Below are 72089 nucleotides of genomic sequence, written 5' to 3'. Positions count from 1 at the left end.
CAAAGTAAAAAACTGAAAGTATTTCCTACTGAGGAGACTGTAGTAAATAAGGAAATTAGGAAACATCATAACAAATAAGTCTCCCAAAATGGCCACCAGAGACAAAAGAGCCCAAATGTAGCCCAAATATCACCCAGATGTAGCCCAAGTATATCCCAATGACAGAATGTCCCAGAGTGTTCTAACGAACAACTAGAGCGCTAACAGTCTTACTTATGACAAAAGTATGGCACACCTGAAGCCATCTTGAATGGAATAAAGTGGTAACACTTAAAACATTTAATTTACAAAGGAACACAATGAGGGGATTCATTTTGCCATAGAAATTATGATTAGTGCTGCAGAAAGAAAATTAGGGCACATTTTGACTTCTCAAATCCTCTTCTATGTCATAAAAAAATTCTGACATGCAGACTGAAACATGCACTTTGAATACCACCCGCAGACTTCCCTGGTGAGCAGTAGCTTTACTACAGTGATCTAATGAGCAACTAGAGTGCTAACATTCAGAATGTATGGCAAATGTGTGACACATCTGAATGCCTTCTTGATGGAACCAAGTAAAAAAACTGAAAGTATTTCCTACTGAGGAGACTGCAGTAAATGAGGAAATTAGGAAACTTCATAACAAATAAATCTCCCAAGATGACCACCAGAGACAAAAGAGCCCAAATGTAGCCCAAATATCACCCAGATGTAGCCCAAGTATAGCCCAATGACAGAATGTCCCAGAGTGTTCTAATGAACAACTAGAGCGCTAACAGTCATACTTATGACAAAAGTATGGCACACCTGAAGCCATCTTGATTGGAATAAAGTGGTAACACTTAAAACATTTAATTTACAAAGGAACAAAATGAGGGGGTTCATTTTGCCATAGAAATTATGATTAGTTCTGCAGAAAGAAAAATTAGGGCACATTTTGACTTCTCAAATCCTGTTCTATTTCATAAACAAATTCTGACATGCAGACTGAAACATGCACTTTGAATACCAGCAGCAGACTTCCCTAGTGAGCAGTAGCTTTACTACAGTGATCTAATGAGCAACTAGAGTGCTAACATTCAGAATTTATGGCAAATGTGTGACATATCTAAATACCTTCTTAATGGAATCAAAGTAAAAAACTGAAAGCATTTCCTACTGAGGAGACTGCAGTAAATGAGGAAATTAGGAAACTTCATAACAAATAAATCTCCCAAGATGGCCACCAGACACAAAAGAGCCTAAATGCAGCACAGATATCACCCAGATGTAGCCCACATGTAGCCCAATGACAGAAGTATGCAAAACACTTATTGTTTGTGTATTTGCAGATTTATATAGTGCAGACTTGTAATGTATTGGAATGCTTTACATGAGCATTGGTTACATCACATAAGATCAAATTCATTTTGGTTGTAGACATGGGGAGATTAAGTGATTTGACCACAATCACAGAATGTTGAGCTGAAGCAGAAACTCCAACCTGGTTCCCCAGTTGCAAAGTCTGCAGCTCTGGAAGTAACACCACATCCTCGCGCCATGGTGCAACATTTAATCAAGTGGTCAACTGGATAAAAAAACATAAAGATTACAAATAATTTAAAAGTTCTTTGTCGCTATTTGAAAACTCAGAAAATGTGTCCTCATTTTAGTTTTTTAGAGCACTAACCATAATTTTGATGCAAATAAGACCCTCTCATATATGTAATTTCTAAAGGAAATACTCTAGGTATTACAGTTTTGATTACATCAAGATGACGTCAGGCGTTCCACACTTTTGTAATAAATATAGAATGTTAGCAATCTAGTTGTCAATTGGGATACTGTTGAGAGGCAGAGGCCAGGGGCACAGACTCTGAAAATTGAAGGCAGGTAGGAGACTGAAGAGGCAACAATTTGACCACACTGGGCAGGCAGGAAGGGCAGTGGCAGCACAACAGACTATGGAGGGCAGTGGAAAGGGGGGCAGGTGCAACAAACCAACAATACAGGACTGGCAAGAGAGGCTGTGGCAATATAATAGACCATTGTGGGCAGAAGGAAGAGGCAGTGGTAGTACAACCATACATGCCAACAGACCCGTTTCAGCCAGGAAATGTCCAATGTTTTTAAGCTCAAATGGGCTTTATATGATCTGTCTCCTGTCTACAATCTCCTCTTTTTCAATGTAACTCAAAGGGGAAAATCAATACCCCAGTTTTTTTTCAAAATCTCCCTCTTACCAAGTTCAAAATGTTCGCAAGTATGGTACATTGAATCATGGTAGGCAGGAGGAATTGGGGTAGGGACATGGACTCGGATAACAGAGGACAGGAGGGACATGGAGAGGTGCACCAAACTGACCCTACAGGGCAGGCATCAAGGTTTGCAGCAGCACAATACACCACACAGCGCATGCGGGACAGGAGTGCAGCACAACAATCCATAGAAAGCAATAGGGAGGGGACAGGACCATGCACATGGACAACAGAGAACAGATGGGAAAGAGGCAATGGTAGCTAGCTGACCAAAATGGACAGACAGGAGAGAAAGCTGCAGCATAACAGAACATAAAGGGTGCAGGCCCTGGGGGATGGGGTCCCCAGGGCCAGTAAATTAGAAAAAGAAGGGGGGCCACACAGCCCTCCTTCTTAAAAAAATAAAATAAATAAAAGACCGGCATCGCGCTGGAGGCCACGCCCCCTCCTTGCAGCACTCTGCAAACGCCCCTGGCTAGTTGTAAGTTGGGGAATTAATTCCCCTTCAATACTGAGGGTCCCTGAGGGCCAACTAGCCCAACAGGTATCTCCAGTGTGCGCCAGGGAGCTGTGTTGCAGACAGGTGTTCTGAGGCCACGCCCCTTTTTACACCTCTATGCAACGCAGCTCTGTGGCGCTTACTGGAGGTACCTAGTGGGCTAGTTTGACCCTAGGGACCCTTAGGATTCAAGGTGACTTAATCTCTCAACTTAGAACGGCCACAGGGCGCGTTTACACAGTGGTGAAGGGAGGGGACGTGTGCAAACACGCCCTGTGGCGCGTTTTAAGTTGGGGAAATAATTCCCTTTCAATCCTGAGGGACCCTGGGGGCCAACTAGCCCACCAGGTGCTTCCAGTAAGTGCCACTGCTCTGCGTTGCAGAGAGGTGGTGCAGGCCGTGCCCCTTTTACACCTCTCTGCAATGGCGCTTACTGGACGTACCTAGTGGGCTATTTTGCCCCTAGGGATCCTCAGGATTCAAGGGGACTTAATCTCCCAACTTAAAAAACGGCCACAGGGCATGTTTACTAGCCCACCAGTGGCTAAGCGCCACTGAGCTGCGTTGCAGAGAGGTGGTCCAGGCCGTGCCACTTTTTACACCTCTCTGCAACGCAGCTCTGTGGCGCATACTGGAGGTACCTAGTGGGCTAGTTGGACCCTAGGGACCCTCAGGATTCAAATGAACTTAATCTCCCAACTAAAAATGGCCACAGGGCGTGTTTACACAGTGGTGAAGGGAGGGGACGGGGCCTGAGTTAACATGTGCAAACAAGCCCTGTGGCGCGTTTGAAGTTGGGGAAATAATTCCCCTTCAATCCTGAGGGACCCTGGGGGCCAACTAGCCCACCAGGTGCTTCCAGTAAGCACCACTCCGCTGCGTTGCAGAGAGGTGGTCTAGGCCGTGCCCCTTTTTACATCTCTCTGCAACGCAGCTCTGTGGCGCTTACTAGAGGTACCTAGTGGTCTAGTTGGACCCTAGGGACCCTCAGGATTCAATGGGACTTAATCTCCCAACTTAAAATGGCCACAGGGCGTGTTTACACAGTGGGGAAGTGAGGGGACGGGGCCTGAGGTGAAGTGTGCAAACAAGCCCTGTGGCGTGTTTTAAAAGATAGTTTTAATCCCCTGCCCTATTATATACTAGAGGCTTACAGAGGAGGTCATGCTGATCACAGGGGGACCCCAACGCATAGGGTTCCCTAGTGTATGTAGGTGTTTTCACTGTATTCTGAGTGTCTTTTAACATAGCACTGGCTCTAGGACTGGTTAGTCAGACTCAGTTACCACCAGTATCCGTCTGAAAAAGTTGAGGGTACAGGATGATTTTGCAACAAGGCTTCTTTCTGCTCTTCTGCTTGATCTTTCTGCACGTTATCCTTCTTCCTGCACTTTTCTTCGTCTTTGAGGACTTCTGTTGCTTCTTTCTGCATTTCTTTTTTTTCTTTCTGTGCGTTTTTTCTTCTTTCTTCACATGTCCTATCTCTGTAGGCATAGTTAGAAATTAGCATTTAAAAAACCTTTGAAATTCACTGCAAAAACCATAGGTTTCAGGCATGTTATAGTTAGGAATTAGCATTTAAAAAACCTTAGAAATTCACTGAAAAAACCATAGGTTTCAGGGGTGTTATAGTTAGCTGGACTTTTCACTCATACAAAACCATTGAAATTCCCCCATTATAGTTAGTTCAGCTAACTATAACTCGCGCGCCCGCAATGCACTGCTGATGACGTCACATATTACATCACTCATGACATGGTCAGTGACATCACTCATGACATCACTGATGATATATATATATATATATATATATATATATATATATATATTCACTTAAAAAAACCATAGGTTTCGCACATGTTATAGTTAGCTGGACATTTCACTCGTAAAAAACCAATGAAATTCCCCCGTTATAGTTACTGCAGGCAACTATAACTCACGCGTCCGCAATCCTCTGCTGATGACGTCAGATATTACATCACTGTATTTAGACACTTATTTACCCATGTCTTCTTCCATTAATCTTTAGCTATACATATATTACAAATATTTATTTTTCAGAAAGACACATATGTCATCAGTGATGTAATATCTGACGTCATCAGCAGAGGATTGCGGTCGCGTGAGTTATAGTTGCCTGCAGTAACTATAACGGGGGAATTTCATTGGTTTTTTACGAGTGAAATGTCCAGCTAACTACAACATGTGTGAAACCTATGGTTTTTTAAGTGAATTTGCAAGGTTTTTTAAATGCTAATTCGCAACTATAACGTGTGTGAAACCTATGGTTTTTTCAGTGAATTTGTACGTTTTTTTAAATGCTAAGTTATGTTTTTATTTTTTATTTCAGGTTTTACACCGTGCGCGCAACGTGCGCACTCTGTGGGCACTCCACGGTTCGCAGTGCGCGCAGGGTGCGCGCATCTCGCGATTTATAAAAAAATAAAAATGTTTTTTTCTCCCTTGGGGGTCCTTCTGTGACCCCCTGACCAAGGCTAGGGGGTCAGGAACTCTGCCCCCTTTTCACGTTCTCCACCTTTGTTTTTCACCCCCTCAGACTGCGAGAGACAAAATAGCGGCCGACACTTCCTGGTTTCAACCGATTCAAATGTTTACCGACATCTAACAACCAATCAGAATTGCGCTCGCGCACAGCAGGGTGCGCGCACAGTGCGCGCACGGTGCGCGCGTATAGATATTGATATGCTTTTAAATGCTATTTTCTCAGGAAATACTGAACAGATTTACACCAGACCTGCAAAAGGCACTTCCTTGACCTTATGGCTACCTCTCTGCCAAATTCCACGTAATTCTGTTCAGCCGTTCGGGCTGTAGCTGCGACTAAAGGTCCTATGGAAAAATGCATGGGGAAAACGTGTTTTGGGACCCCCCCTTTTTCTCGGCGCCCGCTTGACGGATCACCCCGAGACTTTCAGGGTAGGAGCTGAACGGAGCGCCCCATTAGTTTTGAAAATTTCGCGAGGATTCGTCAACCGGCGCCAAAGTTATTCAAAATAGAATTTTGAGATTTCCTATGGAAACTAGGTTGTAACTATAACTATCTACTGGCGACCGCCAGTAGATAATATATATATATATATATATATATACATACATACACTCGCTTCAGAACACCTGGTCGGTGCTCCAACTCCCGGTCATCACCAAGGAAGACAGCACTCACGGGGGCCGGTTCTGTAAATTTATTAAAACAGAACACTAGTACAAACAGAAACGTTTCGGCAACGGCCTTCTTCTATGTTTACCAGAAACGCCAGGAGTTCATGTAATATAAACCAAATCACTTCCTGTAGCAACACAAACAAGGGACTATCGCGTCATCGCGACCTATCATCCCAAAGCAAGACTCGTAAGCGCCATTTTTCTCATATGTAAATAAACAAATGAAAAACATAATTAGAATTGCAAATGTGCTAAATGCAAAATACATATTACCCCGCCTCAAAGGAAAAATAACTAAAACGGTATGTTGTGATTCTAAATACAGATACATTAGCGCCCTGGATGGGCCCACGTATAAAAATGGCATAGTCCTCTCAATGCTTGCTCAAATTAATTCAGCCCTGTATGGGTCAAAATCTCATCACCACCATGATGACATAGTGTTGCAGATCTTAAAATTAAATCTAAATCCATCCAACGTGATTAGAGGCAGTCTATCTACATTATCTACACTATATACAATAACTACAAATGGGCGCATACTGCTGCTCTAGACAATTCAAAATTAATTCAAAAGTTAAGAGATCTTAGAACAACTACAATGTCAATTTATCCAAGACAGAATGACCAGAAGAAAATACATAATAACATTTCTTAATAAAATTTCTCCTATACATGCTGCAAATCATGAGCACAAAGGTTGATGCAAGTAAAGTAACATAATTCCCCTAAGTGTATGGCAAGCTCCTCACTGCTGTTCAGACCCTGGGGTGCTTGTATATATATGATATGCAAACAGAGGGTCCACCCAAAAAATAAGATAAAAGTACATTGGAATTATCTGAAGTTCTGCTATCTTCTTTATTTTACTTCAGAGACATTTTTTGTCTCTTTATAACATATTAAAACTTTTATAGCCATAGCCAGCTAATTTCGTTCAGAAAGGTTCTTCAGGGTGATCAGTTCAAGCACAATACAGACCCAGCGGCCAACTCCATGCACGGCCAAAGCCACGCATGGTGGGGGTGGCTGTCTGCGGGAGGTTGGCTGTAGGGCCAGCCCAGGCCCTGCTTCCAACCCCACAACACACATGGCCTTTGACAGTGTATGCGTTGGCTTTAAGTTGTGAAATAAAATAATACCTTACATTAAAAAACCCTAGAAATTCACTGAAAAAAACAAAGGATAAAGTGACATTATTGTTATGAATTGTAGTTATAATTTACTTTAAATTAAAATAGAACTTAGAAATTTACTGTAAAAAACAATGTTTAAAGTAAAATTATAGTTGAGTGAAACATACAGCAAGAAAAAAAGACTGAAATTTACCAGTTATAATTATCTCAAAGACAAAGACTGCCTTTATGGTTGAAACGCGTTACCTGGTTGTTTTTCGCCACCAATAAAGTCCTTGTTATATTCCCTATAGGTACCCGATATAGGCCCAGGTAACTTCATAACCCTTCACCTATATCCTTCCCTACATTACACTTATAACGGTTTAATGGGACTGACCTTTTACATAGATACAACAATGCATTCAGAACTAGGGTTTTCCCTAGTTCAAAATCTCATACATTATGCATGAGGATTCTTGGAAGAACAGCAGGACTACCCCCTCCTGTATAAAGTTCATGCCCGACGTCATCTTTAGGTTGACACAGTAATACAGCGAGGTAGGGTATATATGCATCAGATCTTGCTAAGATAGAGAGAGGAGACCTGGACTTCCCGGCCGGCATACGGACCAGAGGTGCTGAGATTCCTGCATGCAGATACCCCAGCTGGGGTGTCCAACTCGAGACCAGGACGGGGTCCCACAGTCTCTCAATTCAGGTAATAGGGTTGACTTTATCCTTGAGGAGTTCTTGGCTTAACACCTACACATATGCTAGGTACACTTAGGTACATCTAGTGTGGGAGGCATCATAGGAGTACGCATCTTTTTATCGTCATGTATTTTATATACTCGTATGTATTCATGATTATCGCAAGATCGTAGAACTCTATCATCCTTTTACCTTCTAATCATTTATATCTGTTACTGTCTAACAGTTGTTGCAGCTCATCTATTTTACACGATAATAACAACTGTGCAATAAATACTCTTGGAAAACGCCCAGCCTGTTTATTCTGTGTACCTCTCTAAGAAAGACTAAGTAAGCACGAGTGACTGAGCGAAAAGTGGTATATTGTTTCCACGGTCCTGAGGGATCAGGGTTGTCATGTTCGATGGTTGCCAAGAACTATTCTCTCCTTGGTAAAAGGTGATTCTAGTGGCACTGTGAGCTATCTGGTACAAAAGGCCAACATACCCGGTGAGGGTGTTCAGAATTAGTCTGACACCAAACCTGCAGTGTATGCTGTGCAGTGTATGCTGTCCGAAACGTGCAGATTCTGTATAGGTATTATAGGAACTACACAACGTCCTTTTCAAGCGAGCCCAAGCGTGTTGGAGTCTGTTCATATGCTGGAGCAGGCACGTTGAAGGATATATATACTACTGAAACGCGTCACGGTTGTTATGTGTGCCAAATAAACCCGGTTTTCACAGCGAATCTGAGCGTGCTAGAGTCTGTGCAAATCTAGTGACAGGCATTTGAAGTGGATATATATATATATATATATATATATATATATATATATATATATATATATATATATATATATATATATATATATATATATATATTGATATATTTATATATATATATATAGATAGATATATTGCCTTCTGGCAGTCGCCAGTAGGTAGTTATAGTTAGGACCTATTTTCCATAGAAAATCCGCAACATTCTATTTGGAATAACGTTGGCGTCGATTGACGAATCTTCGTGAAATTTTCCAAACTTTTGGCCAGCTCCGGTCCGCTCCTATGCTGAAAATTTCACGGTGATTCGTCAAGCGGGGGCTGAGAAAAAAGGGGGGTCCCAGAACGCGTTTTCCCCATGCATTTTCCCATAGGACCTGTTGACGCAGCTACAGCCGGAACTGCTGAATGGAATTACACCAAATTTGGCAAAGAGGTAGTCCTCAGTTCAGACTCTTGCCTTTTGCTTAAATGGTGTAAATCCGTTCAGTAGTTCCTGAGAAAATTAGAGTTAAAAAGATAGATATATCTGGGCGGAGCCTAACAACACATCTCATCGTGAGATCTGATTGGCTGTCAGAACTTCATCCAAGAAGTGTTGGCAGCCATCTTGGGACCAATATACATGATAGCACCTCATTAAAAATAATTGCAGTTAATAGAAGTTTTTAAGACTTTAGTTACTTTATATATCATTTGTTGATAGTACCATACTCATTTTAGGAATTGTGGTGTGTTCTAAGGTGATTTTACCATGTGAAAAAGCCTTCTGCTGTGATATCATGAATCATGTTTGAGAGAAAACTACTTTTCCCACAGAGGTTTGGAAGGTGATCTATAAGCTAAACTGAGAGCATATTTTCTGTAAATTCACATTATCTTTCTCAGTCATGTGAGAATGATGTCTGACATTCTCAGTAAAACATGTACATCCAACAAGGGCAGAGACTGTCAGCTGATTCCTTTGTGTTCTACTGCAGCTTCCCAGAGTGTTCTAAAGAACAACTAGAGCGCTAACAGTCCTACTTATGATAAACGTATGGCACACCTGAAGCCATCTTGATTGGAATAAACTGGTAACACTTAAAACATTTAATTTAATAAGGAACAAAATGAGGGGGTTCATTTTGCCATAGAAATTATGATTAGTGCTGAAGAAAGAAAAATTAGGGCACATTTTGAGTGACTTCTCAAATCCTCTTCTATTTCATTAAAACATTCTGATATGCAGACTGAAACATGCACTTTTAATACAAGCAGCAGACTTCCGTGGTGAGCAGTAGCTTTACTACAGTGATCTAATGAGCAACTAGAGTGCTAACATTCAGAATTTATGGCAAATGTGTGACATATCTGAATACCTTCTTGATGGAATCAAAGTAAAAAACTGAAAGCATTTCCTACTGAGGAGACTGCAGTAAATGAGGAAATTAGGAAACTTCATAACAAATAAATCTCCCAAGATGGCCACCAGAGACAAAAGAGCCCAAATGCAGCACAAATATCACCCAGATGTAGCCCACATGTAGCCCAATGACAGAAGTGTGCAAAACACTTATTTTTTGTGTATTTGCAGTTTTATATAGTGTAGACTTGTCAGGTATTGGAGTGCTTTACATGAGCATTGGTTACATCACACAAGATCGAATTCATTTTGGTTGTAGACTTGGGGAGATTAAGTGATTTGACCAGAATCATAGAATGTTGAGCTGGAGCAGAAACTCCAACCTGGTTCCCCAGTTGCAAAGTCTGCAGCTCTGGAAGTAACACCACATCCTCTCCCCTAGGTGCAACATTTAATCAAGTGGTCAAAAGGATAAAGATTACAAATAATGTAAAAGTTATTTGTCGCTATTTGAAAACTCAGAAAATATGTCCTCATTTTAGTTTTTTAGAGCACTAACCATAATTTTGATGCAAATAAGACCCTCTCATATATTTCTAAAGGAAATGCTCTAGGTATTACAGTTTTGATTACATCAAGATGATGTCAGGCGTTCCACACTTTTGTAATAAATATAGAATGTTATCAATCTAGTTGTTCATTGGGATACTGTTGAGAGGCAGAGGCCAGGGGCACGGACTCTGAAAATTGAAGGCAGGTAGGAGAGTGCAGAGGCAACAATTTGACCACACTGGGCAGGCAGGAAGGGCAGTGGCAGCACAACAGACTATGGAGGGCAGTGGAAAGGGGGGCAGGGGCAACAAACCAACAATATAGGACTGGCAAGAGAGGCTGTGGCAATATAATAGACCATTGTGGGCAGAAGGAAGAGTCAGTGGTAGTACAACCATACATGCCAACAGACCCGTTTCAGCCAGGAAACGTCCAATGTTTTTAAGCTCAAATGGGCTTTATTTGATCTGTCTCCTGTCTACAATCTCCTCTTTTCAATGTAACTCAAAGGGGAAAATCAATACCTCAGTTTTTTTTCAAAATCTCCCTCTTACCAAGTTCAAAATGTTTGCAAGTATGGTACATTGGATCATGGTAGGCAGGAGGAATTGGGGTAGGGACATGGACTTGGATAACAGAGGACAGGAGGGACATGGAGAGGTGCACCAAACTGACCCTACAGGGCAGGTATTAGGGTTTGCAGAGGCACAATACACCACACGGGGCATGCGGGATGGGAGTGCAGCACAACAATCCATAGAAAGCAATAGGGAGGGGACAGGACCATGCACATGGACAACAGAGAACAGAGGGGAAAGAGGCAATGGTAGCTAGCAGGCCATAATGGACAGACAGGAGAGAAAGCTGCAGCATAACAGACCATAAAGGGCAGGAGGGATGGACCAGGGGCATTACAATGGAACAGACAAGCCAGGAGGGAGGGAATAGAGGTCTGCACATGGAAACAGAGGGCTGGGGGCAAGGGGGCAGGGCAGGAGCAGCAAGATGACCATGGAGGTCAGGCAGGATGTGCACTAGAAACAAGACACACCATGGAGAGCAACAATTGGACTATGATGGCATACACACAGACCATGGAGGGAAAGTGGGAGGGGGTCAGGGACAGCTAGCTCACCACAGAGGGAATGTGGGAGGGGCCATGGCAGCACAGAAGACCATGCATGGCAAGCGGGAGGGTTAGTGGCAGCACAATGGCTATGATGGGCAAGAAGGAGGGTGCAGGTGCATGCCAAAGGACCATGGAGGACAGAAGGGAGGGTCAGGACCTGGGCACAGACAAGAGAGTTCAGGGGAAGGGGCCTCACAACAGACTGCGCGGGGCAGGCAGGAGGAGCAGTTGCAGCACAACAGACCAGGGAGGGCAGAAGGGTGTGGCAGTAAAATGGACCATGGAGGACAGGAGGAAGGGGATAGGGGCATGGCATGTGGACAGGCAGGGTGGAGGTGGCAGGGACAGGTTACATTCATCTGACAATGCTAGGCAGGTGGGAGGGGTGTGGCAGCTCAACAGAACACTCAGAGTAGATAGGAGTGGCAGGTCCATGGAACATGGTGGGCAAAAAGGATGGAGCAGGGGCATGCACAAAGACATCGGAGGGCAGGGGGAAGGAGAATAGGGGCAGCAAGCTAAGCTCAGAGGCTAAGCAGGAGGTCAATGATGGGCCATAGAATTGGGCAATGGAGGGCAGGAGGAGTGGACTGGTACATCATGCTAAATGGAGGGCAGTGGCAGCATATCAGACCATGCATGACAGGAAGGAGGAGGCTAGTCCATGGATTCAGACAACAGAGGATAGGGATGAGGTGGATGAGGAAGCAAGCTAACTGTTCAGAGAAGGTGGGTATTAGGAACTTTATTGTTTTTAAAATGTGTGTCTGTGAGAACTACTTAAAATATGAACAAGTATGCAGCATAATCTCACTTTTATTCAGGAAGAAGAGGATGTTTGTGACTGTCACTGCGGGCTCACTTGGCAGAAACACCCCCTGACCCTCCACCCCCATCGCAAAATGTAATGCCCGTGAAAAGGGTAGGTGGACGCAGTGTTATATCGAACATAGTCCTGAGAGCACGATTGAAAATGAAAACTAGATATATTATATGGTATAAACTATGCACCAAAAAGTGTGATATAAGATGAACCGGGCGTGAAATATAATATGCAACACATTGTGCGCAATGACAAATTCATTGGAGAGCGCGAGATAGCACAGGCACTAGTGCGTGCTATGCGATATGCGCCTTGGAGTGTAATATGCACAGGGCAGTGTTGTGTAACCTAACTAGTCTCTAAAGTTGTAATATAAAATATGTGCTGGGGAGTGTAACGTTGCATGTGCACTGTGACAAAGATATGGATCCCAGATTGTAATATGTATGGCATAGCGCTGTGCGTTATAACATAGGCATTGAGCAAGGCACGTTAGATGGGGCAATAACACCCGTGCGAAGGCAAGTGTGGCATGACATATTCACGGGGTGGTGTTACAGTGCACATGGGCTAGAGAGTGTCATAGCATACGCACTAGCTGGTGGAATACAACACAGAGGTGTGTGGCACTCGGCGGGCACTGGTGGGTGTAACACAGCATTGGGCTCAGCCAGGAGCACGCTGTGACTCTCAAGTGAGGTTTGTCTCTTTTCCAGAGAGTAAAATAAAAAGTTTTACGCATCCGGCGGTGGATGTGTGTTTTATTAACTGTGAGGGGCGTTTCTTGAATAGTTTGGTCGAATTTTTGTTGAATCCCCTTTGAATGTCTTGGTGTGCGTGTGTATTAAATGTGCCCGTCAATAGCTACCCATGTTTGCATAAATAAACAACAAGGGTGTCTACTTGGAGAGTAGCCACCGGCGGGGGCGCCGGGATTAGGCACGGTAGGGCGTCAGACACGTCAGAGCTTCACTAGCGGTGTAAATACATTCCACGTGGATTCATTGTATGCATAGTCGCCTTTTAATGAATATCACGCAAATCGTCATGGTGATAGGTACATACCGTTTGTCCAGCATGTCCTAGGTGTTTCTATAAATATATATATTTAAAAAATAATAAAAAACAAAGGCCGGCCCCGGGGGATGGGGTCCCCGGGGCCATAAGTGGCCTGAGGAGGGGGGCAACGCACCCCCCCCCCCACTAAAGAATTAAAAAAAAGAAAAAAAAAAGGCCATGACCCGGGGGTTGGGGTCCCCGGGCCGATTAAGGCCTTGGGAGGGCCAAATGTATTTTTTTCTACAAAAAACTTAGGGTGCAGGCCCTGGGGGATGGGCCAATAAATTAGAAAAAGAAGGGGGGCCACACAGCCCTCCTTCTTAAAAAAATAAAATAAATAAAAGACCGGCATCGCGCCGGACGCCACACTCCCTCCTTGGAGCACTCTGCAAACGCGCCCCCTGGCCAGTTGTAAGTTGGGGAATTAATTCCCCTTCAATACTGAGGGTCCCTGAGGGGGCCAACTAGCCCAACAGGTATCTCCAGTAAGCGCCAGGGAGCTGCGTTGCAGACAGGTGTTCTGAGGCCACGCCCCCTTTTTACACCTCTATGCAACACAGCTCTGTGGCGCTTACTGGAGGTACCTAGTGGGCTAGTTTGACCCTAGGGACCCTTAGGATTCAAGGGGACTTAATCTCTCAACTTAGAACGGCCACAGGGCGCGTTTACACAGTGGTGAAGGGAGGGGACGTGGGCCTGAGGTGACGTGTGCAAACACGCCCTGTGGCGCGTTTTAAGTTGGGGAAATAATTCCCTTTCAATCCTGAGGGACCCTGGGGGCTAACCAGCCCACCAGGTGCTTCCAGTAAGCGCCACTGCTCTGCGTTGCAGAGAGGTGGTGCAGGCCGTGCCCCTTTTTACACCTCTCTGCACTTGCGCTTACTGGACGTACCGAGTGGGCTATTTTGCCCCTAAGGACCCTCAGGATTCAAGGGGACTTAATCTCCCAACTTAAAAAACGTCCACAGGGCGTGTTTACACAGTGGGGAAGGGAGGGGACGGGGCCTGAGGTGACATGCGCAAACACGCCCTATGGCGCGTTTGAAGTTGGGGAAATAATTCCCCTTCAGTCTTGAGGGCCCCTGGGGGCTAACTAGCCCACTAGGTGCTTCCAGTAAGCGCCACTGAGCTGCGTTGCAGAGAGGTGGTCCAGGCCGTGCCACTTTTTACACCTCTCTGCAACGCAGCTCTGTGGCGCTTACTGGAGGTACCTAGTGGGCTAGTTGGACCCTAGGGACCCTCAGGATTCAAATGAACTTAATCTCCTACCTAAAAACGGCCACAGGGCGTGTTTACACAGTGGTGAAGGGAGGGGACGGGGCCTGAGTTAACGTGTGCAAACAAGCCCTGTGGCGTGTTTTAAGTTGGGGAAATAATTCCCCTTCAATCCTGAGGGACCCTGGGGGCCAACTAGCCCACCAGGTGCTTCCAGCAAGCGCCACTGCCCTGCATTGCAGAGACGTGGTCTAGGGCGTGCCCCTTTTGACATCTCTCTGCAACGCAGCTCTGTGGCGCTTACTGGAGGTACCTAGTGGTCTAGTTGGACCCTAGGGACCTTCAGGATTCAAGGGGTTTTAATCTCCCAACTTAAAACAGCCACAGGGCATGTTTACACAGTGGGGAAGGGAGGGGACGGGGCCTGAGGTGACGTGTGCAAACACGCCCTGTGGCGCGTTTTAAGATGTAGTTTTAATCCCCTGCCCTATTATATACTAGGGGCTTACAGAGGAGGTCATGCTAATCACAGGGGGACCCCAACGCATAGTGTTCACTAGTGTATGTAGGTGTTTTCACTGTATTCTGAGTGTCTTTTAACATAGCAGTGGCTCTAGGACTGGTTAGTCAGACTCAGTTACCACCAGTATCCGTCTGAAAAAGTTGAGGGTACAGGATGATTTTGCAACAAGGCTTCTTTCTGCTCTTCTGTTTGTTCTTTCTGTACGTTATCCTTCTTCCTGCACTTTTCTTCGTCTTTGAGGACTTCTGTTGCTTCTTTCTGCATTTCTTTTTTTTCTTTCTGTGCGTTTTTTCTTCTTTCTTCACATGTCCTATCTCTGTAGGCATAGTTACAAATTAGCATTTAAAAAACCTTTGAAATTCACTGAAAAAACCATAGGTTTCAGGCACGTTATAGTTAGGAATTAGCATTTAAAAAACCTTAGCAATTCACTGAAACCTATGTTTTTTTCAGTGAATAGATATATATATATATTACCTACTGGCGGTCGCCTGGCAAATGTCTAATGTGGAAAATAAATGCTTACCTTTCACAACGAAGCGCTGAATATGTCCTCCATGTGCGCACGGTGCGCGGCACTAACTGTGTAAAGTGGGCGCGCGGTGCGCGAAGCGCACCGCGTGCTCACTGTGCGCGCACGGTGCGCGAAGCGCACCGTGCGCGCACAGAACGAACTGCGTTAAGTGGGCGCGCACGCCACGAACGGAGTAAAGTAACTTAGCATTTAAAAAACCGTACAAATTCACTGAAAAAACCATAGGTTTCACACACGTTATAGTTAGGAATTAGCATTTAAAAAACCTTGCAAATTCAGTGAAAAAACCATAGGTTTCACACATGTTATAGTTAGCTGGACATTTTACTGATAAAAAACCAATGAAATTCCCCCGTTATAGTTAGTGCAGGCAACTATAACTCACGCGACCGCAATCCTCTGCTGATGCTAATACTGTATTTAGACAATTATTTGCCCATGTCTTCTTCCATTAAATTTTAGCTATACATATATTACAAATATTTTTTTTTCATAAAGACACATATGTCATCAGCAGAGGATTGCGGTCGCGTAAGTTATAGTTGCCTGCACTAACTATAACGGGGGAATTTCATTGGTTTTTTATCAGTAAAATGTCCAGCTAACTATAACATGTGTGAAACCTATGGTTTTTTCACTGAATATATATATATATATATATATATATATGGCTCTTTATAACATATTAAAAACTTTATAGCCACAGCCAGCTCATTTCGTTCAGAAAAGAAGTTCTTCAGGGTGATCAGTTCAAGCACAATACAGACCCAGCGGCCAACTCCATGCACGCCCAAAGGGTCAAAGCCGTGCATGGAGAAGGTGGCTGTCCGCGGGAGGTTGGTTGCAGGGCCAGGCTAGGCCCTGCTTCCAACCCTACAACACACATGGCCTTTGTCAGTGTGGACGTTGGCTTTAAGTAGTGAAATAAAATAATACATTACATTAAAAAACCCTAGAAATTTACTGAAACTGAAACAAATTAAAATACAACTTAGAAATTAACTGTAAAAAACAATGTTTAAAGTAATATTATAGTTGAGTGAAAATGGTAGTTACAACATACAGTTTTAAACAAGAAAATAAACACTGAAATTCACCAGTTATAGTTATCTCAAGTAACTATAGCTAGTGCTTAAGTAACTATAACTATAACTCATGCCCCCGTCATGCACTGCTAATTACCCAACATATTACATCACTCTTGACATAATCAATGACCAGAAATTACATAACTGATGAAAAGACTGTGCATGGCGACAGTGCTATTTATACTTACTTTAGGGCACGAGTTACTTGAGATTACTGTAACTGGTGAATTCCAGTGGTTTTGTTAGTTAGCTATGCGAATGGCAACATGCACAGCGCAAGAGGGCTTCTTTCTCCCACTCAATTTTCTACTCAAGCGGCAGCTTCCTCAATGCAAACAGATTTCTCAACATCCGTGACCACCCATGTTGAAAAATCTCACCGGGAGGTGGTTTGAAGTAAGATTTTCCTCGCACATCAACTTAACATTGGTGGGAATGAGTGAGGAAAAAACTCCCCTCCGTGGAATTTTGGGGAACTCCACGTGCTACCGGAGCTGAAAAACTGTGCAAACTTCTGAGTGGAACAGAAATCCACAGCCAGGCCTAATATATATAAGTCCAACACCCAAACTCCTCTCCACCGAAAAAGATCTGAGCACACATGGGTTGTGTATCTTGCAACCTTTAATACACCGCGATGACGGATTTCAGCATTACTTCCTTTTTCAAATGCCTTTATCAACAAGTGTAGAAATGTTTGTGGTTTTAAAAGGAACTTTCCCTGCCCTGACTAAAAGTGGGCATGGTGGAATACCCTGATCTCAGCACTGCGAGTCATCTGGTGCAGGTGCCTCGGTAAGTGCCTTTAACATCCCTAGTGGGCAGCGTTTGCTGCTTCCCTTAACGTACACCCATGTCACAAGTGCCTTGTTGCAAGAATAACACAGCCCTCATCCAGCCGCTTGTATCCCTCGAATGTTTGACCAAAGTTGGTTCCAACAAGTGCTGACAGGGTGTGGTCGTGGGTTTGCGGCGATCCGGCACCTACCAAGTTCATTAGTAGGTCCAAAACGTTTGCCACTCATGCTGCCGGACTGCTTAAGGATGGGCGCTCTCGGTGCTCATGGCCACACCAATATGTAAGTTCAAGACCCAAACTCCTCTCCACGGAAAAAGATCTGAGCACACACAGGTTGCGTATCTTGCAACCTTTAATACATCGGCATGATGCATTTCAGCATTACTGCCTTTTCCAAATGTCTTTATCAACAAGGGCTGCAATCTTCATGCTTTTAAAAGGAACCTGCCCCGCTCTGATAGGCGGGAACCAAAAGTGGGCGTGGTGGAATACCCTGATCTCGGCGCTGCGAGTCATCGGGTGCAGGCGCCTCGGTAAGTACCTTTAACATCCCCAGTGGGCGGCACTTGCTGCTTCCCTTTTAGTACACCCCTGTCACAAGTGCCTTGTTTCAAGAATAATACAGCCCTCATCCAGCTGCTTCTATCCCTTGAATGTTTGACCACAGTTGGTTCCAACAAGTGCTGACAGGCTGTGGTTGTGGGTTTGCGGCAACCCGGCAGCTACCAAGTTCATTAGTAAGTCTAAAACACTTGCCACACACCAACTATGTAAGTCCAAGACCCAAACTCCTCTTCACGGAAAACGTTCTGAGCACACACAGGTTGTGTATCTTGCAACCTTTAATACACAAGCATGAGGCGTTTCAGCATTGCTGCCTTTTTTAAATGCCTTTATCAACAAGTGCTGCAATCGTTTTGCTTTTAAAAGGAACTTGCCCCGCTCTGATAGGTGGGAACCAATAATGGGCGTGGTGGAATACCCTGATCTCAGCGCTGCGAGTCATCGGGTGCAGGCGCCTCAGTAAGTACCTTTAACATCCTCAGTGGGCGGCTCTTGCTGCTTCCCTTCACGTACACCCATGTCACAAGTGCATTGTTGCTAAAATAGCAAAGCCCTTATCCAGCCGCTTGTATCCCTCGAATGTTTGACCACAGTTGGTTCCACTTCCAAGTGCTGACAGGGTGTGGTTGTGGGTTTGCGGTGATCCAGCAGCTACCAAGTTCATTAGTAAGTCCAAAACACTTGCCACTCACACTGCCAGACTGCTTAAGGATGGGCGATCTCGGTGGTCAAGGCCATACCAAATATGTAAGTCCAAGACCCAAACTCCTCTCCTCTTGTGTATCTTGCAACCTTTAATACACCGGAATGATGCATTTCAGCATTACTGACTTTTCCAAATGCCTTTATCAACAAGTGCTGCAATCTTCATGTTTTTAAAAGGAACTTGCCGCGCTCTGATAGGCAGGACCCGAAAGTGGGCATGGTGGAATACCCTGATCTCGGCGCTGCTAGTCATCGGTTGCAGGCGCCTCGGTAAGTACCTTTAATATTCCAAGTGGGCGGCACTTGTTGCTTCCCTTCAAGTACACCCATGTCACAAGTGCCTTGTTGCAAGAATAACACAGCCCTCATCCAGCCGCTTGTATCCCTTGAATGTTTGACCACAGTTGGTTCCAACAAGTGCTGACAGGCTGTGGTTGTTGCTTTGTGGCAATCCGACACCTACCAAGTTCATTAGTAGGTCCAAAACGTTTGCCACTCACGCTGCCGGACTGCTTAAGGATGGGCGCTCTCGGTGCTCGTGGCCACACCAATATGTAAGTCCAAATCCCAAACTCCTCTCGACGGAAAAAGATCTGAGCACACACGGGTTGTGTATCTTGCAACCTTTAATACACCGGCATGAAGCGTTTCAGCATTACTGCCTTTTTCAATGCCTTTATCAACAAGTGCTGCAATCTTCGTGCTTTTATTGGGAGCTTGCCCCGCTCTGATAGGCGGGAACTAAAAGTGGGCGTGGTGGAATACCCTGTTCTCGGCGCTGCGAGTCATCGGGTTCAGGCACTTCGGTAAGTACCTTTAACATCCCCAGTGGGCGGCGCTTGCTGCTTCTTTTCACGTACACCCATGTCACAAGTGCCTTGTTGCAAGAATAACACAGCCCTCATCCAGCCGCTTGTACTCCTCGAATGTTTGACCACAGCTGGTTCCAACAAGTGCTAACAGGCTGTGGTTGTGGGTTTGCGACGATCTGGCAGCTACCAAGTTCATTAGTAAGTCCAAACCTTTTGCCACTCAAGCTGCCGGACAGCTTAAGGTTGAGCGCTCTTGGTGCTCATGGCCACACCAAACATGTAAGTCGAAGACCCAAACTCCTCTCCATGGAAAAAGATCTGAGCACACACGGGTTGTGTATCTTGCAACCTTAGATACACCAGCATGACGCGTTTCAGCATTACTGTCTTTTTCAAATGCCTTTATAAACAAGTGCTGCAATCTTCGTTCTTCGTGATCAAGGAGCGAGGCAGCTCCGAAACGTGAAAATTAACTGGCAAGGGTTATCTGGAAACCCACTGGAGGGTAATTTGAAAATATAAAGAGCGTGTCACAGGGCAGAACCCACTGAAGGGCGAGAATTGAACAATGGACACTACAGGTCCCAGCCTGCACCAACAATAAAACTTACCTGAAAGGCCCACCAGCGGGCAATTAATTTGAAGTAACATGAGTGTCCTTTGATCTGAGCAGGTGCGCCATCAGCATGTGATCAAGGAGCGAGGCAGCTCCGAAACGTGTTAGACAACTCACAATCTGGATGCCAGTGCCAGTTTTCCTCAATAAAGAACTCAGTGGACTGACCTTTGTGGAGTGTGTCTTCACGCAATGGACAAAAACTTTGAAAGATATATATATATATAATGGCGGTTGCCAGTAGGTAGTTACAGTTAGGACATCGTTTCTATAGGAAGAAATGTTTTCGTTTGTCCAGAATTATGGCATTGATTGACGAATCCTTTTGAAATTTTAAAAACTAGGATGACACTCACTTCAGCTTCTGTCTTGAAAGTTTCGAGGTGATCCATCAAGGGGGGGGGGCAGAGAAAAAGGGGGGGTCCCAAAATGCGTTTTCCCCATGTTAATTTCCATAGGAAATTTAGACACCGCTACACTCCAAACTGCTGAACGGAATTACACCAAATTTGACAGAAAGATAGATTTTGGTCCAGGAATGTGCCTTTTTGTGATTTGGTGTAAATCCGGTCAGTAGTTTTAGAGATATATATATATTGTTTTTTATTTATTGACATTTCAAAAAAGTCAGAACATACAACACAACAAGCCAGCAGAGTAGCATTATACGTTCAGGATGGAAATCAGCACAGTCAATACATTAAAAAGACTTTATTCAACCGGTGTCCCATCTGTGTGTAGAATAACAGTGCCAGTCACATCCGCGTTACGATGGCAATTAGGACTAAACAGTTCAGGAAGATACATTCAGAGTCCGGAACTCACCAGAGGAGGTAGATCATTCAGACCATCTTCTAGTGGGTGGCAAAGAAAAAACACATTTCCCAATCACAACATCCCACCATCTGTATCTGCATTCGTCCGAGTTCCCCCATCTGTTCCCCGCTGCTCTCGAGCCCAATCAATAAACGGTTCCCAAATATCTCGGGGTCTCGATGCAGGGGGGGCATAAGTTCCCAGAAAGTGTTCAATTGAGTATGGCCATATGTAACGTCCCTGATCCATTCCGTCACCAAAGGTACCCTCTTCTGACCACAGTGTATTGCAATTTGACGTTTGGCAAACAGGAGGAGAAGTGCATGTAGTTTATGTAGCTTTATTGGTGTGTCTTTTACATAGCCATGTAAGCCCAATGTGGGGGAGGGGGTCAAAGAAATACCAATAATTTGATTGATAGATGTGAAAATTGTGGACCAGAATGCGGTGAGCTTTGGACAGTCCCATGCTATATGTAAGAAGGATGCGGGAGTGAACCCACAGCGCCAGCAGCTCTCATTCTCCCTGAGCCCCATGCGATGCAGGCCTATAGGCATCCTATAGTACCTGTGGAGGTATTTGAAATGATTCAAACGGAGTCTGTAGTTGGGAGAGAGCTCGGTAAGCTGACCACAACAGTATTCCCATTGATCCTCGGTTAAGGGGATGGGGAGCTCATCATTCCACCACTGGAGTGCTCTAGGTTTCACTTTTGGGGCAGAGTTTTGCATGTGCCTTTTAAAGGCGTTTGATAAGTTTACGGGCGATGGGGCGCGTAACAGTTTCTCCAGGGCAGGCAGGGGTCGCGGGGCCACTGGGAAACCATCATGTAAGGCATGGCAAGCAGCGCGCAACTTTGGATATAGGAACATTTCGGCAAATGGCACCCTCTGGCCTTCAGCTGCGACTGGAGGGGATCTGAATGTGTTATCGGGGTACAAGTTTGCAAACGTATTGAGGCTCATATTCTGCGCCATCGCCTTACCTATCCCGTCTTGAATGCAAGCCAACATGGGATTATGTGCCAAAGGGATAGAAGGAGCGTAGAGTATCGGAGCACTTTGAGGGGAACCAGCGCCACCGCATCAGTTTCTACTGCCACGTGGGGTTGGAATAGCGTCGGGTGAACCCAGTAGTGCAAAAATTGGGCTTGAGCGCATAAGGCGTACAACTTCATATCTGGAGCTCCTAACGCCCCCTGTTTCAACCGGCGCGTCAGTAAGTTCCACGAGACTCTAGCCTGTCCACCTACCCACACCAGGGAAACCAGCAGTGATCTCAAGGTTTAAAAAAAGTGCAGTGTAAGGGGGATCGGAATGTTGAGAAATAAATACAAAAATGTAGGTAAAACAATCATTTTAGTCAGAGCAATTATCCCTACCAAGGATTACGGGAACTTAGACCATATTTTAACCTTCTCCTCCATCCACACCTCTTGCATGTTACGATTTATCCAAACGCCCAAATATTTAACCGCCTCGGCCTCTCACTTCAAAGGGAACTCAGAGGTCACCTGAAGAGTGTTGTTTGTCAATGGAAATATGACGGACGTAGCCCAGTTAATAGAGACTCTGGCAAGCCCCCCGAATCGGATGAATTCCCGCAAAATGGGGTCTAAGTTTACCTCGGGATCAGTGATATATAAAGTGACATCATCTGCATAGAGCGAGATGAGAAGGCTTCTGGTGCTGAATCCTATTCCCCTAGCCGTGTGGTGTTGCCTAATGCTTGCTGCCAGGGGCTCCATCGCGATCGCGAAAAGCAAAGGGGAAAGCGGACAGCCTTGCCTGGTGCCTCGCGTACTGGGGAAAGGGTCCGACAACAAGTAATTCACCCTAATCCGAGCAGTAGGCATGGTGTACAGCAGCCGGATCAGATTGATGAAGAGCAGGCTAAACCCCATGCGACCTAGTATGGCAAATAAATATGGGCACTCGAGCGTATTGAACGCTTTAGTAGCGTCACGGAAAACTGCCGCGGCTTGCACATCAGGGTGGAGGTAGTGTAGCACCGAGAAAAAAGACCGCAGGCTGTGAGAGGTAGACCGCCCCGGAATAAATCCCGATTGGTCAGGGCATGCGATGAGGGGAAGTAGGGGCTGCAGCCGGTTGGCAATCAGCTTTGCTAGGATTTTAACATCCACATTAATCATTGATAACGGATGATAGGAATCGAGCTCCGTTTCAGGTTTCCCGGGTTTTAATAAAGTAATAATCATCGCCTCCCGCACGGTAGGGGGAGTACGCCTATAGTTTGAACCTCTTCATATAGTGCCATTAGATGGGGTGCCAACTCCTCTACGTAGGTTTTGTAGAAGGCGGTGGTCAGGCCGTCAGGCCCGTGGGCCTTATCAAGGGATAAGCTTTTTATGAGCTAAGTAATGTCTGTCTCAGTGAACGGGAAGTCCATGTAATCCCTATGACGTTGATGGAACCAGAGGAGTTCCAACGAGTAGAGAAACTATTGCGCATGCCTTTTGAGTTGCAGTGTAAAGTCGAGAGTAGAATGCTAAGAATTCGTCTAGGATGCCCCTCTGACCCCTAACAACATCCCCTGTGCAGTAACCAGGTCAGGAACATACGCAGTGGTGCGCGGGGCGGATCATACCAGCCAGTGTACGCCCCGGCCTGTCACCCTCTCCATATCTCCTCACTTCCACATACTTCCCCAGGAACTTAACCTTGCGTTGTGCCTCTTCAGCGTATTCGAGCAGTTTAGTCTTCAAGAGGGCCAAAGTGGCAGGTTCATTTGAGGAGTAAAATTGATCTTCAAGCCCTTTTATTTGAGACTCAAGGGAGGCGAGCGTGCCTCTGATGGCCTTCAATACTCCCGCCTGATGGGCTATGCATTGTCCTCTGATGACCACCTTAAACGCCTCCCAAAGTGTAGCCTCAGTGGCCACCGAGCCTGCATTTAGAGTGAAATAGTCGGCAATATTTGTTCTGATTTCCTCCTTGAAAGTCTCGTCTAACAAGGCGTACAGTGGGAGAATGCTCGGGGAAGGGACTCCGGCGGCATTAATTTCAGCAAGCATGGGGCTTGGTCGGACATGGAACGCGGTAGATGCAACACGTCAGTTGTCCAGGTGGCCACGTCACGCGAGACCAACCAAAAGTCCAGGCGCCACCAGGTGCTGTGGTGGTCTGAGATACAGGTGCCCTCTTTAACCAGGGGGTGTCTCCTGCACCATACATTAACTAGGTCACCATCTGAGATAATGGCATTCAATGCTACGCCAGCAGCCAGAGAATGGTACTGCAGCCAGTTGCTCTGACCCTGGTCCAGACGTCCTGAAAGAAACTGAGGGAATCTACATTGGGACCGTATATCGCTACTATAGCTAGAGGGACCCCGCCCAGTGTGCCTAGTAGTATGAGAATGAACCTCCCCTCAGGGTCTCTATAAGTGTCACCTTCTCTCCAGTCCAGGCCTCGTGTAATCAGCACGGCTACTCCGCGAGAATAGTTAGAGTATACGGACGCGTATGTATGTCCGCATCTGTTATGTCTAAGTCTGGGGGATGGTGTAGCATTGAGGTGGGTCGCAAGAGACCTAAGTCTATCTTATGGCTAGATAGGTAGGCATGTACGAGTCTGGCCTTCCTGCCATCATTCAGTCCTCTAATGTTCCAGGTGAGAAAGTTCAGTGCATTGGCGTGGTGACAGGCAATACAAGCTGCATGAGTGGATGTACACAAGAACAGCACAATAGTTTCCTGCCATAAACTGTGCAATGCGACCAAAAAAGTACAAGCATACTGGCTAAAAACAATAAAACAATCCCACCTCCCCCCCTCCACCCACTCTAACCCCCAATCAGGTTGTAGAATACCCTCCCCTAAGCCAACATAAACACAAATAATACAAATGCGTGCCCCACCCACTCCCACCCCCAATTCAGTTGAAAAACTCCACCTAGATAACATAAAACAGCTAAGAGACGGGAAACTTCCCATGGGGGTGTGGTAGCACCGGCATACTCCCCTACCTGGGCAGGGCGGCCAAGAAACTGCACAGAGTTAGACCTGCAGCGTATACGAATAAGAAAACAGCGATTAAAGAACATGAGTCACTTGGTCGGCACTTCAATCCCGCCCAAGCGCCAATAGCATGACAACCAACCCCAGGCCGGGAACATACAAAGCAACATGACTCCATCTTGAACAGAGCCCTCCTTCTATTACATGCATAGTCAACCCCCGGAAAGGAAATGAGAAAAGGGAAAGCCGTGCTGAGCTACAAAGACGCTAGTTATATCTATTATGAGCTATTGAATGGTAGGGCAACACTCATGACAACAACAGACAGGGACATAAAGAGTCATCTATCAATAATCGATAGCCGAAGCAGTCTAGGGAGCAAGTACCAAATGTCTTCAGTCATTATCACTTAGCTGGATGTCCGCTGAAGTCTCCAGTCTAGGGCTGCGCTGCGCTGCGCCTGCTTACCGCCCACATGTTTTGCATACTTAAGTGCAGACTTGGCGTCATTGAAGAAGTGGGTAGATCCATCGTGCGACACCTTAAGTTTGGCAGGGTACAGCAGCGAATACGGGATGTGTGCTTGCATAAGGATTCTTTTAGCAGGTAGGAATTCGCGTCTCGCCGACTGTACCGCTGGGGTGAAATCTGGATAGAAGGAGATCTGGTTACCTTAGAATTACATCACGGTCCTGATAGTTGAAAAGTTTTGCCAGAATTGGCCAGGGGGGTGGCCCCGACCGGGGGTTTAGGACCCAAGGCGTGATGGACTCTTTCAATTGCAAAGACTTGGGAGAGATGTGCATCAAAAAGTTCTCAGAGTAAGTCTGTCACATACGACTCCATTTTAGCGATGGCCGTGGTCTCCGGAATTCCAGTGATGCGGAGGTTATTGCGGTGGGATCTCGCTTCCAAATCTTCATTTTTGGCACGTATCATCCCCAGTAATTTATCCATATGAAGCAGCTGTTCTTTGGTCTCCACTTGGAGCTCATGGAAGTCTGTTTGTTTATTTTCCCGAATTTCCAGTCTATGTTCGTGAGCCCCTACCTGGGACTTAACAGATTCCATTTGGGTGGTCAGTGCATCCAGTTTAGCGTCAATAGTGCTGAGGCTGGATCACATTTCCAACATGAGTGTCTGAATATATTCCCCTTGGTCCACCGACAGACTCTCGGTGGATCCCCCAGCGTCATTCACTGGATCAGCCTCTGAAAGTCGAGTCGCCCTCCTTTGATTGAATTTGATTTTGGGCTGTTTTGCGTCTTGTTTTCGCATGGCTGCCAAGGGTATCCGCGCCTTGCCAGCAGTGGAACGCCACACCTCGTGTCCACTGCGCACTCCGACTTTCCCCTGCGCTGTCATCCGGAGTTGGTGGAATGCAAAGAACCTGGAGCGAGGCACCAGGTCAACCAAGACATCCACTGCGCTGTGCTACCGGATTTAGGCAGGACCTCAGGATAGTTGTAGTTTTAGAGATATTAACTGAAATTCAACTTTGTATATACGGGGCGTGAAGGGTCTGCAAAGCCTCCTGATCTCATGCTGACATCTGATTGACTGCCAACACTTCAAACCAGGAAGTGTTGGCAGCCATCATGGAACTCAGCTTGAGCCAAGTCCAACAAAAAACATAAGCTTCTTATGGGTGGTCCCAGAGGGATCCCACCAGGGCAAAACTTTTTTTATTTTTTTTATTTTTAGTGGGAGCCGGGCAGGAAAAAGAAGTGCAGGCTCCTGTGCTTCTTTACCAATAGGACCATAAGTGGGCCAGGTCCCGGGGGCTTTACCACCTATAAATATATGCCTCCCTGGGGCAAATATTTAAATAAATGCAGGGGGCACACGCAGCCCCCTCACAGACCTGGGGACCACTACCTCCAAAGGACGCTATCAAAAGATATATATGCAGCGGGCCCAGTGGGCCCACCTGTGCCGCGGGCACCACGACCTCTCCGGGGCAAGTCAAATTAAATTAATGTGGGGGGCCACATGCCTCCGCAGCACATGGAGACCACCACCTTCCCAGGGCAATTTACATCACTCATGACATTGTCAGTGACACCACTGATGCCATCTCAAATGATATCATTGATGACATCATCCACAGCATCTCTTACTCACACCCCTATAGAATCTTTTAATACTTGAGGTCATAAGCAGTGCATTGTGGGGGCGGGAGTTATAGTTAACTTAGCTAACTATAACGGCTGAATTTCTTTGGTTTTGTATGAGTAAAATCTGGCCCTAACTATAAAATCCCTGTAACCTTCACTTTTTTAAGTGCATTTCTAAGGTTGTTTTAAATTCTATTTGCTAGCCATAACTTCCTTGTAAGCTTTGATTTTTTCAGTGAATTTCTAAGGTTTTTTAAATGCTAATTCCTAACAATAACGTCTCTGTAACTCTGAAAATGCTACTCCTGGCGCACTACGATTTTGGGGGATGAAGTCCCCTTGGCTCTTGAGGGCCCTTGGGGGCCTACTAGCCCTCCTGGGACCTCCAGTAAGTCCCAAACAGCTGGATTGCTGAGAGGTTGTCAGAGGCCACACCCCTTTTCTCCTGGAGCACTGCTGCCTGGGGGATGAAGTCCACTTCAGTCCTGAGGCCCTCAAAAGGCAAGGGGACTTCATCCATCCACCAGCAGTGCGCCGTGAGGCTCATTTGCAGAGTGGTGGAGAAAGGGGCGTGGCCTGCGACCAACTCCCAGCAATCCCACTGAGTGGGGCCTACTGGAGGTTACAGGTAGGCTAGTTGGCCCTTAAGGCCCCTCAGCAGCAAAGGGGACTTTATCCCCCAAACAAAATCGTGCCAGGAGGTGTGTTTGCACAGAAGTAGAGAAAGGGGGCAGGGCCTCCAGTGAGTTGCCTGCTTTTAATTTTTTTTCAAGGAAAGAGGCCTGCGTGGCCCCCCCTTCCCTTGACCATTTTGGGCCCTGCGGACCCCAATCCCCGGGGCCTGTCCCATTTTTTTAACATTAAAATAAAATAAAATGGGGGTCGCGCCCGCTCTCGCTCTCTCCCGAAGCCAATTTCTGCCCCGGGGACCCAATCCCCGGGGCACTGCCACTTTTTTTTTTTTTTAAAGGGAGGTTGATATTGGCTCCTGGAGCCCCATCTGGGAACCCCATCTAATCAATATCTTGGGCGCCATTTGACACATCTTTACGAAATGTTCAAAACAAATGGGGCTGTCAGGTCAGCTCCTGTGTTGAAAGTTTCAAGGTGTTTCGTCAAGCGGGGGCAGAGAAAAAGGGGGGGGGGTCTCAAAACACATTTTCTCCATGTTAATTTCCACAGGAAACTTTAGACAAGACTACAGCCCGAACTGCTGAACGGAATTACACTAAATTTGGCAAAAAGGTAGCTTTTCAGAAACCACTCTTTTTGTTAAATGGTGTAGATCTGTTCAGTAGTTGCTGAGAAATGTAAAGTTTTCTTAGATCACTATACTAATTCAACACCAATCCTTTATGGGTTCTAGAGTGGCGTGCTACTTGCCAAAAAAGTGCTTCAACACCCCATCAGGAGTAGCAAATGCTATATAAATGCAAAGCTCTTTCCCTCTTCTATCATTACGCAATCCTTCTGAATCCAAATAACTGACTAACCTATCCACCAATCAAATTACTTTGATATTTCACTATCCTAATTCAACACTAATCCTTTATGGGTTACGGAGTAGCGTGCTACTCGCTGAAATAAATTTAAAAAAGTAATGGTCAAGCCCCTGGGGATGGAGTCGCCGGGACCGAAATTGGCCAGGGGGTGGGGTGCCACTCGGCCCCACTCCCTTTAAAAAAAATTGCCCGTGCATCAGGTTTGGGGTCCCCGGAGCCAAAATCGGCCTGGGGAAGGGGGCTGCACGGCCCCCCTCCCCATTAAAAAAAATACACACAAAGGCTCAGCCCTGGGAGATGGGTCCCCAGGGCCTATATCGGCCTCGGGAGGGGGGTCAAAAAAGCACTTTGACGCCGTGTCAGGGGTAGTAAGCGCTATATAAATGCAATTACAATACAATACAATACAATATCCATATATCTCAAGTCTGCGATGTGATTGGCTGCCAACTGTTCCAACCAGGAAGTGTTGGCAGTCATCTTGTCACTCGGTTGAACCGAGTCACAAGAAAAAAGGTAAATAAAACACTAAAAAACAAGAAAAGGGGGCAGGATAGAAACACCCTGACCCCCTAGGCCTGCTCAGGGAGTTGCACAGGCACCCCAGAGCCCAGAAAAGCATTTTTTAAACATTTTCAGCGGCAGTCGCGTTGGGTGCTTGAATCCTGCCAAAAATGTTTTATAAAATGATGTGCGGTCTCCCTCGCTTTGGTTTTTTTGAGCCTCCGGTGGGCCAGGTCCCGGGGGCAATTACAAATTATGATGCAAGTGCCCGCACAGGCCCCACAACCCTGGGGACCGCCACCTACCCGGGGCTATGTTCATGAAATGCGGTAGGGCCACATGGACTCTGCAGCCATGGGAACCACCACCTCCATGGGGCTTCTCTAAAAAATAAAATTGTGTTGGGGGCTCCTGCCCCCCCATCACAGCCCTGGGGAATTCCACCTCCCTATGGCTATATTTATTAAATGCGGGGGCCACACAGCCCCCCCACAGCGTGGGGACAGCCACCTCTCTGGGGGGATCTTTAAAAATGAAGTGTGGGGGGCTCGAGCCCCCCCAGACAGTCCCGGGGACCACTACCTCCCCAGGGCACACATTAAGTAAATGAGGGGCACTGTTGCGGACCCACGGCCCTGGGAACCACCACCTCCCCGGGGCTCCACAGAAGGTAGGAGGGGGGCTGCGCGGCTCCCCTCCAGGAGCCCTCCATGGCCCTCAGGTCTGCCACCCCCCCCCCTAGGGCTGGCTCCAGCGATGTCCTGGGTTGCCCACCCCCAGGACATTGTAGTTTGCTATGGCGGTGCTCCCACCAAGCTTTAGCAAACACTGCTTCCCTTCCAGAAGCAGAATTGCTCGTGGGCAGCGGGATCTGCATGTTTGCATCTCCCTCTGCCCAAAAGCAATGTTGGCTCTCACTGGAGGCGAGGAGCCGGCAGGGACAGCGGGTGACTTGAGGCTCCACCGGCGGTCACCAATGAGAGGCCAAGCCCCAGGGGATGGGCCCTCCAGTGTTGGAAATGGCCCGGGAGGGGGGCCACTGGGCCCCTCCCTTTTCTTTATTTAAAACAAAATGGCTGGGCCCCAGGGGATGGGGCCCCTGGGGCTGAAATCGGCCTGGGAGAGGGGCCGCATAGCTCCCCTCCTTTACAATAAATTAAAAAAACTAATGGTCAAGCCCCTGGGGATGGAGTCGCCGGGACCGAAATTGGCCAGGGGATGGGTTGTCCGTGCATCGGGTTTGGGGTCCCCGGAGCCGAAATCGGCCTGGGGAAGGGGGCTGCACGGCCCCCCTCCCCATTAAAAAAAATACACAAAAGGCTCAGGCCTGGGAGATGGGTCCCCAGGGCCTATATCGGCCTCGGGAGGGGATCATGCGGCCCCCTCCCTTTTAAATGAAATAAAATTTCAAAAATGGTTTAGGCCCCGGGGTTGGGGTCCCTGGGGCCCAATAGCACCAAGGGAAGAGGGGCCACACAGCCCTCTTCCTAAATTAAAAAATATATATGAACCAACAACTCGCCGGAGGCCCCACCCCCATTCTCCACTACTCTGCAAATGCGCCTCCTGGTGCGCTCTTGGTTAGGGGATGAAGTCCCGTCACTGCTGAGGGTCCTTAGGGGCCAACTAGCCCACCAGGTACCTCAGGTAAGCCCCACACTGTGGGATTTCTGAGAGGTGGTCGAAGGCCACGCCCCTTTTTACAACACTCTGCGAACGCGCCTTTTGGTGCACTGCTGGTGGGGAGATGAGGTCCCCTTGTGTTCTGAAGGCCTCAGGACTGAAGTGGACTTCATCCCCCAAGCGGCATTGGACCAGGAGGTGTGTTTGCAGAGTGGTGGAGAAGGGGGGCGTGGCCTCGGACTACCTCTCAGCAATCCAGCTGTGTGGGGCTTACTGGAGGTAACAGGAGGGCTAGTTGGCCCCCAGTGACCCTCAAGAGGCAAGGGGACTCCCCCAACCAAGAGTGCGCCAGGAGGCACGTTGCAGAGTGGTGGGGCATAGCCTGCAACAACCTCTCCGCAATCCCACTGTGTGGGGTTTACAAGAGGTAACAGGTAGACTAGTTGGCCCCTAAGGACTCCTAGCAGAGAAGGGGACTTCTTCCCCCAACCAAGAGCATGCCAGGAAGAGTGTTTGCTGAGTGGTGGACAAAGAGGGAATGGCCTGCTAGCTGAACTCAGAAATCCTGCTGTGTGGGACTTACTGGAGGTAATTGGTGGGGTAGTTGGACCCCAAGGACGTCCTTGGGGGCCATCTACCCCTCCTGTTAACTCCAATAAGTCCCACACAGTGGGATTGCTAAGAGGTCTTCGGAGGCTACTCATGGATGTCATCATTGATGTCATCAGTGATGTCATTTGAGATGTCATCAGTGATGTCACTGACCATGTCATGAATGATGTAATATGTGACATCATCAGCAGTGGATTGCGGGCGCGCGAGATGTAGTTAGTACAACTAACTATATCGGAGGAATTTCAATGGTTTTGTTCGAGTGAAATGTCCAGCTAACTATAACACCCCTAAAACCTATTGTTTTTTTCAGTGAATTTCTAAGGTTTTTTAAATACTAATTCCTAACTATATCAGGCCTGAAACCTATGGTTTTTTCTGTGAATTTCAAAGGTTTTTTAAATGCTAATTCCTAACTATATCAGGCCTGAAACCTATGTTTTTTTCAGTGAATTTCAAAGGTTGTGTAAATGCTAATACCTAACTAAAACAGGCCTGAAACCTATGGTTTTTTCAGTGTATTTCAAAGGTTTTGTAAATGACAATTTTTAATGTATTAATTGTTATACTGATTTTTTTAATACTGATTTACCACTTTTTTTTAAACTATTTATTTTTAGATATATTTTTTTTTAATTACATTATAATTACATTATACATTACAATACAAAATATACTTTCTCAGAATGAATTACTTTAGTTTAAATACTTGGCAAATAGGCAACAGACTTTTAAGTACAGTAGTTACAGTTGTTGCAATGGGCAACATAATTTCAAACACAAAGCAACATTGAGCTCAGTGTGAATTTCTAGTTAAATGAAATTAGTTACTTTATGGATTACTTTTCTAACCACAGGACTGGATCCTAGATTCAGTCCTTGGACATCTCCTGTAAACAGTTGAGTAAAAGCATTTTGGTTACAGTAGTTATTTTTAAGGAATATTATTGTATTTTAAAAGTTGACAATTTTTGACATAGAATGACCAATGTTATCCTATGGCAGAAAATTCACTTAGCAGGTAAGTAGTGTTATCGTTACTTTTTCTTACTCAGTGGTGGATCCTGGATCCAGCACTGGCCAACCTCCTGTAAACAGTTGAAAGAATGTGTTTAAGTCATACAGACGATTTTTTAGGAATATTTTTAGTTTGTAAAAATAGACACTTAGAAACTTTTCTGCTGAAAACCACACAATAGATTCCTATGGAAGGAAATACAAGTTACTGGTAAGTACGCTTAGAATTACTTTTCAGAGTCAGTGCTGGGCTAAAAGATGCAGCCCTGGGTTCTCTCCTGATAACAGGTGTGTAAATCGGAATTCGTAGTTCGGCTGATTTTAGAGGAATATTTGTACAATGGTGATGGAAGTGGGCGGGGCCTGAGGTGACGTGTGCAAACACGCCCTGTGGCGCGTTTTACGTTGGGGAATTAATTCCTCTTCAATCCTGAGGTCTCCTGGGGGCCAACAAACCCACCAGGTACCTCCAGTATGCGCCAGGGAGCTGCATTGCAGAGAAGTGTTCAGAGGCCACACCCCTTTTTACAACACTCTGCAACGCAGCTCCGTGGCGCATACTGGAGGTACCTGGTCGGCTAGTTGGTCCCCAGGAACCCTCAGGATTGAAGAGTAATTAATTCCCCAACTTAAAATGCACCACAGGGCGTGTTTGCACACATATCACCTCAGGCCCCGCCCCCTATCTTCACCACTGTGCAAACGCGCCCCGTGGGGTGTTTTAAGTTGGGGGATTAAGTCCCCTTGAATCCTGAGGTCCCCTGGCGGCCAACTAGCCCACCAGGTACCTCCAGTATGTGCCAGGGAGCTGCGTTGCAGAGAGATGTTCAGAGGCCAGGCCCATTTTTACAACACTCTGCAATGCAGCTCCGTGGCGCTTAGTGGAGGTACCTGGTGGGCTAGTTGTCCCCTAGGGGACCTCTGGATTGAAGAGGAATGAATTCCCCAACTTAAAACGCACAACAGGGCGTGTTTGCACAGTATCACCTCAGGCCCCGCCCCCTACCATCACCACTGTGAAAACGTGCCCCATGGCAAGTTGGGAGATTAAGTCCCTTTGAATCCTGAGGTCCCCTGGCGGCCAACTAGCCCACCAGGTACCTCCAGTAAGTGCCACGGAGCTGCGTTGCAGAGAGGTGTAAAAAGGGGCGTGGCCTCATTGCACCTCTCTGGAACGCAGCCCCCTGGTGCATACTGGAGGTTCCTGGTGGGCTAGTTGCCCCCCAGGGACCCCCAGTATTCAAGGGGAATTAGATCCCCCTCTGCAAACGCACCAGGGGAGGGAAGGGGGGCCGCGTGGCCCTCCTCCCGAGGCCATAATTTGCCCCCTGGGGCCGTTTTTTTGTTGTTTTTCTTTCTTTATTTTTAGGAGGGGGGCCGCGTGGCCCCTTCTCGGGCCACTACTGGCCACGGGGACCCCATCCCCCGGGGCCTGGCCTCTGTTGGGGACCGTGGGGGGGTCCCAATCCCCCCACGGTCCCAGCCGGCTCCAGCTTCCTGCGGGAGCCGGCATTGCTTTTCCACATGGGGAGCAGCTAACATGCTGCTCCCCATGTGGAAAAGCAATCTGCTTTCCTTCATTGAAGCGAGAGCAGGTTTCCCTGCTCTCGCTTCAATGAAGCAAAGCAGTTTGCAGTGGCAGGGTGGGAGCCGCGAGGCTCCTGCCCTGCCATTGCAAACAGTAGTGTCCCGGGGGTGGGAACCCCGGGACACTGCAGGAGCCGACCCTGGGGGGTGGCGGTCCCCATGGCCATCATTGGCTCCATTTGAGGGCCGCATGGCCCCCCTCCCACTTAATTTAAAGCCCCGGGGGGTGGTGGTCCCCGGGGCCCGTAACGGACCCCCTATGATAAATAATGAGTGCCCCGAGGAGGTGGCGGTTCCCGGGCGAGGGTTTTTAAAAAAAAAAAAACAAGCCCCGGGGGTGGCGGTCCCCGGGGCTGCGGGGGGGGCCATGAGCCCCCCCGCATAGATTGACTTAAAGCCCCGGGGGGTGGTGGTCCCCGGGGCTTGGGGGGCCTTTGAGCCCCCCCACCCATCTATAATGAGGCCCCGGGGGGTGGCGGTCCCTGGGGCTGGGGGGGGCTGAGAACCCCCAAAATTCACATAAGCCCCAGTGGGTGGCGGTCCCCGGGGCAGGGGGGCCCCCCTGGGCCCCCAATTATTATTGACATATTGCCCCCAGGACTTGGCCCCCCCAGGGGCTAAAAAAAACGAAGCGCGGGAGTCCGCGCTTCGTTTTTTTTTCATCAGCGGGATGGATGCATCCCGCGATTTAAAAAACAAACAAACCCTGAGCAGGCCTAGGGTGTCAGGGTGTTTCTACCCTGCCCCCTTGTCGCGTTTTGCACCTTTTTTTCGGTTTTCTTGTGCCTCGGTTCTACCGAGGCATAAGATGGCTGCCAACACTTCCTGATTCAGAGTGTTGGCAGCCAATTAGCATTCAGCTCGTGCTCGGGAGGGTGCGGGGAGGGTGCGCGGATCCTCCGAGGCCATAGATATATCTATCTTTTTAACTCTAATTTTCTCAGGAACTACTGAATGGATTTACACCATTTAAGCAAAAGGCATGAATCTGAACTGAGAACTACCTCTTTGCCAAATGTGGTGTAATTCCGTTCAGCAGTTCGGGCTGTAGCTGCGTCAACAGGTCCTATGGGAAAATGCATGTGGAAAACGCGTTTTGGGACCCCCCCTTTTTTCTCGGCCCCCGCTTGACGAATAACCGTGACATTTTCAGGATAGGAGAGGATCGGAGCTGGCCAAAAGTTTGGCAAATTTCCCGAGGGTTCGTCAATCGGCACCAACGTTATTCCAAATAGAATGTTGCGGATTTCCTATGGAAAATAGGTCCTCACTATATCTACCTACTGGCGACCGCCAGTAGGTAATATGTATGTTTATTTATGTGTATATATATACATATATATATTCACACATACACATGCCTGCATATATATTCATTGAAAAATACAAAGGTTAAAGGGATGTTATAGTCAGGGCTGGACTGGGAACAGATTGCTGCTCGACCGACCCTGGGAGGGGGAGGGTGCTAGTAAGAAGTACTGCTCCCGCTTTTGTTACAGGCGGCCGATATTGCAGTACTGCTGCAAAACTGGTCCCCAGTGACAAAACCGGCCCCCACGGCCACACAACTGACTCCCATACCTCTGGCCCGGTGCCCGCTATGGCCATTTTATAGTTAGTTGACAATGTCAAAATGTGCCATTTTATAAAAAACAAATCTGCTGAAATTCTCTAGTTATAGTTATCTCACAGAGTTATAACTTGTTTGTGCCTCAAAGTAACTATATCTCACATCCCCGCCATGCAAAGTGTTTTCATCAATGATGTAATTTCAGATGTTGCAGTGATGTTATCATTGATGTCGTAGATCATGTAATGAGTGATGTAAAAGGTGGGGTAATTAGCAGTGTATTGAAAAGGCGAGAGTCATAGCTACTTTAGGACACAAATTATAGTTTGCATAATTTCACTTAATTTTTGCTAATTTTTGCACTGTCATGCATATTTTGCACACCCCTAATTTTAATCAGTGGCAGTGCATTTTTAACTTTGTTCTTTGTGAAATAAATACTATGCCTGCATTCTTTGGGGTATTTATCCTACGCATCATGTCTGAGTAAGGCAACATACTTTACAGACTTTATCTTAGCTGTGGTGCATGCCTCCCATAGCAACATCCTTTGCTTTGGAAAATCAGCAGTCAGAATGTGCAGACAAATACAAATGTAACTGATTAGATATATCAAGTAGTTCCTTAGAAGTGCAAGCGCTCTCACGTCTCCAACATAGTGCTGAGAGAGGGTCAAAACAAAGACGTAAACATATGTGGCATTTTGTAGATGATGATCTGGGTGTCTCGGTATGCAACCGGTGGTCTCTCTTGTTATGGTGTTGCAACTGAAAAGGTCCTGTGGGGGGTGGAGGGAAAGATGGAGTAATTCTTGCAATCTTCCATCAAACCCTTGCAAGTGTGATCAAGTTATGGTGAGTGTGGCAGTGACTCCTTTCCTAGTGTTGTTGCTCCTGCCTCCATGTCTGTTTCAATATCTCCCTGCCTCAGTGAGTGAATTAGTGCCACTCTCCAATAGTATTTACGTTAGTGTTATTGTGACTGGTAATAGTAAACACTTCTATCCTAGTGTGATATTATTCCCTGATCCAAAGTCAGTGCATTTCCTATCTGGTTGTGCAGGTCTCCTTGTCGTGCAGTGTGTGTCACACTGCCCAAGTGCCTGTGAATTTGTGTCTGAGGGCAGGTGACTCTTTGCCAGTGCCTATTACTCCATTTCTCAGTTACTGCCTTGCCAATGTTTATTTGAGTATATTGATTTGATGGTGGTGCCAGTGTTTGTGTACTCTGGTTCCAGTGTAATTGTATCCCAGTGAAAGAGTATTGCCTTTCCTGGTGTGCTTTTCCCAAGATGTCTCCCTGTGCTAGTGTGTCACTCTTTCCCAAAAGCATGAATGTCCCTGTCCCAGCATCAGTCTCCCTGATCCTGTGTGATCTTCTCCCTTTCCCAGTGTCAAGTCATTCCAATTCCAATGTGATTATCCCCATATTCCAGTGTAAAGGCCTGATTATGAGTTTGGTGGTCCTACAGTGGACAGTGCAAAGCGCTGTCTGACCACCAAACCCGTTGTGCGATCGCCCGCCAGATTAGGAGTTTATTCCTTGGTCTGGCGGATGGTCCTGCGGCGTTCTCAAAGCGACGTTCTGGTAGGCTCATGGAAGAGCCTACCTTACAGACCTCTGCTCTCAGAGTGCTGCCTGCACCTTCCTACACGATGTGGCATACACGCCACACCGTGCAGGAAATGGAGGTGGAAATTCAGAGGGCACTATATCCACCCCAGCATGCGCCCCCCAGGCCCTGTGGCGGCAGGGGGCCCTATTAGGTCCCACTAAGTTGCCTAAACACCACGCTTTTCATGGCTGGCTCACCGGCATGAAAAGGGTTGTGGTGGTGAGGCAACTTTAAATATGCTCGGCAGTGCCGCTGTGGCACCGCCAGCATATTTCTTCCTCTGACCCCTGTGTAAACGCTGTGGAATCCTGTTTTTTAGGGGTAGTAAGATAGTCCCACCTAAGGGATTACATGATTTAAGTATGGAACTGTGTCATAAAGGACATTTTGGCGTTGTGTGAACTAAGGCAGTTGTGAAAGGATCTATTTTGGTGGCTGGGGTTGGATCTGGCAATTGAAAGGTTTGTGAAAATGTGTAAGGCATGTTCCTCAGCAGACAAGTCACTGCGCGCTCTACGCACAACCATGAGTGAATGTTTAATTCCCAAACAAACTTGGGAATGTGTGGTCGTGGATTTGTTAGGGCCTATCGGGGGAGTTACAGGAGCATGTTGTTATACTTGTTGATTTATTTTCCAGATGGCCAGTAGTGGGAGTTGTGGAAAGAGCAGACATTAATTCTGATTTTTAGATCAGACATTTCTATCTGAGGGTATTCCAGCCACAATCCTGAGTGATAATGGAGTGCAGTTTGTCTCTAATGCTGCCAAAACCTATGTCGTGAGAGTTGGGATTAACATAAGACTACTTCCCTTTATTAGCCCAGTGGGAATGACATGGCAGAAAGATTTAACCACGTGGTTAAGGGTGTTATCCAGTCTGAAGTGGGAAGGCAGTGTGATTGGCAAAGTGAAGTGAAGAAAGCTGTGTGGGCTTATCGGGTGACTACCAATGAGTCCACGTGTCTGTCACCATTTGTGATAATGAGAGGGAGGATTCCTAGGAACAAAAACAACTCTGCATGGTTATGTGACAGCAAAGTGTTGCAATGGTCACCAGACTTGGTGAGACAGAGGTTGAAGAAGTTGCAAGAGAGGAGTAAGGCTTACTATGACAATAAACATGGTACTAAGCTGGTGCAAATAAGAATTGGGAATAGGGTGCTGTGAAAAAAACGACCAAGGGACCCAGAGTAAGAGTTAATTTTTTCCACCAGAGGAAGTTGTTGAAATTTTACAGAATGCGGTCAGAGTTAGCAGTGGTAAGGTGTGGAACCTTAAGATAGTGGCACCTTGTAGTGGAGGTATATTTGAAAAGGATATGGAAAAGAGTGAGGATTTTCAATGGTTGGATGCTGAGTAGGCAGGTGCAGCGTGGGCTAATTGGGCTGTTGAGGGCACCTCGGGCCATTCCACGGAGTTACAGAAGGCTGGGGATGAAGTAAGTTCTGATACAAGCCACAGTGTGGTTGGAGGGTCCGATGTTCGCCTGGAGGGTGTGGAAGTTGAGAATGGCAAATGCAGAAGGGGGTTGCCTGGATGTTTGAAGGATTATGCTGTAGGTAGAGTGGTAATGCATTAGATTTCGTTTTTTTGGTTTTTGTTGTTTTCTTCTTGTTTTTTTTATTTTCTTCTCTCTTTTGGGTTTAAGGGGGCGATGGGGTGTGTTTTCTTGTGCAATAAAAGAGGGAGATGTGCTACGATATGAATGTTCTCACTCCTCGTTCCATAGATTGGAACGTGTTGAGGTTCTAGGCTGGGAGTTGATCAGGTGACAGTTGATGTAGACTATTGAGCTGTGCCAACCTGTTCCCTTTTGTACAGTTTGTCTACATTAAACCTTAAAAAGGAAGCCTGTCTACGAGTATTTCTTGGAGAGTCAAGCCTACACTACAATCCACTTCAAGTAGTCAGGATAAGATCATGCATTTGCAAAAGCAATTACTGCCGCAAAGGTTTGATACATTCCATGGGATTTGGTAGGAGCAGGTACTGCCCTTTCACACCCCCTCAACGTCATAGTGCATTTTGTGAACTGGAAAGTCATTTCCGCCTCACAAAGTGTGCTTTGTATATTGTGACCTGCATTTTTGCCATTAAAAAAAACTTGTGATTTTGCGGACCTGAGGCTTTATGACTACAAACAGGCTTAGTTCATTAGGTTCTAAAAGAGTAAGTGTACATTTACATATAGAAAATGCATGGAAGTTAAAACAGGAAAAATGCAAGGCCCTAGTGTAGGGTGACCAGGCGTCCGTGGTTTTCCTGGACAGTGCGGTTTTTTGAAGGGCTGTCCCGGCGTCCCGGCGTCCCGACACTTTCCTCTAAAACAAGGAAATACCCCAGTTTTTAAGGAAGGGTGTGGTGAACCTGTGTATTATTCATAGTGTTGTGCAGGCTCACATTTCAACCAGCCCTCTTAGAAAAGGGGACAGAAGTTCAGTTCTTTAAAACTTTCCTGCTGTACTGCTTAGCTTCATTCAAGCAGCACAGCAGGTCTATTGAGGTGTGAATCAGGGCTGCAGCGCCGTAGTTCAAGGCCGGGCCCACCAGCAGCCATACCCCTCTTTACAGAACGGGGAGGTAATGTGAAAGTAAATATAAATAAATAAATAAATATATATATATATATATATATATATATATATATATATATATATATACATACATACATACATATACACACATATTCACTGAAAAAACCATGGGTTTCACACACGTTATAGTTAGGAATTAGCATTTAAAAAACCTTAGAAATTCAGTGAAAAAACCATAGGTTTCACACACGTTATAGTTAGGAATTAGCATTTAAAAAACCTTAGAAATTCAGTGAAAAAACCATAGGTTTCACACATGTTATAGTTAGCTGGACATTTTACTCGTAAAAAACCAATGAAATTCCCCCGTTATAGTTAGTTCAGCTAACTATAACTCGCGCGCCCGCAATGCACTGCTGATGACGTCACATATTACATCACTCATGACATGGTCAGTGACATCACTCATGACATCACTGATGACATCTCAAATGACATCACTGATGACCTCACTGATGACATCATCCAGTGAATGTGTGTTTTTCTGAAAATTAAATATGTTTTATATATGTATATCTCAAGGTCGATGGAAGAATAAATGGGTATATTACTGTCTAAATGGATGATTTCTTTTTGAAAAATTGATTGTGTAACTGACTGATTAAGTGTATCATAGTGAATACATGGCTTAGTGAGTAATGTTTAAATATATAAATATCTGTATCATTTTTTCACTTTGTGTATAAGTGGCTGCATGGGTTGGTGAGTAGCTAAATGGGTGTCTATATAGGTTATTAGTTGGTTTTTTGAATATCAGTATGAGTGTCTGCATGGTTTGGTGGGGGGTATTACGTAGTGCATAGGTGCATGAATGAGTGACTCACTGTTTGTATGTGTTGAACAGAGCATGTGTGCAGGACTGCATGGGTGGATGTGTGTGTGTATGGGTGTGTTAGTGAGTGAATGACTGTCTCAATAGTGTCTTTATGAGTAACTACATATGTTTAAAACTAGTATATGTGACTATTGGTTTATATATGTGAGTATATGTGAGAGTGAGAGATTGAAAGAGTTCCTGTATGAATAAGTATGTATTTCTATAAGTGATTGTTTAAAAGACTAAGTATGTGTAAGTTTCCGTAGAAGTAAGTGTGGTGGTGGTGTGTGTATAACTGTATATGCAAGTAAATGTATGTTTGATTCTTTATTAGCATGAGTGACTATGTGTGTGAGTAGCTCTATGGATGAGTGGCATTGTGTAACAGGATGTATAGGTGTATGAGTACATATGATAAGTGAGTACATGTATGAGTGACTGTATTGGACTGTTGGTGAATGAGTGGATGTGTATGTGGAGCTTAGAATTACTGAAGAGGTTGTTGTAACTGTTATTGGTATGTCCATTCTTTTGTAAATTTTAGTCTCTATTTTTGAATGTGTGTATCAAAGGTTATATTAGGGGAAGAGGAGGTCTGCCACTCTATCACAAGGATGATGTCATCAGTGAGGTCATCAGTGATGTCATTTGAGATGTCATCAGTGATGTCATGAGTGATGTCACTGACCATGTCATGAGTGATGTAATATGTGACGTCATCAGCAGTGCATTGCGGGCGCGCGAGTTATAGTTAGCTGAACTAACTATAACGGGGGAATTTCATTGGTTTTTTACGAGTAAAATGTCCAGCTAACTATAACATGTGTGAAACCTATGGTTTTTTCACTGAATTTCTAAGGTTTTTTAAATGCTAATTCCTAACTATAACGTGTGTGAAACCTATGGTTTTTTCACTGAATTTCTAAGGTTTTTTAAATGCTAATTCCTAACTATAACGTGTGTGAAACCCATGGTTTTTTCAGTGAATTTGCAAGGTTTTTTAAATGCTAATTGTTTTTTTTTTCTTCTATTTTTTTTAACATATTTTTATTTTAATTTTCTTACCTTTTATAAAGACTATGGTTAAATTTTTAAAATTCTTTAATATGTTTTTTTTTAATATATTTTTTAAAATAAACATGTAAAATTTATTTGCAGTACATTTTTTTTTTTTTTATTATTTTTTTAGTACGCGTACCGTAAGCTTACGGTAAGCGTACGGTTTACGCAACGCCCGTAATTTTTCTACGCTGCTTGCGTATAGTTACGCAATTTGCGTAGCCGCGCGTACTCCGCGTGGGACGCGTGCGCGCGTACGCTACACGCGCACGTTACGCGGAAGTGTCGGGTAGTGACTGTTATGCGCATGCGCGCAAGCGCGTGTCTTTTTTACGCGCATGCGCACTTTTGCCGTAAGCGTACCGTAAGCGTACCGTAAGCGTACGGTAGGTCATGTGATCATGAAACACAACTTTTGATTGGTTGAAACTACTTTCAGTTCTAGAACTCTCCTACACCACACCCATTCCTCTCATTTCTGCTTGTGATCCCTTAGGAGAAGGAGCTGGGTTGTCTTTGTGATACGATGGCAGAACAGCAGAGCTCTTCTGAGAGTGAGGCTAGCACTAGCAGCACTGTTTTGAGGCAGAGAGCGAGGAAACAAAAGCCCTCTTATGTATGGGATTATTTTACTTTTCCTGAAGGCCAGCAAAAGGTGAATGCACCCTTAGTAACTTGCAAGCTGTGTCAGCGTGTACTTTCAAGAGGTAATCCTGACAGGAAGTATTCCTTTGGGAATCATACCATGAAGAGACACCTCAAGGATGTACACAGAAGGACACATGGTCATCTTTTTGGAGGTAACTCTTCAGAAAGACAAGCAAGTACATCCACAGCAGCTCAGCCTGGACCATCATCTGCAGAGCTGACTCCTTCTTCTGCAGGTCAGGTGAGCCCTTCATCTGTGGGGGGAGCATCTCCTTTTGCTGGCCCTCTGGAAATGAACCCTCGATTTCGGAGGGTTGATATTCGATGCGCCTTTTGTCAAGATCTAATTTGCCATAGGGAGACCAGTGTTTCCCTAGTGAACAACAAAATAGATCAGCACACTTGTCGCTTTGAATAATTTTCCCATTCTTTCTTTCCTCTGTCACTGCATGAACACAACGGTTCTTTTAAGAGCCAACCTTATCTTTCATCTTTTTTTTACATATGTTTTTAAAAACTTTTTTTTTTTTTTTTTTTACCATACGCGTACGGTGCGCGTACTTTTTTTTTTTTTTTTTTTTAAAAACACTAAAAATCAATTATCACATTACAAGGTCCTTGAGAGACTACAATTATTATTATTGACTTACCATACCCACTCAAAAAAATATTTATTCATTTGTTTTTTTAAAAAATAGCTTTAAAAATGGTTCTAGTTTTCGAAATTTTTCTATATCAATCTGAAAAAAAAGAAAAAAGTATTAATATTTTTAGAACATTTTATAATACAGTACACATATTTACATATTTTTCAAAAAATATTTTTGCCTTATTTTTGCTGTTTTCAGAATATATTGCATTTCACTATAAATTGTGAAAGCAATTGCATTCATCATTTTACAGCGGGCAAAAAAAAATAACAATCACAAAGATTGTATTAAAAAAGCCCAGAATCTCTTTTTACTTAAACTTAACATTATAGAAATGCATAATATTCTAAAAAAATATCATCTAATACCAATACTTATTTCTTTAAAATACCGTCTGATATGTTTGTTTCAGAAGTATAATCACAATATTATATCTCAAATAACTCCACAATACATCTGATTCCATTTCCTTTAGGCCAAATAGTAATTTTAAAAAAATTTTTGGAATAAATTTCCAACGGTAATCCAATAAAATTCTAAAGTTTAATTTGTCCAGATCTCACCGATTCTCTGTAACATTTTGGTTCCCGAAATTTTTTTGAATAATTTATTAAGTCCACAATAGAATTGGTTACTTTTCCGCATGGCCAAATAGTAATTTTTTAAATCATTTTTGAAAAAATTTCCAATGGCAGTCCAATAACATTCCAAAAGGTAAATTGTGCAGATGTTACCGATTATCTCTAAATTATTGGTTTTTGAAAGTTTCATTAAAAATTAAAAAAGTCCACATTACAATTGGTTATCTTTCCATTAGGCCAAATGATAATTTAAAAAATCTTTTTTTTACAAAATTGCAATGGTAATCCAGTAAAATGGTAAAATTATTTTGTCCAGATCTTGCCAAATCTCTCTAAAATTTAGGTTTCAGGAAAATTAGATAGGAATTTGCTAAATCAAAAGGCAAACGTTGTTTGAAAATCAATTGGGAATCATTACACAGTGTCCAGCCTTTTTCACATTTAAGATAAACTGTGTAATGTCCAGAAGTAACAGTAGGTCCATCATGGAAAATTATTGCAACAGTTACAAAAGTTTTTCCTGAAATTGATAATTGCTGTCTTGTAAACTTCTTTATTAAAGAATCCAATTTTGAACCATCAGCTCTACATCGTTGCATCATTAAAATTACATACTGTCCGCATTCCTTTCAAATTAATGTTGAAAACATGTCAGATTTACACTCACCACATTTCATGCTATGATTAGCATCTTTAACTAATTTTGCAAAAGTGACTGTTTTACTCTCTGGCAATGTCAAATAAATAAACCTTTCATTATCAACATTAGAGCCACATATATTATAACAATTTTCACAACTATGTTCCCATTTATAAGAGAGACCAAAAAAAATTTCAATGGGAACTCCTTCTTCTTCCACTACCTGAAGAAAATACATCAAAAATTCGTGTGCATCTTGCTGTTCATTTTGAGAAAACTGTGTTCGTCCTGAACATATATCTAAAAGTTTTCTAATTTCAGTAGCACTTTCTATTTGAGTTTTATCTTTACTCAGCTTTTGAAAAAGGAGACTCAGCTCTGAACAGAATCTTTTTCCCTGATTTACTATTATCTGCTCTTGCAAACTTTCCAGATAAAATGCAACATTCAGCACTACATTTGCGTAGCAGTTGACACCAGAGCTATTTTCAAAATGACATCCTACAACCTGTTCTTCATTTTCCTTTTTCTTTTTGCTTGCAATTACATCACTCCTCTTTTTTTTCCTCTTCTCTACATCTTCATTACAGATATTCACATTTTTTCTTTTACGAGAAACTACACGTTTCTCCAACACAGGATACTGACCTAAATGAGGAGCATAGCTTCTTCTTAATCTATTATACTCCTTCACACAGTTTGTATCAGCACTAACTTTTGAATCATCAAAGTCTATCATGAATAAACCTGATAATGTTTTCACTCGTGACAAAGCAACATATGCCATACCTTCTTTGAACACAGTTGAACCAATGTTCACAAAAGCACAATCTACAGTCAATCCTTGAGACTTGTGAATAGTTACAGCATATGCTAGAGAAAACGGAAACTGCTTCCTACGTACATATAAGTCTTTCACAAGCATGAAACGAACTGTACAACGACAAATATCTTTAACTTCTTCTATCTGATCAAATTTTATTTTTAAACATTCAATTCCTTCTTTTTTCTGATAATTATTAAAACCCACAACTCTTCCCATAGCTCCATTAACTAAACCTTTTTCAACATCCAAATTTCTTCTTAAAAATACTCTACAGTTCATGCAAACATATAGATTTTTTTCTAATCCAGCTGTTTTGGAGATGTTCTTCTCTAGTGAGTCCAATTTATTTTTCAGTTTGCCTGTTACTGTGACAGTAATTCTTCCATCCTCAATTTTGTCCACTGCTTCCAATTTCCTGATCTCTTCCTTTTCCAATTTCAAAAGCTCCTCATTAAATATTGAGCATTCACGTAGAGTTGGCATTAAGCAGATGACACTTTTGTTTTCTGCAATATTCTTGTATATTTTCTCTGCAACTATTTCTTCCTTTGGAAATAAATTATGTAGCAGCCGACTCTGTAATGCTTTTTTGCCAACTTCTGTGAGTAGTCCAATTCTGATATCTTTCAGAATACTTCCATATTCTTCATCGCTTGCTTGCCTCATATTAGTAGTAAGCTCCTTGTACTCAAAGAAGGACCAAATATTTGTATTTCCGATGCTTCCCAATGACTTCTTCGTGTCTTCATGTGTGACAGTATTAAATACTGGTTGTCCTTTAACTGGAGTAAGTTGCAAAAGATCTCCAAAAACTATGACGTGTTTTCCACCAAATAACATGTCATAGTCTGTCTTCAAAATTTGCTGCATTCTTAAATGCACAAAGGCAAGCATTAAGTTTGATACCATGCTCACCTCATCAATAATGAGAACTTGCATCTTCTTCAATACTCTTGAAACTTCCAAGGATGCTTCTCCAGTTAGCTTGTTGTATTGTATTTTGTTCTCATGCTCCACTGGTAACATTAGCAAACGATGTAAAGTGATTCCTTTTATGTTATATGCTGCTAACCCAGTTGGAGCAGTAACCACACAAGACAAAGTAGAATCCGTTTTTTGCTGTAGGTAGCTTCTGATGACTTTTATTAGGAAACTTTTTCCAGTTCCAGCTTGTCCGCTTACATACATCCTGATTGGATGAAATGATGTGCATGAGCACTCTTTTTTTTCATGTAGAAATCCGTGATCAATTTTGTTTTTGATCTCTTCATAAATTTGTTGCTGCTCTTGATTCAGTTGTCTTTCCAAATTTTCTAAGTCTATAAATTCTTCTTGAGCTTGATTCATAGCCGTTTCCACTTCATTCATGGCTATTGATGCTTCATTTTCAACGATTGGTTGTCCTAGGGGATCTTGACTGAGTGTTCCTGAACTTTGGCTGTCCTGAGAACTGTCTCTAGCTATTTCTGCTGCAATTGTAGTTTCCTGTTCAATTTCTTCATTTAACATTTGCAGATAAGTTGAGAATGTACTGCATTGTATGCTGTCTTTGCAAGCATTAAAAGAATCTTCATAGGAGGAGCCTAGCGCTTGACCAAGATGGCCGCGTGAGCTTAGAGCTCCCGAGACCCTCGCGCCCTCCGTCGACTATCCTGTCTCTAATCCTGATTGTATGCATGGCATCGGGTCGCTGAGTTGCCAGGGAGGCGATTGATGCGGCCTGCGGTCGGATCGTCCATCGGGAACCGGACTTATGACTGGCGAAAGATTGCGGCCTAACTCCCGGAGATGCCAGGGGCTAGAGTTGGCAGGATGCCCGACTCCTAGTTGATCAACAACGGCCTGGTGAGGTGTGAACTGTCGGACGGAGGTCCTCGCTCTTTCACTTTCGGTTTCGTTCCCTTTGTCTGCCCGGACGCTGTAGTGCTCTGGGTGGCTTTATAACCCCGGGGACGCTCGGCGGGCTACTTTGGCAGAACAAGGCGGACCTGCTCACTCTTTATACCTCTCTCTGAGAGGGGACGGTCTTCACTGCATTGGACTGCCTGGAGTCCATTATGTCGGGCAAGGCAGAAGGAGATCGGCTGAAGCCGAAGTCCACCAGGCGGGGAACGTATTCCCAAGTCAACAGTATGGACCGATACGCCCTCCTGAAGACATCGCCGAGTGGATCGAGCCAGGCGCCGGATGCCCAGAAGGAGGACTCGCCTGGGACACCGGAGCTCTCCCTGCAGGATGTCATGGGCGCGCTCGATGGGATGCAGACCTCGATGGGGCGGCAATTCGAGGCCCTGGCACATAAGGTGGATGCCATCCTGGTGGATGTCAACTTGATCCGCTCGGACCTGGGCAAGACAAACGAACGCGTTAAGGACCTGGACCACAAGACCACGGGCCTCACTGATGAGGTTGCGGATCTGCAGAATGAGGTCCGGAAGCTGAGGGCCGAGAGTGACCTCGCCGCCCGCCGGCTGGAGGACTTCGAGAGCCGGTCCAGGCGCAACAACGTGCGCGTCATCGGGGTCCCGGAGTCATCGGATGAGGCTTCGGTGGACCTGCTTGTGGAAGATTTGGTCCTCAATCATCTGAAGCCTAAGGGCCTTGGAAAGTTTTTTGCGGTGGAAAGGGCCCATAGAGTGCCGGGCGGACGGCCCAAGGCGGGTGCCCCGCCGCGGCCGATTGTCGCCCGGCTCTTTCATTTCCGAGATCGGGACGCTATCCTGCAAGCTTCGAGGGTGGCGGGCCCAGTCCCCTTCCAGAATGCGTCGGTGAATTTTTATCCGGACTTCACCCAGCAGGTGCAGAGACAGAGACAGAGCTTCCTGGGGGTGAAGCGAAGACTTCGGGAACGGGACCTAAAATATGCCATGCTTTTCCCCGCCAGACTACGGGTGGTGCATGAAGATCGGACATTCTTTTTTGACTCTCCTGTTATGGCCGACGAATGGCTGGACGCTTTGCCCCGGCGACGGACCGGGGACGATACAGCTGAGCATGGAGATAGTGGCCGGGATGGACAGGGCTGATATCTCAAAGCCGGCCTGACTTGATTTGACCATATTTGAAGATTTGAACAGAGTGCAGTAACTGTGGAGGGTTGCGGGAGGACGAGGGGTGCTCTTTTCCTCCCTTGGGGTACTTTTTGTAGATTTTTGTTTTTGTAGGGCGACAGGCACACTGCAAGTTGGGGGGGCTTTTTAAGCTGCAGCAGGGGTGCAGGGTGGGGGGAGTTATGGGGAGTTTGAATTTGTTGTTGGGGGGTTTATTTCTGCAAGGCATGGTGATTATCCTCAGGGTTGTTCCATGGTGGCGCCTCGGGTGTGGGGTGGGCCTCTTTCCGTTTGAGGATGGGGGGTAGAGGCCTAAGTGTTATAAGCTGGAATGTTAATGGTTTGGGGGATCGCATTAAGAGGGGGATTGTTTTGCAATTTCTGAAACGCTCAATGCCAGACGTTGTACTGCTGCAGGAGACGCATCTCATAGGCAATACGTGCTATGCCCTGAATAGGAAGGGGTATAAATTCATTGCACACTCGGGATTTTCTTCTGGGTCCAGGGGTGTGGGCATCCTTGTTAGAGCATCGCTGCCCTTTGAGGTGGACTCCACCATTGTTGACGATAGGGGGAGGTTTGTGGCGGTGGCGGGGCGGTGGGAAGGAAGGACTTTGGTTTTGGTTTCGGTTTATGTCCCGCCGGCCCTGCAGGCCGCCACATTTGCTGAATTGGGCAGGGCTTTGCTGACTCTCCCGGGGGGCGTGCTGGTAGTGGGAGGGGATTTCAACGCTGTGGGCTCCGGACTGCTGGATAGATACCCGCCCAGGGACACAGGGGGGGCTCAGAAATGGCTTCCAGACCTCCTGGACACATTTGGCCTGATAGACTGCTGGAGGCTCCGGCACCCCACACAGAGTCAATACACGTTTCACTCCGGGGCGCATGGTAGCCTCTCCAGGATTGACTACCTGCTCACTCTGGCCGCACATGCCTCGTTGATATCCGAGGCGAGGCACATGGCACGTGGCATCTCTGATCACTCGCCAGTGTGGGTCCGGCTGGATCTCGGTCGGGAGGGAGGAGGGAGGGTGGCCCCCATTAACCCATGGTATTTCCGAGACCCCAAGATGCGCAGCGCCCTGGTAAAGAAGGTAGATAATTACTTTAAGGACAATCTGGGAACCGTGGACTCGGCGATCTCGCTGTGGGAAGCTTTTAAGACCGTGCTTCGGGGGGAGGCCCTCTCCCTGGTGGTGACTGCCAAGAATCGGAGGGATTGCGAAGTGCGGCGAGTGGAGGAGGAGATTGCGGCCCTTGAGGGGGATATGGAGGAGGAGGTCACAGAGTCCTCATTGCATGAGCTTTGCTTGAAGCAGGCGGAGTATAGGGACCTGGTGACAGAAGCCGCCAAGACCCTTAGCAGGGAACAACAGGGCCGTCTGTATGATGTTGGAGATAAGGCAGGGAAACTCCTGGCGTGGCTGGACAGGAAGGAACGGGTCAATAGAGTGGTGCCAGAGTTGATTGGAGAGGGGGGAGAGGCGATTGTGGAACCTGAGGGGATTGTGGAGTGTTTTGCGGAGTATTTTCATAGGGTTTATTCCTCTGTGTCGGACAGGCCGCCCGAGGACTCGACTGATCTCCTCCGTGATATCGAGTTGCCCTGCCTCTCTGACATAGATAGGGACGATTTGGATGGCGACATCACGGTTGATGAGGTGGCGGGGGCGATTCGCGCGTTGCATTCGGGTAAGGCCTCTGGACCGAACGGACTGCCGATCGATCTGTACAAACTGTTCCCGGATAGGGTCGCCCCTCACCTGCGCGCCATGTTTTTGGAGGCGCGGGGGGATGGGATCCTTCCGTTGGATCAGCGGTTGGCGTCGATCGTGGTCATACATAAAGAGGGTAAACCCCGAGATAGATGCGCCTCCTATCGGCCCATTTCACTCCTCAACGCTGAGCCGAAAATTCTGGCCAAACTCCTGGCTACCCGTCTGATTAGGGTACTTGGCGATCTGGTCCACCCGGATCAATCTGGCTTTATCCCGCACCGAAACACAGCATTGAACCTTAGGCGTCTTCATGGCGTCATCGCCAGGGCGGGCACGCTGCGTGAACCGGCTGTTGTGGCATCTCTTGATGCCACGATGGCCTTTGACACGGTGGAGTGGGCATACTTATGGGCCGTGCTGGCCAAGTTTGGTTTCGGTCGCGGGTTTGTGAGTTGGGTCCGGTTGCTGTACGAGGGGCCACTAGCGAATGTTGTGGTGAATGGTCGGGCATCTACTCCGTTTCAGCTTGGTAGGGGTACTCGGCAGGGCTGCCCCCTGTCGCCTCTGTTGTTCGCCCTCGCCCTTGAACCGTTGGCTGCGTGGATACGTTGGCACCCGGATATACGGGGCCTTCGGTGGTCGCCTGATCACGAGGACCGTATTTCGCTCTATGCCGATGATATCCTGTTGTATCTTGCCTCACCGAAGAAGTCACTTATAGTGGTCTGTGACGTACTCGCATCGTTCGGTAGGAACTCGGGGCTTGTGATTAATTGGGGCAAATCGTATTTGTACGTTCTTAGTGGCGAGGTCCCACCGATCCCTAGAACATGTTCGATACAGGTTGCCCAGCAAGGTTTTGTGTATTTGGGGATTTTTATATCCATGGATCCTGTTGTGCGCTATGAGAGGAACCTGCTCCCCCCCTTGGTACGCTTGAGGCGAGATGTTGAAGGTTGGCGGAGGCTGCCGCTCTCCCTTGTTGGGCGTGCGGCCCTGTTCAAAATGATGTCCCTTCCCCGCTTCCTCTACGCCCTCCAGAACACCTTGGACTGGGTACCGGCCAAATACTTTCGGGAGGTCGAAGGCCTCCAAAGGACGTTGCTGTGGGATGGGCGGCCGCGAATAGCTATTTCGAAGTTGACGCTCCCATGGTACGATGGGGGCATTGCGCTCCCAGACATCCGACGGTACTATTGGGCCACGCAGCTGAGCGCGATTAACCATGGGTTTTACGGCCCTGCCCTTAGCCCTGGGTATGCCATGGATAGGTGGCTGCTGCGCGGAGGCAACTACTACAGGGCGTTGTATTCGCGGTCCCTAGACTCGTCCCTCACGGGGCCCACAGGTGTGGCGGTGCGCGTATGGAAGATGGCGACCGACTCGCTGGGCTGGAAGGATAGGCTCACCCTCGCTACCCCATTGTTTGAATCGGAACGGTTGGGAAGACTCTGGCACACGAAGGGCTTTGATAAGTGGGACCTGATAGGTATATCCAAGGTGGGAGATGTGCTGCATAAGGGGAGGGTAAAGTCCTTCGAGGAGTTGCAGACTGAGTTTGAGCTAGGGCCTTCAGAGTATTTTAGGTATATCCAGCTGCGTCACGCCCTCCGATCAGTCCTCGTGGAGGGTGAGAAGGTGCCGGAGTCCTCTCCCCTTGAGGACCGAGTCCTTGATGGTCATATGCCCGAGAGCACGATTTCGCTCATATATAAGAAGTTGATAAACGTCCGGGCAGACTTGCTATTGGGGCTGAGAGAACAGTGGACCAGGGATGGCCTCGAGTTGGATAATGAGGACTGGCAGTCAGCGGTCTCTTCGCCTAAGGAGGTTGCGATCCCGTCGCGTCTGAGGCTGGTGCAGCTTAAAATACTGCACCGGGTGTATGTTACGGGGCCAAGGCTGGTCCACATGGGATTCTCGGAGGACGGCCTGTGCAGAAGGGGATGTGGTATGGTGGGTACTTTCCTGCACATCATCTGGGAATGTGGTGTCATTGTGGAGTTCTGGAGGAGAGTCCATGCAGTTATGGGGGAGGTGACGGGCATTGTGGTACAGCCGGAGGCGCGGTGCTGCCTCCTGAACGTCTGGGGCCCCACTGATCTCGATGAGGCGCAGACCCAATGGGTGACTCTGGGTAACATGGTAGCTAAAAGGGATATCGCGCGATTATGGGGCTCCTCGGGAACCCCTACACTGACCGCGTGGAAGGAGAACATGGATTGGAGCATGTTTAGGGAGAAGACGGTCTACTGCTCTAGAGGTCGCCCCCGGAAGTGGCATGCCATCTGGGGGCGGTGGAACCAATACAGGGGGGGAATATGTCTTGCCCCGGACCTGGAACCTCCAGAGGAACAGCTTTCCCCCTGACCTACCTTCCAGCACAGTTTGGTTTTGGTAACCGTTCTGGGCCTCTGCTGTTCCCCTTCTTCCTCCGCACACAGTCTTATACTTAGTAGATGAGTGGGGTCCTGCCTCCCCTGGGGGCTTTCGCCATGGGATTTCAATGTTTCTGCCTTGCTGGGGTTTGTTGTGTGTTTTTTCTGTGTTTATTTAAAATTGGACCTTTGCATTACTCATCGTACTGTATCTGGGACACATTACTGTATCTAACTTGCAATGCTGCCGAACCCTCGGGCTGTCGGCTGAATAGCTGTGTCCTGAATTTCGAAATAAAGGTTTTCAAAAAAAAAAAAAAAAAAAGAATCTTCATAGCTTTGAAATTCTCCCAGTAGTTCATCCTCTGTACGCCATGGTTTAAACAACTGTAAAAGAGCCAAGTAGTAAAATTCCTTCTTGTCAGTAGTGTCACAACTCAGCTTCCGGTGATTTATCGAACTTCCTTTTGTTTGCTTCACCAAACATCCTTCTTCACCAACGACTTTATATTTTCCATTGTTGATGTCTTCTGCGGCTTTCCGTGAATAAATGTAGTTCTGCAGCACTTCATAGAGACACATGTTCTCCAGATGATGACTTCTCTTGGGATAATAAGTGTCCAACATGTTTGATTTCAAAATATCTGTACTTTCTGGGTCATTCTCGGCCAAATATTCAATTTCTCCTACAGATTTCAGTACCCGATTTCTCATTGCTGCAAGGCCTAAACTTGCCCAAATTATTCTTCTTGACTTCGAGTAGAGACTTGCAGAAGATAACCTATCTGAACATTCGTAGGATCCAATTTCTCGATGCGATAACATCTTCAAACTGAAACTGTACAGCTTCTTACTGACAGTCTTCTCGTGAGAAATCTCTTCCCACATTTCCTTCAATTCTGTTTTTTCTGATTTTGTAATGTAAGACGTTACATATCGAGCAACAGCAATGGAATTGTCAGCTACATACTGTATATCCATGTTAGCGTTCCACATGGATAAAATGACTGGGTTGTAGTCATTTATATTTTTTGATTCTTCTTTTCTTTTTAGGTTGTAGGTATTCTTAGGTGATTTTCTTGTGATAGTATGTCTCACAGCTGACATAAAACTGTTGACTCTTCCACTTGAAAGAACAGGTCTTGGAAATCCAAATCGACATTTAGTGTAGTATTTATCTTTGCTCTTGTATTTCCGTCGACAGTATTTTCCACACCGATGACTTTGGAAACGTAAAACTTGCTCCTTTAACTTTTTCTCTTCTGTGCTTTTTGGTATAGCACATGTTGCATATTCTTCAATGTAAGATAACACTGCTTCATCAGTATCTGTTCCAAACTTTGGGGCATCCTTGATCCACAAAGGCATATGAATATGAGGAGCACCTCTTGCCTGGTACTCTTTTCTCCAAAAGAAATCCTCTACTTCTCCAAGAGGTGGATTTTTTTTATTGCAGATGAAGGACATCATAGCCTCAAATCTATGATTGAAATACCTGCAAACATTAACCGGATCCAATGAGCACAGTTCTCCTGGTGTCTTGTATTCGATGTTTTTAATGTTTGAATTTGCCTCTCGTAGAAAATCCAGTAAATCATCCCAAGCGTACTCGGCACAGCTTAGGGTAAGGAACCATGTTGGTGTTCCTAAATTCCGTAACATGCATTTTAATTCACCATGGCGTCGGTACCAATATTCATTTGTCCCACGCTGACAAGCCATCAGATTGATCAGTTGTGTTTCCAAATGATCATCTCGGTGCTGCACTTTCTCCATAAAATCCTTAGCAGACACATTTTGTAAATGTACTCCACTTTTTAAAATGTGATTTACTGCATAAGACAGTGCAGACAAGTCGCTTTCAAATAAAAGATGGAACAAATAAGGAATACTTTGTCGAAATCTGGGATCTTCAGCATATAGTCTTGTAGTCCGATACTCAGAAGCTGGAATCTGTTCTGGACGTTCATCGTATCGTCCTCCTTTTCCTTTAGGAAACAGCTGGGGAAAACATCGAGCTTCCAAGCTCTCCTCCCATACACTCACGGGAGTTCCTTTTGCTTTCTTCATCTGAAAGAGATCAATATTGTCTCCCATAACTTCTTTTGAATGAAGAGGATGTATGCTAAAATGTTCATAAATTTCTTCTTCCTTTGACTTGTCCACTTTTTCAATTTGTCCAGTTGGTGTTTCTGTGTCTTCTTGTAAATCTTCTTCTTCTTCTTCTTCTTCTATATAAATTGATTCATACCATTTGTTATTCCTTTTCAAATACAAATTTGCTTTTTGTACTTTCCGTACATCTACCAGCTCCTGCCAAATCTTCTTATTCTTTGTAGGTACACCATTAACCAGAATAATTAATGGTTCAGTTTCCAAAGTATCCGCATCAATAGTTTCCATATTTTTTTTCAAATCCAAGGGCAAATACACCACTCTACCTTTTAAACCTCTCAGTAAATCTGAAGGAGGTAATTTACCAGTTTTGGGCTCCAAACGTACTATGGTCTGGAACGGATGAACACATTGAATGAGTATAGACTCATATGTATTTAATTCAGAAAGTTCAGCAGGAATAGCATCCAATTCTAAATTATTATGTACAGCTCTGGTCGGCATTCTATTTTCCTCTAACTTGTTGTAACAGTATTTACAAATACGCTGATCTTCACCCAATTCAAAACAATTTTCTAGAAATATATATGTGGCAAAATCCTTCCACTTATAATTATCTTCATTTTCACTCTTTCTGTAGAGATCAACATTCCTAGTTTGTTTTCTATAATGAGTTCTGCGGCAACAAATACAAGTAAAATTTGGTCTTTCATTAGAGACAATTGCAAATTTTGTTATGTGATCATTAAATGTGTAACTTACAGAGGGTTTTACATTCTCTTCCACTTCTTCCTCATTTAGTGTATCCTTCTCTGCACTGTTTTGTCCAGGACCAAAGTAACAAAACTGAATTTCATCAACAACCTTCTCTACATCTGATACCGTTCCTCGGAACAGAGCCCTATTCAATTCATTTAACTTTATTGCTGGACTTTTGGCAAAATACAACCGTCTCACAAACTTTCTCATTTCAGTATGATGAACAGCCAGCATCCTAAAATGTTGGAAAAAAATATTGCACACTTTTCTAGATACACAAGCCAGAGAATGACCCTGCAAACCAGTATTCTCTCTCACTCTGCATGGATCCAGACTTTGAAGCACCTTAATCTTCTGTTTTATACTTTGTTTTACTATATTCTCTTAGAAACTCTCGAAATTTGTCAATAGATTCCTGACGCACAGTGCAAATACTACTACAATTCCAAGTGTACACGGGGGCTTTAGGACGTCTCCCCATTGCCTCATCTGCCATCACTTGTACCTCATCTCTTGGAACCATTATCTCCTTCTCCATTATGCAACCATTTTTTACTTCGTATGAACGACCTCTGGTGTCAACTGCATGCAGCAAACTATTACTTTGAAAATAGCTCTCTTCATTAAAAAAAGGTTCACTATTCGAACTATGCATCCACTTTCCTAAAAACACTTTACAAAAGTTTGTTCTGTTCACTACTCTTTTCCTTTTGCTATGTGATTTCAGTACATTAACCATTTTGTCTAATGTACGCATCCTATTCAAAATTAATATGAATAGTTTCCTTTTTAATTCTAATGCCTTTGCTGCAATGGCTTCAATTTCTTTTTTTCTCTTATAAAACTTTGCCTTTTGCTTATATTTCTTCACATCCTTTATCAAATTGGACATAACTCTCCTCTGAAACATTTTTCTACGTATCTCTTTAAACGCTGTTTTTCTGTTTAAGTTTATCTTTTTAATTGCAGAAGGTATATTTGCATTAACTAAATTCTCAATTTTTTCCTGTCCTTTTCGATTGAAATCATTCTTTCCAGTACAGACATTTTGTACATTTTTCCTTTTTTTGAATATGTTCCTTAGAAAATCTTTTGTTTGCTTACCAGAAGATTTTTTCTTCCTCCCAACATCAGCATCTTCTACTAACTTTGATCCTCTAGTTGTCTTCAAATATAGTTTTTTTTTTAGCGTTTTTTGAACTCTGGATTTTGTAGGCATCTTAAATTTTGTTCACTGCTCTTCAGCAATACCTGAAAAAAACTAAAAAAAAATTTCCTTTATTTTATTTAAATATATTACTACATTTCTTTTCACAATAGTCACAAAACGAAATTACTTTGCCAATTTGAATGCACACTTACTGCTCTTTTTTTTGGGCAAGTGAAAATCACTTTTACAGACTGACACATTATGAAACCACTTTGCAGATTTTTTAAAAAGCCCATGTCCAGACTGCTACACTCCAGCAAGGGCAACCAACCTTAGTGATGCTGAATGTATTTGCATTACAGACTGAAACCTCAAAACCCCACTCGCTTCTAAATACTGTGCATGATTATACATGGAAAGGAGCTGGGTGTGTGCTAAGAGTCTGCTTCTTCCCCCAAAAAATCGCTCCCCCTTTTTCCTACTAATGCAACTGTGAAATCACCAGAGCAAAACGCAATAAATCTCTGCCTGTAATTCCTATTTCCACACAGAGTCATGTTTTCACATTAGTCCCAAAACGAAATTTTTTTTGCCAATTTGAATGCACACTTACTGCTCTTTTTTTTTGGCAAGTTAAAATCACTTTTACAGACTGACACATTATGAAACCACTTTTCAGTTTTTTTAAAAAGCCCATGACCAGACTGCTTTTTCAGACCACCACCATGTGTATCCTCAGTGACTGCCTACACTCCTTCAAGGGCAACCAGCCTTGGTGATGCTGAATGTATTTGCATTACAGACTGAAACCTGAAAACCCCACTCGCTTGTAAATACTGTGCATGATTATACATAGAAAGGAGCAGGGTGTGTGCTAAGAGTCTGCTTCTTCCCCCAAAAAATCGCTCCCCCTTTTTCCTACTAATGCAACTGTGAAATCACCAGAAAAAAACGCAATAAATCTCTGCCTGTAATTCCTATTTCCACACAGAGTCATGTTTTCACATTAGTCCCAAAACGAAATTTCTTTGCCAATTTGAAAGCACACTTACTGCTCTTTTTTTTTGGCAAGTGAAAATCACTTTTACAGACTGACACATTATGAAACCACTTTTTTGTTTTTTTTAAATGCACATGTCCAAACTGCTTTTTCAGACCACCACCATGTGTAACCTGGGTGGCTGCCTACATTCCAGCAAGGGCAACCAGCCTTAGTGATGCTGAATGTATTTGCATTACAGACTGAAACCTGAAAACCCCACTCGCTTGTAAATACTGTGCATGATTATACATGGCAAGCAGATGGGTGTGTGCTAAGAGTCTGCTTCTTCCCCCAAAAAATCGCTCCCCCTTTTTCCTACTAATGCAACTGTGAAATCACCAGAAAAAAACGCAATAAATCTCTGCCTGTAATTCCTATTTCCACACAGAGTCATGTTTTCACATTAGTCCCAAAACGAAATTTCTTTGCCAATTTGAAAGCACACTTACTGCTCTTTTTTTTTGGCAAGTGAAAATCACTTTTACAGACTGACACATTATGAAACCACTTTTTTGATTTTTTTAAATGCACATGTCCAAACTGCTTTTTCAGACCACCACCATGTGTAACCTGGGTGGCTGCCTACATTCCAGCAAGGGCAACCAGCCTTAGTGATGCTGAATGTATTTGCATTACAGACTGAAACCTGAAAACCCCACTCGCTTGTAAATACTGTGCATGATTATACATGGCAAGCAGATGGGTGTGTGCTAAGAGTCTGCTTCTTCCCCCAAAAAATCGCTCCCCCTTTTTCCTACTAATGCAACTGTGAAATCACCAGAAAAAAACGCAATAAATCTCTGCCTGTAATTCCTATTTCCACACAGAGTCATGTTTTCACATTAGTCCCAAAACGAAATTTCTTTGCCAATTTGAAAGCACACTTACTGCTCTTTTTTTTTGGCAAGTGAAAATCACTTTTACAGACTGACACATTATGAAACCACTTTTTTGATTTTTTTAAATGCACATGTCCAAACTGCTTTTTCAGACCACCACCATGTGTAACCTGGGTGGCTGCCTACATTCCAGCAAGGGCAACCAGCCTTAGTGATGCTGAATGTATTTGCATTACAGACTGAAACCTGAAAACCCCACTCGCTTGTAAATACTGTGCATGATTATACATGGCAAGCAGATGGGTGTGTGCTAAGAGTCTGCTTCTTCCCCCAAAAAATCGCTCCCCCTTTTTCCTACTAATGTAACTGTGAAATCACCAGAAAAAAACGCAATAAATCTCTGCCTGTAATTCCTTTTTCCACACAGAGTCATGTTTTCACATTAGTCCCAAAACGAAATTTCTTTGCCAATTTGAAAGCACACTTACTGCTCTTTTTTTTTGGCAAGTGAAAATCACTTTTACAGACTGACACATTATGAAACCACTTTTTTGATTTTTTTAAATGCACATGTCCAAACTGCTTTTTCAGACCACCACCATGTGTAACCTGGGTGGCTGCCTACATTCCAGCAAGGGCAACCAGCCTTAGTGATGCTGAATGTATTTGCATTACAGACTGAAACCTGAAAACCCCACTCGCTTGTAAATACTGTGCATGATTATACATGGCAAGCAGATGGGTGTGTGCTAAGAGTCTGCTTCTTCCCCCAAAAAATCGCTCCCCCTTTTTTAGGTCTCGGCTAGCGATGGCTGCGCTTGCGCAGTCTCGCTCGCGAGACATAATGACTTGGGTGAAGAGGGGCTTGAACCCGCCCCTCTTCTTCCCTGTTCTCCATTGGCTGGCCTAGTAAATGCTGGCCAGCCATTGGAGAAGAGGTCCCGTCACTCTAATCCTGCCCCGTCCTTTTCGGATCGGGGGGCGTGTTTTTTGCGAGAAGTCTCAGGGAGGAGACAACAGCAAAACACGCCCCCCAATCCGAAAAGGACACTCCCTTCCTCCGAGGCATTTTCTGCTGTGCCTCGGAGAAAGGCGGTGGTGTCCCGGCGTTGCTCCCTCACCTGATCTCTTTATTCTTATTCAGCTGTTTGTGTGCTTGCTTGCGGTCAGGAGCTCTCATCCCTGATGGAAGTACGCGGAGTGTGAGTGCGGTTCTATGCTCACTAAACCGGGAAAATCATCTTCGGGACTTGTGCGGTTTTGGGGAAACGTCTAATCTTTTTTTGGTTTCGGTCGTTTTTAATCCGCTTTGTTTATCGCGGTTCCTGTCGACGGCTGAGGAGAACTGGGAGGAGACTGGGTGGAGGCGGCAGCGTGGCTCAGCTGGAGCCGCCGCGCCGCAGCGAGTGTCGGCTTCCCGCGGGGAGGCAACGGGGAACCTTTTGTTCGTGTAATCACCCCGTCATTTTCGGAGGAATCTAAACTACGACCGTGACCACAAAGCCATTTGTGTCACCCTCCACATATAAGTGCGGTAAGGAGGAAAGGGGGAGAATTGCAGGAGGCGTGTGACGAAAAATCGAAATGAGCATTCTGTGTAACTAGAGGGGAAAAGTGGAAGCAGAGTAGTCCTTTAAGACCAGAGGAGAGATTAAATATATATACTTTACAGAGCAGGGGGGTCTGGGGGAAAGGTGAATTGCAGAGCTCATTCTCGAAGCGTTAAGTAGTAAGCCTCGTTGAGCAACCGCCTCCTTCTGCGTCTCCTGCCACCACCCTACGTAATCGCGCAGAATGAGCTGTAAGCAGCGAGATTGGTGCAATAAAACCCCTCGCAGAAAAGGGTGCGCCGTGCTTTCCGAGTGCCCGTCTCGCAGGGATACTTGTGACAGCTGTGAGCCTTCTTTCAATGCGAGTTAATGTCCAACTACAAATAAGAAAAGTCAATAAATAGCAAGTGAACTGAACACAACAGCAGACCCGGCCCGGGTTTCCTCGGGACGAGATCGGATGCAGTCTAACCGAAATATGTAATATCGTAGAGATAACCAGCTATACGTGTAAAGCCCATGCCGAGTACTTGCCATGTAAACAGACCGCCACCACGACACGCCATACAACAATGGAGCAGGTAGGGTCTCTGACCTCTGACCCACAGGCGCCTGCGGATTTCCAAAGTTTCAAAACAAGGCATGAACACAACACAGTGATTCAGCTCTCAGCTGAGCGGCCAGGGCTGCGCGCTCACCAGCTGGCCTCTTCCCTAGCACTCCCTGGGGACTGGTGTCCTGTCTCTGGTTCAAAAGGAATACGGATTTAAGAAGGACAGGGAATGACTATTCACTGGTTCCCAATTCGATGGCAGTATTTGATGTATACGTATAGATGTCTGCAAGACACGTTTAAACTATTTACATTTTTGTTCTAGACATATTTATATATATGTGCATATAGACGTGAGTAACCACTCTCGCCATATTCAGGAGAATGAAAGAACTGGGTGCAAACCTCGCTGCGGTTCGAACCAGCAACCCCGCAGGTGCGGGCTATACAGACAGGGTCGGATTGGGATCACAATCGGGCCCGGGCACTCCCAAAACAAGCATTTACAATGCAACGGTCTCGGCATTGTTAAAGTTAGAGCTATTGGCATTGCTCATGACAATGCCGTTTCTTTAACCCCTTCAGTGCCCATGACGAGCTGGACTCGTCATGGGCCGCGGTGGCGCTGTGCCCATGACGAGTCCAGCTCGTCATAGACCCCGCCCGCTAATGCAACGGCCGGCACTGGGCGGGGAAAGGGGCGGGCACTGAAGGGGTTAAATGTTTTAAAAACAAAAACATAAACAAAAATAATGTCATGAGCAATGCCAATAGCTCTAACTTTACCAATGCCGAGACCATTGCATTGTAAATGCTTGTCCTACTAATGCAACTGTGAAATCACCAGAAAAAAATGCAATAAATCTCTGCCTGTAATTCCTATTTCCACACAGAGTCATGTTTTCACATTAGTCCCAAAACGAAATTTCTTTGCCAATTTGAAAGCACACTTACTGCTCTTTTTTTTTGGCAAGTGAAAATCACTTTTACAGACTGACACATTATGAAACCACTTTTTTGATTTTTTTTAAATGCACATGTCCAAACTGCTTTTTCAGACCACCACCATGTGTAACCTGGGTGGCTGCCTACATTCCAGCAAGGGCAACCAGCCTTAGTGATGCTGAATGTATTTGCATTACAGACTAAAACCTGAAAACCCCACTCGCTTGTAAATACTGTGCATGATTATACATGGCAAGCAGATGGGTGTGTGCTAAGAGTCTGCTTCTTCCCCCAAAAAATCGCTCCCCCTTTTTCCTACTAATGCAACTGTGAAATCACCAGAAAAAAACGCAATAAATCTTTGCCTGTAATTCCTATTTCCACACAGAGTCATGTTTTCACATTAGTCCCAAAACGAAATTTCTTTGCCAATTTGAATGCACACTTACTGCTCTTTTTTTTTGGCAAGTGAAAATCACTTTTACAGACTGACACATTATGAAACCACTTTTTTGATTTTTTTAAATGCACATGTCCAAACTGCTTTTTCAGACCACCACCATGTGTAACCTGGGTGGCTGCCTACATTCCAGCAAGGGCAACCAGCCTTAGTGATGCTGAATGTATTTGCATTACAGACTAAAACCTGAAAACCCCACTCGCTTGTAAATACTGTGCATGATTATACATGGCAAGCAGATGGGTGTGTGCTAAGAGTCTGCTTCTTCCCCCAAAAAATCGCTCCCCCTTTTTCCTACTAATGCAACTGTGAAATCACCAGAAAAAAACGCAATAAATCTCTGCCTGTAATTCCTATTTCCACACAGAGTCATGTTTTCACATTAGTCCCAAAACGAAATTTCTTTGCCAATTTGAATGCACACTTACTGCTCTTTTTTTTGGCAAGTGAAAATCACTTTTACAGACTGACACATTATGAAACCACTTTTTTGATTTTTTTAAATGCACATGTCCAAACTGCTTTTTCAGACCACCACCATGTGTAACCTGGGTGGCTGCCTACATTCCAGCAAGGGCAACCAGCCTTAGTGATGCTGAATGTATTTGCATTACTGAGTCCAACCTCAAACCCTTAAACTATTCTTTTTTTTTCCAGTACACCTTAATTTATCGTGAAAACATAGTCCATATTATTTTACATGTTCCTCACATTTAAATTTCTCCCAAAACAGAAAATGATAAACGCAACTTCAACAAAAAGAATTTCCATTTCTATTATTCATTTCTTAATTTACCATATACATCTCCTCTCAAACTCTAACCTCACCTTTAAAATTAGTTAGTTGTGAAAGAAATGTGGCACTCAAACAGCAGATTATCAGAGCCAGGATCTCTGTTCTGTTCACCTCTCTCCTCTCAGCAGAACCAGATAATGGCAAACTTTCCCTCTATTTTTCCACACATATACATGTAAGTTTCAAATCTCAGTGCTTCCCCCTTTTTTTCAAATGTAATCACACATTTCTATTGGTTGAAAACCAACCCTTTTCCAAAAGTACCCTTCCCCCAACTTGACTTCTGCCTAGTACCCTTCCCCAACTTGACTTCTGCCTGCTACCATAGCAACAGCTCATGGAACACTGCTGTGTGGAGTTAGGTCAGAAGTTCGCCACACAATGTTTCAATTCCACAGAGCAAGAGTGCTTGACTTTTCAAACCTAACAGCAAATCCATAGTACTGTTCTTTGGTAACACATTTTTTTGTACCAATACAAAACATGCTTCTATTAATTTACACATACAGCCTAGTTTTTATTCTAGAATGGTATGAAACAGCCAATCAGTTCTTTTTGTTTTGAAAAAAATATGTATGCCTCCATTTCCAAACTGTCTTTCTTTTCATATTGCCATTCTACTGAAAGACACCTCCTGAGTGCATCCAGTTCTCCTTTGAAGATGTTCACAGTGTGGATTGTAGGGCACAGCTATGTCTTCTGGAGTGAAAAGTTTGCAGAGAAAACAGATATGGTGAGAGACCTTGCTTTGCCAAATGTAGACATTAAATGGATTGGTCAGAGAGGGTTAAAGTGGCACCAATTGATGCCATTGGTGAAATCCTTCATGCAAATCCAACACCCTGACCTCATAATAGTGCACTGTGGTGGCAATGACCTAGGCACTTTGACTGGGGTAGGTCTGGAAATGCTTATGAAGGACACCTTTGCACAACTGTTTTCACTTTTCCCTAAAACTGCCTTTGTGTTTTCCAACATATGCCAAAGGCAAAAATGGAACTGGTCCAATCATTTCTGTCCGCAGATTGACAAAGCAAGAAAGCACGTCAACAAATCTGTTTCTGCTTTCCTCCGTGACTATGGTATGGGTGCCATTTACCACAACAACTTGCGTTATGACATGCAAGACATTTATAGAGGAGATGGTGTGCACTTCAATGATGAAGGGAACAGAGTCTTCCTCTTGAACCTTAGACTCTGCATCGGTACTTACGTGTAGGTACCACTAACAAAATGACTTCATAAACACAACAGCTCTTTTTAGAGCTCCCTAATATCTAAACTCTTAAATCTGCATTTCATTTCTTTTTTAATTTATTTTTTCTTCCGTACGCTTACCGTAAGCTTACCGTACGCGTACCCCGTGATTTTTTTAAAAATCAATAAATGTTTTCTTTGTACTTTACAGTCCTTCTTTGACCCCCTCACAAATGTAAGGGGGTCTGTAACTCTCCTCATTGCCCCCTTTTCTTGTTTTCACTCTTTGTTTTCTGAGTGAAACACACAAAATGGCGGCCACCGCTTCCTGGTTTCGGCCGATTCGAATGTTTACTAAGATCTAACAGCCAATCAGAATCTCGCTCGCGCACGCCACCGTACGCGTACGGTAAGCGTACCGTAAGCGTACCGTAAGCGGGCTCAGATATATATATTGATTTAAAGGCTATTTTCTCAGAATCTACTGAACAGATTTACACCAAACCTACAAAAGGCACTTCCTTGACCTACGGACTACCTCTCTGCCAAATTTCTAGTAATTCTGTTCAGCCGTTCGGGCTGTAGCTCGTTCTAAAGGTCCTATGGAAAAATGCATGGGAAAAACGCGTTTTGGGACCCCCCTTTTATCTCAGCCCCCGCTTGACGAATCCCCCCGAGACTTTCAGGCTAGGAGCGGAGCGGAGCGCCCCACCTATTTTGAGAAATTCGCGAGGATTCATCGACCGGCGCCAAAGTTATTCAAAATAGAATGTTGCGGATTTCCTATGGAAAAGGGGTCCTAACTATAACTACCTACTGGCGACCGCCAGTAGGTAATATATACATATATATTATATTTATATATATATATTATCCAACAATTGTCTGAAAGCTTGGGAGAGCACTCGGCAAGAGGCCGACCATTCGGACTTCATCTCAGGCTCTCCTCGACATCACAGCACTTAATTCCGTCGCCTGACACGTTTCGATGTTGGCACATCTTATTCATAGGCTTGCTCCAAAAACGTATGCCAGAAGAAGCTCTCTTTTATTTACATTTTCTGCATGCCTGATTAATTAATTACTCTTAGTGGGTTTGGCTTAGTGCATAGTCCATTACACAGCATGCTGGGACATGTGGTCCCTTAACAAGCTTTTTAATCTTCCCTAAGTGAGTTTCTGTTAACGTTCCTTTTTTTAGAAGCTTTTTCTTTTCCTTAGTAGGGTCCTTGATGTTTAAGGGGAGTCACATTGCTTGAGGCTTCCTGCGCTGTATGTTTTGAGGAAACAGTTTCCAAATACAGCCTCTCTTTTGATTTACCGAGGTGGTGCTCCTCCCCACGCGTTTCGATGTTGGCACATCTTATTCACAGGCTTGCTCACATATATATATATATATATATACATACATACATTTATATATATTATCTACTGGCGGTTGCCAGTAGATAGTTATAGTTAGGACCGAGTTCCCATAGGAAATCTGAAAATTCTATTTTGAATAACTTTGGCGCCGGTTGACTTATCTTCGTGAAATTTTCAAAACTAATGGGGCGCTCAGCTCAGCTCCTACCCTGAAAGTCTCGGGGTGATTCGTCAAGCGGGGGCTGAGAAAAAAGGGGGGTCCCAAAACACGTTTTCCCCATGCATTTTCCCAAAGGACCTTTAGTCGAAGGTACAGCCCGAACGGCTGAACAGAATTACTTGAAATTTGGCAAAGAGGTAGTCCTCAGGTCAGGCATGTGCCTTTTGCATATATGGTGTCAATCTGTTAAGTAGTTGCTGAGAAAATTGTAGTTAAAAGTACATAAATATCTATATGCGCGCACCGTGCGCGCACCGTGCACGCATCAAATGTGCGCGAGCGTAATTCTGATTGGTGGTTAGATGTCAGTCAACATTCGAATCGGTCGAAATCAGGAAGTGTCGGACGCCATTTTGTGTGTGGCAGTGAAAAAGAAAGGTGGAGAACGTGAAAAGGGGGCAGGATAGAGAGTTCCTGACCCCTTAGCCTTTGTCAGGGGGTCCCTGAAGGACCCCGAAGGGTGAAAAACAACATTTTATTTTTTTTCAAAAAATCGCGGGGTGGGCGCACGGTGCGCGCACGGTGTAAATCCCATAAAAACATTTTAATCTGTTTATAAGTTTATAGAAGATATTAACTATGCTGTTCAACTTTATCCAAATTAAAAAAAAAAGAGCTGAGCCATTCCATATTACAGGATACAGTCAATCTATAACTATATACATAGGTAGTTTATTGTAAAATAAATATATAAAAAATATAATAATACATACATAAATTAGCATTTAAAAAACCTTACAAATTCACTAAAAAAACCATAGGTTTCACACTCGTTATAGTTAGAAATTAGCATTTAAAAAACCTTGTAAATTCACTTAAAAAACCATAGGTTTCACACACGTTATAGTTAGGAATTAGCATTTAAAAAACCTTGCAAATTCACTGAAAAAACCATAGGTTTCACACATGTTACAGTTAGCTGGACATTTCACTCGTAAAAAACCATTGAAATTCCCCCGTTATAGTTAGTTCAGCTAACTATAACTCGTGCGACCGCAATCCACTGCTGATGACGTCACATATTACATCACTCATGACATGGTCAGTGACATCACTCATGACATCACTGATGACATCTCAAATGACATCACTGATGACATCACTGATGACATCATCCAGTGAATATGTGTCTTTCTGAAAAATAAATATTTTTTATATATGTATATCTAAAGGTTAATGGAAGAAGAAATGGTTAAATAAGTGTCTAAATGGATGTTTTTTTTTGTAAAATTAATTGTATAACACACTTATTTTTTGTGTATTTGCAGTTTTATATAGTGCAGACTTGTCAGGTATTGGAGTGCTTATTAACAGTATCTTAGTGAATACAGTGATGTAATATGTGACGTCATCAGCAGTGGATTGCGGTCGCGCGAGTTATAGTTAGCTGAACTAACTATAACGGGGAAATTTCAATGGTTTTTTACGAGTGAAATGTCCAGCTAACTATAACATGTGTGAAACCTATGGTTTTTTCAGTGAATATATATACACACACACACACATACATACACACACTGTTGAACTGTATTTTAAAATTACCCACATGACTCCATTTTGTGTTGCCATGCTCTCGGCAACCTGATGAAGAATTGCTTTCCACGTCCCTGTTGAAACTTGCCCAACCCTCCCTGCTCCTTGTGGTCGAGCCGATTCCGAGAAGCTGCCTGTGTGCCTCACCCCCTGGTTGTGCCAGAGACTCAGCCACATCCTGTCCATTGTTGGTAACTCAACCTTTCACGACCAGCTGCCCTGTGACCACACCAACTGATAGAGGAAGCATGAGGCTGTGCCCTGTGACCACACCAACTGATAGAGGAAGCACGAGGCTGTGTACTGTGGCCACACCAACTAATAGAGGAAGCACCAGGCTGTGCCCCATGACCACACCAGTTGGGCAAGGAAGCACGGGGCTGTGGACATTGTGCAATCAGAGAACAGATGTCCCCTGACCACGATTGCACTACAAGAATGACGAAGAACTTGTCAGAATGAGGAACTTATCAAAATGTGGAACTGTGTATTGTACAAATGGGCGTGGCTAGCGCTATAAATATGTGTAAGCTGTGGAGTAAAACAGCAGTCTACGTAGAATTGTCTTTGTACCATTCTAGGACCTCTGTCATTAGCTCAAGCTAATAAATAACTTACTTCCCTCCACGGCTGGTTGTCCTGGTCTCTTTGGTAATGTATGGTTTGAGCAAGAAGAACCCGTAGATTTTAAGGTGTCCCCTGCACCACTGGCTTTGACTCTCCTAGTGGGGGAGGGGTCTCCAAAAAGCCGGTTCTACAATCCACACACACATATATATATATCTATATATTACCTACTGGCAGTCGCCAGTAGGTAGTTATAGTTAGGACCCTGTTTCCATAGGAAAACCGCAACATTCTATTTTGAATAACTTTGGCGCCGGTCGACGAATCCTCGCGAAACTTTCAAAATAGGTGGGGCGCTACACTCCGCTCCTACCCTGAAAGTCTCGGGGGGATTCGTCAAGCGGGGGCTGAGATAAAAGGGGGGTCCCAAAACGCGTTTTTCCCATGCGTTTTTCCATAGGACCTTTAGACACAGCTACAGCCCGAACGGCTGAACAGAGTTCCTTGAAATTTGGCAGAGAGGTAGTCTACAGGTCAAGGAAGTGCCTTTTGTAGGTTTGGTGTAAATCTGTTCAGTAGATTCTGAGAAAATAGCCTTTAAATCAATATATATATCTGAGCCAGCTTACGGTGCGCTTACGGTGCGCTTACCGTACGCGTACGGTGACGTGCGCGAGCGCGATTCTGATTGGTTGTTAGATCTTAGTAAACATTCGAATCGGTCGAAACCAGGAAGCGGCGGCCGCCATTTTCTCTCTCGGACTCTGAGGGGGGGATGAAAAACAAAGAGAATAAACATGTAAAGGGACTGTTTAGACAGCTCCCAACCACCTAGGCTTGCTAAATGTGTCCCCAAAGAACCCCCAAGGCCAAAAATTCATTTTAATTTTTGTACGCAAATTCGCCGATTACGCTTACCGTACGCGTACGGTAAAAAAATGTTTAAAAAAAAAAAATATCCCCACTCTCCCCACCCTGTGTGCAAATGGAGCCCGAAGGGCACCATTTGTGCATGGCATATGTAACTATAAATGTAAACTGAATATAAATGTTTATCTTTAACAACGAAGCGCATAATATGTCCTCCACGTGCGCACGGTGCGCGAAGCGCATCGAGCGTACATGGCCCATCCACGGCACTAACTGCGTAAAGTGGGCGCGCGGTGCGCGAAGCGCACCGCGTGCTCACTGTGCGCGCGCGGTGCGCGAAGCGCACGGTGCGCGCACGGAACGAACTGCGTTAAGTGGGTGCGCATGCCACGAATGGCGTAAAGTAACTTAGCATTTAAAAAACCGTACAAATTCACTGAAAAAACCATAGGTTTCACACACGTTATAGTTAGGAATTAGCATTTAAAAAACCTTGCAAATTCAGAGAAAAAACCATAGGTTTGACACAAGTTATAGTTAGCTGGACATTTTACTGATAAAAAACCAATGAAATTCCCCCGTTATAGTTAGTGCAGGCAACTATAACTCACGCGACCGCAATCCTCTGCTGATGACATATTTGTCTTTATGAAAAAAAAATATTTGTAATATATGTATAGCTAAAATTTAATGGAAGAAGACATGGGCAAATAAGTGTCTAAATACAGTATTAGCATCAGCAGAGGATTGCGGTCGCGTGAGTTATAGTTGCCTGCACTAACTATAACGGGGGAATTTCATTGGTTTTTTATCAGTAAAATGTCCAGCTAACTATAACTTGTGTCAAACCTATGGTTTTTTCTCTGAATATATATATATATATATATACATATATATATATATATATATATATATATATATATATATATATATATATATATATATATATATATATATATATATATATATATATATATATATATATATATATATTACCTACTGGCGGTCGCCAGTAGGTAGTTAGAGTTAGGACCTATTTTCCATAGGAAATCCGCAACATTCTATTTGGAATAATGTTGGCGCAGATTGACGAATCTTCGCGAAATTTTCCAAACTTTTGGCCAGCTCCGGTCCGCTCCTATCCTGAAAAGTTCAGGGTGATTCTTCAAGCGGGGGCCGAGAAAAAAGGGGGGTCCCAAAACACATTTTCCCCATGCATTTTCCCATAGGACCTGTTGACGCAGCTACAGCCCAAACTGCTGAACGGAATTACACCAAATTTGGCAAAGAGGTAGTCCTCAGTTCAGACTCGTGCCTTTTGCTTAAATGGTGTAAATCCGTTCAGTAGTTCCTGAGAAAATTAGAGTAAAAAAAATAGATATATCTGGGCGGAGCCTAACCACATATCTCATCGTGAGATCTGATTGGCTGTCAGTACTTCATCCAAGAAGTGTTGGCAGCCATCTTGGGACCAATATACATGATAGCACCTCATTAAAAAGCATTGCAGTTAATAGAAGGTTTTAAGACTTTAGTTACATTATACATCATTTGTTGATGGTATCATACTCATTTTAGGAATTGTGGTGTGTTCTAAGGTGATTTTACAATGTGAAAAAGCCTTCTGCTGTGATATCATGAATCATGTTTTAGAGAAAACGATTTTCTCATGCTTTTCCCACAGAGGTTTGGAAGGTGATCTATAAGCTAAACTGAGAGCATATTTTCTGTAAATTCACATTATCTTTCTCAGTCATGTGAGAATGAAGTCTGACATTCTCAGTAAAACATGTACATCCAACAAGGGCAGAGACTGTCAGTTGATTCCTTTGTGTTCTACTGCAGCTTCCCAGAGTGTTCTAAAGAACAACTAGAGCGCTAACAGTCCTACTTATGACAAACATATTGCACACCTGAAGCCATCTTGATTGGAATAAAGTGGTAACTCGTAAAACATTTAATTTAAAAAGGAACAACATGAGGGGATTCATTTTGCCATAGAAAGTATGATTAGTGCTGCAGAAAGAAAAATTAGGGCACATTTTGACTTCTCAAATCCTCTTCTATTTCATAAAAAAATTCTGACATGCAGACTGAAACATGCACTTTGAATACCAGCGGCAGACTTCCCTGGTGAGCAGTAGCTTTACTACAGTGATCTAATGAGCAACTAGAGTGCTAACATTCAGAATTTATGGCAAATGTGTGACACATCTGAATGCCTTCTTGATGGAACCAAAATAAAAAACTGAAAGTATTTCCTACTGAGGAGACTGCAGTAAATGAGGAAATTAAGAAACTTCATAACAAAGATGGCCACCAGAGACAAAAGAGCCCACATGTAGCCCAAATATCACCCAGATGTAGCCCACATGTAGCCCAATGAGAGAAGTGTGCAACACACTTATTTTTTGTGTATTTGCAGTTTTATATAGTGCAGACTTGTCAGGTATTGGAGTGCTTTACATGAGTATTGGTAATATCACACAAGATCAAATTCATTTTGGTTGTAGACATGAGGAGATTAAGTGATTTGACCAGAATCACAGAATGTTGAGCTGAAGCAGAAACTCCAACCTGGTTCCCCAGTTGCAAAGTCTGCAGCTCTGGAAGTAACACCACATCCTCTCCCCTAGGTGTAACATTTAATCAAGTGGTCAACTGGATAAAAAAACATAAAGATTACAAATAATGTAAAAGTTCTTTGTGGCTATTTGAAAACTCAGAAAACATGTCCTCATTTTAGTTTTTTAGAGCACTAACCATAATTTTGATGCAAATAAGACCCTCTCATATATGTAATTTCTAAAGGAAATGATCTAGGTATTACAGTTTTGGATTACATCAAGATGACGTCAGGTGTTCCACACTTTTGTAATAAATATAGAATGTTAGCAATCTAGTTTTTCATTGGGATACTGTTGAGAGGCAGAGGCCAGGGGCACGGACTCTGAAAATTGAAGGCAGGTAGGAGAGTGCAGAGGCAACAATTTGACCACACTGGGCAGGCAGGAAGGTTTCTATAAATATACATTTTTAAAAAAAGAAAAAGGCCATGACCTGGGGGTTGGGGTCCCCGGGGCCGATTAAGGCCTTGGGAGGGCCAAATTTATTTTTTTCAACAAAAGAAATGAGGGTGCAGGCCCTGGGGGATGGGGTCCCCAGGGCCAGTAAATTAGAAAAAGAAGGGGGGCCACACAGCCCTCCTTCTTGAAAAAATAAAATAAATAAAAGACCGGCATCGCGCCGGAGGCCACGCCCCCTCCTTCCAGCACTCTGCAAACGCGCCCCCTGGACAGTTGTAAGTTGGGGAATTAATTTCCCTTCAATACTGAGGGTCCCTGAGGGCCTACTAGCCCAACAGGTATCTCCAGTATGCGCCAGGGAGCTGCGTTGCAGACAGGTGTTCTGAGGCCACGCCCCTTTTTACACCTCTATGCAACACAGCTCTGCGGTGCTTACTGGAGGTACCTAGTGGGCTAGTTTGACCCTAGGGACCCTTAGGATTCAAGGGGACTTAATCTCTCAACTTAGAACGGCCACAGGGCGCGTTTACACAGTGGTGAGGGGACAGGGCCTGAGGTGACATGTGCAAACACGCCCTGTGGCGCATTTTAAGTTGGGGAAATAATTCCCTTTCAATCCTGAGGGGCTCTGGGGGCCAACTAGCCCACCAGGTGCTTCCAGTAAGCGCCACTGCTCTGCGTTGCAGAGAGGTGGTGCAGGCTGTGCCCCTTTTTACACCTCTCTGCTATGGCGCTTACTGGACGTACCTAGTGGGCTATTTTGCCCCTAGGGACCCTCAGGATTCAAGGGGACTTAATCTCCCAACTTAAAAAACGGCCACAGGGCGTTTTTACACAGTGGGGAAGGGAGGGGACGGGGCCTGAGGTGACATGTGCAAACACGCCCTATGGCGCGTTTTAGGTTGTGGAAATAATTCCCCTTCAATCCTGAGGGCCC

This window comes from Triturus cristatus, chromosome 7 (assembly GCF_964204655.1).
Source record: "Triturus cristatus chromosome 7, aTriCri1.1, whole genome shotgun sequence".
Classification (NCBI taxonomy): Eukaryota; Metazoa; Chordata; class Amphibia; order Caudata; family Salamandridae; genus Triturus; species Triturus cristatus.
This window is presented reverse-complemented; position numbering follows the sequence as displayed.